Below are 72089 nucleotides of genomic sequence, written 5' to 3' on the forward strand. Positions count from 1 at the left end.
GCAATTTATACCAATGCGCCGCTTTACCAGACAGCGATATAGAGAATAGTTTCTTTCTAACTTCATCCATAGCAATACCTGCACATTTGAATAACCCGCATAATTCATGTAGAATTAGTAAATGATCACCAGGATGGACAGTTCCATCCCCTTCATAGCGGTTATCCACAACACGTTCAATAATTTTCATAGGTATTTTATATGGAACCTCTTTCTCACCTGGCGCCTCATCCACTACCTTTGCAGTAGTAGTAGATTTTCCAAATAGGAATTCAAGAGAAGATCTCTCCATAATGAATTATAGCAGCAGGCAGAAATAAAATCAGCACGTACAGTAAAGGTTTTCCTTACCGATTCCACTTACCAATAGTGCTTCACTCCCCGGCAACGGCGCCAGAAAATAGTCTTGATGACCCACAAGTATAGGGGGTGTATCGTAGTACTTTTGATAAATAAGAGTGTCGAACCCAACGAGGAGCAGAAGGTGTTGACAAGCAGTTTCGATGAAGGATTCACTGTAAATGCTCACAGACAAGTATTCAGGGGTTTTTGATATAGCAGATAAATAAAGTACGAGTAAGTAAAATGCGAGAGAAATAATTGCAGTGAGTGGCCCAATCCTTTTTAGCACAAAGGACAAGCCGGTTTGTTTACTTATAATGACCAAACGTTCTTGAGGACACACGGGAATTTAGTCTAGTGCTTTCGCTTCATATAGCTGATTAATCTTCATTGTTTTGATAAGTGTTGTGTGGGTGAACCTATGCTAATGCACCGCCCTTCCTAGGACTAATACATACTTGTGATTATACCCCTTGCAAGCATCCGCAAATACAAGAAAGTAATTAAGATAAATCTAACCACAGCCTTAAACTCTGAGATCCTGCTATCCCTCCTGCACCGATATACTAACGGGGGTTCAGGTTGCTGATGTATTCCCCTAGGCCCATAAAGGTGAAGTATCATGTAGTCGACGTTCACATGACACCACTAGAAGAATAACATCACAACTTAAATATCATAACATTGAATATTACCCAACATAATTCACTACTAACATTTAGACTTCACCCATGTCCTCAAGAACTAAACTAACTACTCACGAGACATCATATGGAACATGATCAGAGGTGATATGATGATGAATAACAATCTGAACATAAACATTGGTTCAATGGTTTCACTCAATAGCATCAATAACAAGTAGAAATCAATACCGGGAAAGTTTCCCCTATCAAACAATCAAGATCCAACCCTAATTGTTACAGCGGTGACGAGGTGCAGCGGTGGAGACGGCGGTGATGATGATGGAGATGATGGTGATGATGATGGAGATGATGTCCAGCTCGATGATGATGACGATGGCGTCGATTTCCCCCTCCGGGAGGGAATTTCCCCAGTGGATTCCTGCCCGCCGGAGAGCTCTTTTCTCTCTGCTGTTTTCCGCCCCGCAGAGGCGGCTGTGACTCTTCGCGACTATCCCCCCGGAGCTTAGGTTTTCGGGACGAAGAAGTACGCGAAGGAGAGGAGGCCAGAGGGGGTCGTGGGCCCCCTCCCCACAAGGCGGCGCGACCAGGCCTTGGCCCGCGCTGGCCTATGAGGTGGTCCCATGGCGGCCCTCCTCGGCTCCCCCTTCTGGCTCCCTTCGTCTTCTGGAAAAATAGGATTTTTAGTATAATTCCCGTCAATTGCTGATCTTCCGAAATATTGCATTCTAACGGCGCTTTTTCCAGCAGAATCCTGACTCCGGTGCGCGATCCTCCAATAATCATGAAACATGCAAAATAGGTGAAATAACATAAGTATCATCTCCAAATACGAAATATATCAATGAATAACGGTAAATTATGATATAAAATAGTGATGCAAAATGGACGTATCAGGGTCTTCCTCGATGCACCCCCTCCCTACGTCTGCAGCTCATGCACATCCAAACAAGCATGTTGGTTGCTTGCCTTCACGATGCATCAATCGGCATGGTGTTGGTCCGGATGGGGCGGCGGCCACGGACGAGGACTCGATGGCCAAGGCTATGAGACGCAAGGCGGCGTCGAACCTCGACTTCTCAGGTATGAATAAGTGTAATAAATCTTTTTTTAACTTTCCCAACACCACGTATTGCTTCCAAGCTTAATAATGTGGGGGTTTCGTTGGGTAGTTCTATTAATTCTATTTCAGTTTCGGCTAATGCTCTTAGACGTATGGAGTATGATAGAATCATACTTACTCCTACGATTTCGAGCAAGTCCGATACCTCTCTATCCGAAGATGAGGATGAGGAAGCCTACGCCATCTCAGACGGCCATCTACTCGCACATCTAGTTGCAGAGGTGTCTGAGGTTGGTCTGGATGACGGGGCGTTGGGTTCATCAATTGAACTCCAAGCTGCCGAACGGAAATCCAGACTGTCCTTTATTAAGAGAAATGCGTGGCCTAACAAAAAGGCCAAAGTGACTAAATCTCCAATTGTTTTCAAATGAATGGCATGTTTGAGAATATCAGAGGTCTTAAAGACTTGGCTAACAACTTACATATTGCCGAAAGCATTAGGGGACATTGTTTAGATTTTGTTGCTATCTCAGAGACGGGTAAACGGAATTATTCAGTAAGTTTTCTAAATCGCCTTTCAGGCGGGGAGGACTTTGCTTGGATATCCTGCCCACCTCGGGGACGCTCTGGTGGCTTATTAGTTGGAGTCCGAACTTCGACCATGGAGATTCTAGATAATTCCGGTGGTGAGTTTCATATCAAACTTCACATTCGGAATAGGTTTGATAACTTCTTATGGAGTTTGATTTCTGTCTATGGAGCCGCACAGGATATGCATAAGCCCGCTTTTCTCCATGAGTTGGTAAATTTGGCTAAGGACAATCCTCATCCTATCATCATAGGAGGGGATTTTAACTTTCTTAGATACCCTCAGGAAAAGAGCAAGGGTAGGTTTGACACCCATAGGCCTTTCTTATTGAATGTTGTCATTGATAGCTTCGATTTGAGAGAGGTTACAATGGTTGGGAGACAATTCACTTGGGCAAATAGTCTTCCTGAGCCGACATACGAGAAGTTGGATAGAGTACTTATGGACTCTGATTGGGAATTTCAGTTCCCTCTAGTCCCAGTACGAGCTCTCCCTCGTATCGAAGCATTGTCAGACCACGCGCTTATTTTGTTATCTACTGGGACACCATTGCCGCAACATAGACGTCGGTTCAAATTTGAACTTGGATGGTTTTTTGGGCTATATCGGGATGGTTTTGCAGACATGATTAAATTTATTTGGGATAAGCCGGTTGCCGGGAACACCCCAATCCAAAGGTGGAATAATAAAATACGCTCGGTGCGTAGATACCTTGGGGGTGGGCTAGGCACATGACTGGGCAGCTCAAACAAGAGAAACTCAGCCTAACATCACATATTGATGAGGCAATCGCTGAGGTTCGCCCGCTGACTGCGCAAGAAATTGAACTTAAAAATCAATACAATGCAAAGTTAGCCGGTTTACTTCGTGAAGAGGAACTCAAATGGTACCAGAGATCTAAGGCCCAGTTCCTATTGGAAGGAGATGCGAATACAATATACTTTCATAGTGTTGCCAATGGTAGACACAGAAAGAAACGCATTCACTCTCTTGTCCAGGAAGAGGGCACGATCGAAGGTCAGGAGCAGCTTAAATCCTATATTACTACTTACTATAAGGGCCTGTTTGGTGAACCTGAGGAATCGGATCTATCCATGGATGAATCCAGGACGGATGATATTCCACAGGTGATTCCAGAAGAAAATGTCATTCTAATAGCACCTTATTCCGAGGAGGAGATTAGGAAGGCGGTCTTTCTGATGGAGCATAACAAGGCACCAGGTCCGAATGGTTTTCCTGCCGAATTCTATCAGTCTTTCTGGGATATTGTGAAAACTGATTTATTAGAATTATTTATGGATCTTCATGAGGGACAATTGGATCTATTCCGTATCAATTTTGGTGAAATCATTCTCTTACCGAAAGTTACTGATGCGGAACGGATCCAACAATTCAGACACATATGTCTTTTAAATGTTTGTTTCAAAATTTTCACAAAAGTTGCTACTATTCGACTGAATTCCGTGGCAGACCATGTAGTGCGTCCTTCTCATACAGCTTTCATGCAAGGCAGATACATCCTAGATGGAGTTGTCACTTTGCATGAAACAGTTCATCAGATGCACCGTAAAAAGTTGAATGGGGTCATACTCAAAATCGACTTTGAAAAAGCCTACGATAAAGTTAAATGGTCCTTTCTTCAACAAACACTTCGGATGAAAGGATTTTCTTATAAGTGGCGCGCTCTAATTAATAATGTCATTTTTGGTGGAAGTGTTTCCATAAAGGTCAATGATGACATTGGCAATTACTTCCAGACAAAAAAGGACTCAGGCAAGGCAATCCTTTGTCCCCGATGCTCTTTAACATTGTGGCGGATATGCTTGCAATTATAATTGAACGCGCTAAGTTCGATGGCCAAATTGAACGTGTGGTCCCCCATTTAGTTGATGGGGGCTTATCAATTTTTCAGTATGCCGACGATACAATCCTATTTATGGATCATGATTTGGCAAAGGCAAGGAATCTCAAGTTAATTCTTTCAGCATTCGAGCAATTATCAGGTCTTAAGATCAACTTCCATAAAAGTGAGTTGTTTTGTTTTGGCGAGGCCATAGATGATGCCAATCTTTATGCCGAGCTATTCGGCTGTGGGCTTGGTTGTTTTCCAGTTAGCTATCTTGGTATTCTGATTTACCATCGGAGACTAACCATGGCCGAATGGAAAATCGTCGAAGAACGACTTCAGAAACGCCTTACTAGTTGGAAAGGAAAGCTCCTATCCCTTGGGGGAAGATTAGTCCTCATAAATTCAGTGCTTACAATATGGTATTGTATATGGTTTCTTTCTTCCAGTTACCCAAAGGAGACTTGCATAGATTGGATTACTTCCGATCAAGATTCTTTTGGCAAGGGGATAGTGAAAATAAAAAATATCGGTTGACAAAATGGAGTGTTGTATGCCAACTAAAAGATCAAGGTGGACTTGGGGTCCACGATCTGGAAGTTAAGAATAGGGCCTTGCTAGGAAAATGGCTGGCCCGGTTTTTAACGGAGGACGGTGTATGGCAACAGCTACTGCGAAAAAAGTATGTAGGCTCAAAGGCAATATCCCAGGTTATTTGGAAACCGGGGGATTCACACTTCTGGGCTGGCGTCATGGCAACAAAGAAATACTTTTTTCTATTGGCTCCTTCTCCATTAGGAATGGGGCGGAGATACATTTTTGGGAGGATCAATGGTTGGGAACAACCACTCTTCGCGAACAGTATCCGACCTTATACAATATTGTTCGTTATAAAGGGGATACCTTGCAGAAGGTGATGGAACCTTCTCCACCCTCGGTAACGTTCAGACGTGATCTTATTGGTCCCCGCCTTGACTCTTGGAACAAACTGCTTCAGCGGTTAGATTCAATATAGTTATCTACGGGATCTGATGAATTCCATTGGAGTCTTACCAAGAATGGTGTATTCTCGGTAGACTCAATGTATAAAGCCCTTTGCATTCCTACCCAACCGATTTTAAATAATAAATCCATCTGGAAGATGAAGTTACCATTGAAAACGAAGGTCTTCACATGGTATTTTCGTCGAGGTGTGATTCTTACTAAAGATAACCTTGTAAAATGCAACTGGAAGGGTTGCAAAGAATGTGTGTTCTGTCACAAAGATGAGACAATAAAACACATTTTCTTCAATTGTCGGGTTGCTAGATCTATATGGTCAATCATTCAGATAGGTTCTACCCTGTATCCACCCCGTAGTATAACCAATATAATTGGTAATTGGTTAAATGTGGTGGACTCAGTAAAACGATTATCCGAGTGGGAGCGATTGCAGTTATATGGTCGCTTTGGCTGTGTAGAAACGACAAAGTTTTTAATGACAAAAATTCTTCTATCATGCAGGTTATCTAGAGATGTACAACCATGCTGCGTTCATGGTCACCGCTTCAACGCTTCGAGGACCGAGACCTATTTATAGAGGTGTCTATACGATTGGAGAATATGACCAAGGATTTTATTACCCAATATGGGTGGCAGCATAGCCGTAGGATAGAAGCCAATGGAGCTATCGATTAGTTTGCTTTTTTCCTTTATCCTTTATGTATTAGTTTGACTTGGATGTTGGATTGGATTCATAAATGCTGTGTGCATCTTAACTATGCAGAGGCTGTGTGTAATGCTTGATACATCGAGTAATAAAGCGCCCTTTATCGGAAAAAAATAATGGCGTAGTCAACTGCTTTTTATATCGGGCGACAATACATCTCTTGTCGACTTTATTTACTATCACAAAGTACATACATAGATTTATCAGGGGCGATAGTCCAGTAAATCAATTCTTAGCAAATATGCAACTCTCAAGCACGAGTACAAAGGGTGAAGGCCTAAAATAGCATCTGCAACCTTCGTGATCGTCCAGTCGGAAGATATGCTGGATTATGCGATCGGAGGAACGTGGTAGCCTGCAAAACAACAATCAAAGCAACCATAAAAATGCATGAATCATGTGTGCACAGGTTCGGGTAGGAGCCAGATCGACTAGCATATGGTTTTGTTCACGCTTACTTCCACAGGTGGAGCCAGCCTTGAAGGGCCTCTTGCAGTAGGCGGCGACGAAGACGACCTTGTCCATGCAGATGAACTTCTCCACCTCCGGGGTGACCTTGCCGCACAGGCACGGTATGTCGGCGTTCTGGATCACGCCGCAGCAGGCCGCCGACGGGTCGATCTTCGGGTTCGCCGGGAACTGGACGTACTGTTGGCAGTTGGCAACCAGGGCCTGCACGTCGCCGTCGCAGTCATCGGCGCCGCCCGCCGCCGCTGTTATTGGCGCCCTCGACGTCGCCACGGCCGTGGCGAAGGTAAGGATAACCAAGCACACAACAAACAGCCTTGCCATGGTATGGTATGCAGTTTCAGTGTTAATTAGAATGAATGGCTACGTGTTAATTAGCTTCGTGTGTGTGGGGTTTGGCAAGGGATGCCTTGGTTTATATACGTAGGATCATGGTGTGCTGAAGGGCAAGTACTCCTACTTCGGATGTGCAGACGGTTTTGGTTTTTTTTATGGCACGACTGAAATGCGTATGTATCTGCCTTGTTTCTACCAAGCTCAGACGTCCAGTCACGAGTCTTGACAAAACTTAATATTCTGGTTCATAGGAAATGAAGAACATACATGTGGAAGTAAGCATATTCTACCAAAATTTAGAATTAATTCTTTGAATATTGTTGGCACTAACTTGCTATTGCATTGTCCGTACATGATTAATAACTTAAGCCAAAATCGTCATCCCAGAAGTCAGATATAAGAATAATCCTGTATATTTACAGGGCGTCTAGTCAACACCCAGTAAAGGTTTCAGCCTTTCAGGTGTAGCTGTACTTCCAATTTTCTTATTACGGTACAATTAAACTGCACATGAAGTATTTGCGCAGTGCTTAGATATCGCAGTATTGGTTCAGCACACTTGATATCAGGACTAACTTCGCAGCACCACTCTCAATGACATTTCGATGGCGATGGATTCATGATTTAATAATTTGTGAGTCTGTAGGACTGTAGCCCGTACATAAGACGGATGCACCAAGCCACCAATACCCTATGTCACGTTAATCTCCAAAAACTTCTGTTATCCGAACTCCAATGAAATATTTGGAATCAGCCAAAAGTTATACGCCAAATAACTCATCAAGGTTCAGGAATTAAAAAGGCAGATTAGTTTCTATGGTTCAGATGTCTGAATTTTATTTTCTGGACATCCAAATCAAATCAACCGATCCAGTAACTGAATTTCATCCAGGTAACGGCTAGAAAATCAGTAATTAGCAGTTACTTGGTAGAATTGTATTAAAGGAAAATAGCGTCTCAAATATGTTTGGGGCATTGGCTGCAGGAAAAATAGATCATGAAGAGAGCCTGGTAGATAACCTGGAAGGGAGAAATTTTTTTTTATTAAACACAATGTCATTTAGACATAGCCATAGCGACTGAATCATGGCTACCGCTTCCACCCAAATAAGGATTTTAAAATTACAATCAATACCCCGTAACCAATGGCAATTTCTGTGGCAAGAATTTAAGGTTGGTACAAGTTAAAATTCACCTTGATGACTGGCCATATAACAATGGCAAACTTGCACATGAAAACTAAATTCTGAACAAGATGTGGTGAAACTAAGACATTATTAAGAGACAATGGCGTGGAGTTAGAAGGAAAATGAGTGGAGCCAATATGAGAGATGGGAAGACCAACACCGTTACCGACGATGATGCGAGAGGAAGTGGATGTCGGAGATGAAGTGGAAAGGTTACCCGGGTGAGCAGCCATGTGTGCGGAGGCTCCGGTGTCCATGAACCAGTCACCACCGCCAGAATAAGCGCCCGGCGAGGCGGCGTACTGAAGGGCGGTGTACAGCGCGGGGTCCCAGTGGGCCGTCGAGGCCTGCGGCATCATGCCGCCGTAGGCGGGGGCGTAGGGCGGGCCGGCGGGAGCCTGCAGTGGCGCGGCGATGAAGGCCTGGTGCGTCGGCGGACGGGGGCCGACGGTGCCGGGGGGCACGGAACGGGCATGGTGTAGGCGTGCACGACCCCCGTCCAGGGGTTGTGTCCGCGCGCCCACGGCGGAGTGGGGTGTGAGTACCCGGGGCGCGGACTGACGATGTCGGGGCCGCCGTTGTTGCCACCGCCGCGGCCACCACCACAGCCACGGCGACAGCCACGGCCACTGCCCCCTCCTCCTTGGTGTTGTGGCGGTTGAGGCGCGGGGTGTGGAGGGGCGGGGGTGGGCGCCGGTGGAGCTCCTCCGCCATGAGGAAGGACGTTGTTGCCGCTGGCCCATAGAGCGGTGTGAACCGCCCGGGTGCGCACACCCTTCAGCCGCTGTTCCTCCAGCCGGAGGTAGTCGACCGCCCGCTCGAACGTAGGGTTGGTCATGAGGGTGAGGTTGGAGGCGGTGTTGCCGAGGTCCACATTGAGGCCGGCAGTGAGGGTGGAGAGGAGGAGCTCGTCGCCAATCCGGAACCCAAGGTCCTGGAGCTCGTCGGAGATGGCCTTGAGGCACAGGCAGTATGCGTCCAAGGCTTGATCGCCCTGGGGTGTGCCGAAGAATTCCTGCTGCAAAAAGACAACACGTTGTAGCTTGTTATTGGTGAAGAGGCCGTTGATCTTTCCCCACACCGTGCGGGCATCATCGCCCTCCCGAACGACGGTCTTGAAGATGTCCGGCGAGACGGTGAGGAAGAGCCAGCGGATGATGGTGGCGTCGATGGCCAGCCAGTCGGAGTCGCAGGCGAGGAAGTCGGCGGTGCCATCGATGTGGTCACGCAGGTTGTACTCGCGGAAGAGGAGGTAGAAGTACGTCTTCCAGGCGAGGTAGTTGGCGGCGGTGGTGGACAGCTTGACGGGGACATGGTCGGCAATGGCGACGGCGCGGAGCTGGCCGGGGTCGGGGATGGAGGAGTCGGCGAAGGGGTTGGAGCTGGGGGTGGACATGGTGGGGAAGAGGGGGGCGGCGCACGGGGGGAGAGGCGGCGCTCGGCTAGGGTTTAGGGGAGGGGGCAGCAGCACACGGGGAGAGAGGCGGCGCGCGGCTGAGGTAGGATCTAGGAGGTGTCTGATACCATGTAGAGAGAGATGCAATGCTCGATGTATTGATCGGATGCATATGACGGTACATATATAGGCCACGTCCTCGACTATACAAGGAAGGAGGCGGGTCCAATAATAAATACAAAGATATGTATCGCTATACATAACTACAGAGGATACACATCCAGATATTCACAGATATGTATCTCAACAATATGTTTGATATGAAAACAATGTAGATTAGAGTGGATTGTGCTATACCTCTCAGCGTCGGTGGTAACTCTCTTATATATGAGACAACATCAGGGTATAAAAGGTTGTTACGTATATTTGGGATCACAACAGGCTAACTGAACTAAGAGCTGTTTATACAACCTGTTAGCTTAACGTGATAGGATCATACATTACTCCTATTGTCGACCGACTCTGTTTAACAATTAACATGATACTTTGATTTTTTCGACTGGAAACAAATTAACACTTCTCTTTCCATGTCCGTTGTGCTTTGCAAGGCTATTCTTAGTTAGGACTACACCTTTGCGAAGTGGAGATTTTAATTTTCAAAGATACATTTGTTTTGTAGATTTGTTTTGTACAAATGCCCGTGCGTTGCCACGGGTCCACAAATTTCATTTTTAATGTACATATATAAGTCACAACTCACTATAAAAATTCAAAACAAATCAAGAATATCAAAAACTACTACTTCATTTTTTAATGTATATAATTTACAACTCACTATAAAAATTAAAAACAAATCAGGAATATCATAATGTACTACAACATAATAATACCGAACACAATAATAAAATAACATTGTTGTGCATCAGCGTGATCTTCTTGTTACTCTTCTGCGGTAAATCCACACCTATGTTCTAGGCCTTTATAACTGTTAACTCAACAACCTCTTCTTTTGGATGTATTATTCTCTCACAAAACGAGAGTGCTACAATGATAGGTATAAATAAAAGAATTTTTTTAATTAGTCCAAACAACACTTTAATATTCATAAATATCTAGAGACAAAACATACAAAAGGTGCTTAGTAATCAAACTGCTTCCCTCTTTTCCTCCGCCACCTTCCCTCTTTTCCTCCGCCACCGCTAGGTTCTGCAATCTGACAAGTTGTAAGTTAAAGCGGCACCGTGTAGTCTCTGATAAATAGTAAAACATAAACAACTCTTCAATGAGTTTATTTGTTAACCATTCATTGATTTGTTAAAACAATTCTTCAGAGGATGACAATTTAGTTCATTCATCAGCTATAACAATATCCTCTACAACTTTCATGAAAAGGATTCAAACATTCATCTGCGATAAGAGGATCAGTTACATCTTTGCCACAAATCCTTTTTTCCATTTTTCATGAAAATCATTCAAATATTCAGGTATGCAGTTGTAGTCAGCAAATGTATCATGGAATATTAATATAGTAATCACTAAGCTGCCCTTTACATACATTTGTTGGAACCACATTTGGAATTTCAGCATTTTATAAGAGTATTATAAATGATATCTTTAGTGCATCCTGAAATTCAAAAAATATATGAACATTGTAGATGGAAATGCGATACACACTAAGCTTCCCACTACTCAATATAAGCTTTTGGTATGCTCCTTTCAATATGACCTTGTAGATGGAAATACGACACACACTTATTGTTTTCTTTGGTGCATCCTGAAATTCAAAAAATATATGAACATTCAGTTGAGATAAGTAGGAAACAATCATCAATCGTTATTCAGTCCAGCTCACAAAAAAAACCAATGAGTCGAGCCTGTTTTAGGTCACCGAGCAAGTTCCTTAGTAAACCTACATTTATTTTGCGGGATCATAAACAACCTCATATTTCACTCATATTTCACTCATGAGCAACTAAATGTTCGGTTGCAGTAGAGGAGCCTGGTCATTAACAGTGTCAGCTGAGGAATCTCCTATCGCTCTTCACCTTCCTCCGGCCAGCTCTTCCCAAATGACCACTGATGTCTACGGGTGCTTCTATTCTTGTAGACAGTGTTGGGCCTCGAAGAGCAGAGGTTTGTAGAACAACAGCAAGTTTCCCTTAAGTGGATCACCCAAGGTTTATCGAACTCAGGGAGGAAGAGGTCAAAGATATCCCTCTCATGCAACCCTGCAACCACAAAGCAAGAAATCTCTTGTGTCCCCAACACACCTAATAGGTGCACTAGTTCGGCGAAGAGATAGTGAAATACAAGTGGTATGAATGAATATAAGCACTAGTACGGCGCCAGAAAAGTACTTGCTGGCGTGCAGTTGATGGTAGTAACATTGTAGGAAGTAAAGATGCAGTAAAACAGTAAACAAGCAGCGATAGCAGTATTTAGGAACAAGGCCTAGGGATCATACTTTCACTAGTGGACACTCTCAACATTGATCACATAACAGAATAAATAGATAGATGCTAGACTCTACACCCTCTTGTTGGATGATGAACACCACTAACTGTGTAGGATTACACGAACCCTCAATGCCGGAGTTAACAAGCTCCACAATATTCAATGTTCATATGTAAGTAACCTTAGAGTGCATGACAGATCAACATAACCAAACCAAGTACTAACATAGCATGCACACTGTCACCTTCACACTACGAAAGGAGGAATAGATCACATCAATACTATCATAGCAATAGTTAACTTCATAATCTACAAGAGATCACAATCATAGCCTACGCCAAGTACTACACGATGCACACACTGTCACCATTACACCGTGCAGGAGGAATAAACTACTTTAATAACATCACTAGAGTAGCACACAGATAAATTGTGATACAAAACACATTGCAATCATAAAGAGATATAAATAAGCACTTCACTATGCCACTCTGAATTACTCTCTGGCAAGATAACGAACACTAATTCATCATGTAGGCAAACCTTAAAGATGCATTCCCAAGTACTAATGAACACCCCACGCTGTCACTTTGAGCATTCACAGGAGGTACTAACACACCACAATTTCATAGAGACATCCAACTCAAATCATAACTCAGTGAATAAGTATTCTGTGAAATATAGCCTAAGAGACCCACACGGTGCACACACTGTCACCTTTACACACATGGGACAAGGAGTCTCCAGAGATCACATAAGTAAAACCCACTTGACTAGCATAATGACATCTAGATTACAAGCATCATCATATGAATCTCAATCATGTAAGGCAGCTCATGAGATTATTGTATTGAAGTACATAGGAGAGAGATGAACCACATAGCTACCGGTACAGCCCCGAGCCTCGATGGAGAACTACTCCCTCCTCATGGGAGACAGCAGCGTTGATGAAGATGGCGGTGGTGTCGATGGAGGAGCCTTCCGGGGGCACTTCCCCGTCCCGGCGGCGTGCCGGAACAGAGACTCCTATCCCCCAGATCTTGGCTTCGCGATGGCGGCGGCTCTGGAAGGTTTTCTCTGGTTTCGTCGAACGTGGTAGGGTTTTCGCGACGGAGACTTTAAGTAGGCGGAAGGACAAGGTCGGTGGAGTCACGAGGGACCCACACAACAGGGCGGTGCGGGCCCTAGCCTGGCCGCGCCGCCTTACTGTGGCACCACCTCGTGGCCCCACTTCGTATCTCCTCCGGTCTTCTGGAAGCATCGTGTGAAAATAGGACCCTGGGCGATGATTTCGTCCAATTCCGAGAATATTTCCTTACTAGGATTTCTGAAACCAAAAATAGCAGAAAACAGGAACTGGCACTTCGGCATCTCGTTAATAGGTTAGTTCCGGAAAACGCATAAATATGACATAAAGTATGCATAAAACATATAGATATCATCAATAATGTGGCATGGAACATAAGAAATTATCGATACGTCGGAGACGTATCAGCATCCCCAAGCTTAGTTCCTGCTCGTCCCGAGCAGGTAAACGATAACAAAGATAATTTCTGGAGTGACATGCCATCATAACCTTGATCATACTATTGTAAGCATATGTAATGAATGCAACGATCAAAACAATGGTAATGACATGAGTAAACAACTGAATCATAAAGCAAAGAATTTTCATGAATAGTACTTCAAGACAAGCATCAATAAGTCTTGCATAAGAGTTAACTCATAAAGCAATAATTCAAAGTAAAGGTGTTGAAGCAACACAAATGAAGATTAAGTTTCAGCGGTTGCTTTCAACTTATAACATGTACATCTCATGGATAGTTGTCAATGCAAAGTAATATAACAAGTGCAATATGCAAGTATGTAGGGATCAATGCACAGTTCACACAAGTGTTTGCTTCTTGAGGTGGAGAGAGATAGGTGAACTGACTCAACATAAAAGTAAAAGAAAGGCCCTTCGCAGAGGAAAGCATCGATTGCTATATTTATGCTAGAGCTTTTAGTTTGAAAACATGAAACAATTTTGTCAACGGTAGTAATAAAGCATATGTATCATGTAAATTATATCTTACAAGTTGCAAGCCTCATGCATAGTGTACTAATAGTGCCCGCACCTTGTCCTAATTAGCTTGGACTACCGGGATCATCGCAATACACATGTTTTAACCAAGTGTCACAAAGGGGTACCTCCATGCCGCCTGTACAAAGGTCTAAGGAGAAAGCTCGCATTTTGGATTTCTCGCTTTTGATTATTCTCAACTTAGACATCCATACCGGGACAACATGGACAACAGATAATGGACTCCTCTTTAATGCATAAGCATGTAGCAACAATTAGTGTTCTCATATGAGATTGAGGATGTATGTCCAAAACTGAAACTTCCACCATGATTCATGGCTTTAGTTAGCGGCCCAATGTTCTTCTCTAACAATATGCATGCTCTAACCATTAAGTGGTAGGTCTCCCTTACTTCAGACAAGACGGGCATGCATAGCAACTCACATGATATTCAACAAAGAGTAGTTGATGGCGTCCCCAGGAACATGGTTATCGCACAACAAGCAACTTAATAAGAGATAAAGTGCATAAGTACATATTCAATACCACAATAGTTTTTAAGGCTATTTTGTCCCATGAGCTATATATTGCAAAGGCGAATGATGGAAATTTAATGGTAGCACTCAAGCAATTTACTTTGGAATGGCGGAGAAATACCATGTAGTAGGTAGGTATGATGGACACAAATGGCATAGTGGTTGGCTCAAGGATTTTGGATGCATGAGAAGTATTCCCTCTCGATACAAGGTTTAGGCTAGCAAGGTTATTTGAAACAAACACAAGGATGAACCGGTGCAGCAAAACTCACATAAAAGACATATTGTAAACATTATAAGACTCTACACCGTCTTCCTTGTTGTTCAAAACTCAATACTAGAAATTATCTAGACCTTAGAGAGACCAATTATGCAAACCAAATTTTAGCAAGCTCTATGTATTTCTTCATTAATGGGTGCAAAGTATATGATGCAAGAGCTTAAACATGAGCACAACAATTGCCAAGTATCAAATTATCCAAGACATTTTATCAATTACTACATGTAGCATTTCCCGTTTCCAACCATATAACAATGAACGAAGCAGTTTCAACCTTCGCCATGAACATTAAAAGCTAAGAACACATGTGTTCATATGAACCAGCGGAGCGTGTCTCTCTCCCACACAAGCATTTATTCAAACAAAAACAAAAAACAAAAATAAACAGACGCTCCAAGTAAAGTACATATGATGTGATCGAATAAAAATATAGTTTCAAGGGAGGAACCTGATAAATTTGTCGATGAAGAAGGGGATGCCTTGGGCATCCCCAAGCTTAGATGCTTGAGTCTTCTTGAAATATGCAGGGATGAACCACGGGTGCATCCCCAAGCTTAGACTTTTCACTCTTCTTGATCATAGTATATCATCCTCCTCTCTTGACCCTTGAAAACTTCCTCCACACCAAACTTTAAGCAAACTCATTAGAGGGTTAGTGCACAATCAAAAATTCACATGTTCAGAGGTGACACAATCATTCTTAACACTTCTGGACTTTGCACAAAACTTCTGAAAGTTAATGGAACAAAGAAACTCATTCAACTTAACAAAAGCGGCAATGCGAAATAAAAGGCAGAATCTATCAAAAACAGAACAGTCCGTAAAGACGAACCTGGAAGGGGCACTTAACTTGCTCAAACAGAAAAACTCAAAACTAATGAAAGTTGCGTACATATCGGAGGATCACACACGTAAATTTGCAGATTTTTTTGATTTTTTTACAGAGACTTCTGCGTGAATTCGTGACAGACAGCAATGATGTTTCTGCGCAGCAATCCAAATCTAGCATCAACTTTACCATAGAGACTTTACTTGGCACAAAAATGCAATATAATAAAGATAAGGAGAGGTTGCTACAGTAGTAATCAACTTCCAAGACTCAACAAAACAAAAATTGCTGTAGTAAAATAAACACATGGGTTATCTCCCAAGAAGTGCTTTCTTTATAGCCATTAAGATGGGCTCAGCAGTTTTAGTGATGCACTCGCAAGAGATAAGAGTTGAAGCAAAAGAGAGCATCAAGAAGAAAATTCAAAACACATTTAAGTCTAACCCACTTCCTATGCAAAGGAATCTTGTACATAAACAAGTTCATGAAGAGCAAAGTAACAAGCATAGGAAGATAAAACCAGTGTAACTTCAAAAATTTCAGCATATAGAGAGGTGTTTTAGTAACATGAAAATTTCTACAACCATATTTTCCTCTCTCATAATAACTTTCAGAGGCATCATGAACAAACTCAACAATATAACTATCACATAAAGCATTCTTATCATGAGTCTAATGCATAAAATTATTACTACTCCCAACATAAGCATAGTCATTCTTATTAATTGTAGTGGGAGCAAATTCAACAAAGTAGCTATCATTATTATTCTCATCAAGTGTAGGAGGCATAGTATTATCATCATAAAAATTACTCTCCATAGTAGGCGGCACTAAAAGACCAATATCATTATAATCATCATAAATAGGAGGCAAAGTATCGTCAAAGTAAATTTTCTCCTCAATGCTTGGGGGACTAAAAATATCATGCTCATCAAAGCCAGTTTCCCCAAGCTTAGAATTTTCCATATCATTAGCAACAATGGTGTTCAAAGCGTTCATACTAATATGTTCCATAGGTTTTTTAATTTTCGCATCAAACCATCCATGTCTTAAATCAGGAAATAGAATAAGAAGCTCATTGTTGTCCATTATGCCTAACTAGTGTAAACAAAAAACAAAAAGATGCAATTGCAGGATCTAAAGGAAATAGCTTCGAGCACACACACAACGGTAACAGAAAAGTACTTTACCTGGGACCGAAGTATGAATGCCTTTTACCTTTCGTCCCCGGCAACGGCGCCAGAAAATATGCTTGGCGCGTAGTTGACGTGGGAGTTAAAAATCTTTGTGGTGTAGCTTTTCTTCAGATCCCCGGCAACGGCGCCAGAAAAGTGCTTGATGTCTACGGGTGCTTCTATTCTTGTAGACAGTGTTGGGCCTCCAAGAGCAGAGGTTTGTAGAACAGCAGCAAGTTTCCCTTAAGTGGATCACCCAAGGTTTATCGAACTCAGGGAGGAAGAGGTCAAAGATAACCTCTCATGCAACCCTGCAACCACAAAGCAAGAAATCTCTTGTGTCCCCAACACACCTAATAGGTGCACTAGTTCGGCGAAGAGATAGTGAAATACAAGTGGTATGAATGAATATGAGCAGTAGTACGGCACCAGAAAAGTGCTTGCTGGCGTGTAGTTGATGGTAGTAATATTGTAGGAAGTAAAGATGCAGTAAAACAGTAAACAAGCAGCGATAGCAGTATTTAGGAACAAGGCCTAGGGATCATACTTTCACTAGTGGACACTCTCAACATTGATCACATAACAGAATAAATAGATAGATGCTAGACTCTACACCCTCTTGTTGGATGATGAACACCACTAACTGTGTAGGATTACACGAACCCTCAATGCCGGAGTTAACAAGCTCCACAATATTCAATGTTCATATGTAAGTAACCTTAGAGTGCATGACAGATCAACATAACCAAACCAAGTACTAACATAGCATGCACACTGTCACCTTCACACTACGAAAGGAGGAATAGATCACATCAATACTATCATAGCAATAGTTAACTTCATAATCTACAAGAGATCACAATCATAGCCTACGCCAAGTACTACACGATGCACACACTGTCACCATTACACCGTGCAGGAGGAATAAACTACTTTAATAACATCACTAGAGTAGCACACAGATAAATTGTGATACAAAACACATTGCAATCATAAAGAGATATAAATAAGCACTTCACTATGCCACTCTGAATTACTCTCTGGCAAGATAACGAACACTAATTCATCATGTAGGCAAACCTTAAAGATGCATTCCCAAGTACTAATGAACACCCCACGCTGTCACTTTGAGCATTCACAGGAGGTACTAACACACCACAATTTCATAGAGACATCCAACTCAAATCATAACTCAGTGAATAAGTATTCTGTGAAATATAGCCTAAGAGACCCACACGGTGCACACACTGTCACCTTTACACACGTGGGACAAGGAGTCTCCGGAGATCACATAAGTAAAACCCACTTGACTAGCATAATGACATCTAGATTACAAGCATCATCATATGAATCTCAATCATGTAAGGCAGCTCATGAGATTATTGTATTGAAGTACATAGGAGAGAGATGAACCACATAGCTACCGGTACAGCCCCGAGCTTCGATGGAGAACTACTCCCTCCTCATGGGAGACAGCAGCGTTGATGAAGATGGCGGTGGTGTCGATGGAGGAGCCTTCCGGGGGCACTTCCCCGTCCCGGCGGCGTGCCGGAACAGAGACTCATGTCCCCCAGATCTTGGCTTCGCGATGGCGGTGGCTCTGGAAGGTTTTCTCTGGTTTCGTCGAACGTGGTAGGGTTTTCGCGACAGAGACTTTAAGTAGGCGGAAGGGCAAGGTCGGTGGAGTCACGAGGGACCCACACAACAGGGCGGCGCGGGCCCTAGCCTGGCCGCGCTGCCTTAGTGTGGCGCCACCTCGTGGCCCCACTTCGTATCTCCTCCGGTCTTCTGGAAGCTTCGTGTGAAAATAGGACCCTGGGCGTTGATTTCGTCCAATTCCGAGAATATTTCCTTACTAGGATTTCTGAAACCAAAAATAGCAGAAAACAGGAACTGGCACTTCGGCATCTCGTTAATAGGTTAGTTCCGGAAAACGCATAAATATGACATAAAGTATGCATAAAACATGTAGATATCATCAATAATGTGGCATGGAACATAAGAAATTATCGATACGTCGGAGACGTATCAACCACATGTCCAGATGCCACACTACTCGACACCATGCTAGCGCTTCTCAGATGCCGGATGGGAATGTCAATGTCAAGCGAATGAAAAAAATAAGAAATTGAAAACTGACACCAGTTAACCTATGCTGATAGATTAAACAGATGGGTTAATTATGTGGGGTAGGAACAACCTGAGGAAAAGGAAAAAAAAATAAGAAATTGAAAACTGGCACCAGCTTACATATGCTGATAGATTAAAAAATGAGCTGTCACATGCATAGTACTCTCATGGTAACGACACAAGTGAATGAGTAAGAAAATTCATAGTTGAAATGGAAACGACACAGAAACTAACACATCATGGACCTAACCTCCAAATTCATCTGCCCCAAATCAAAACCAGAACACGCCACTATGGGGGAAACTTCAAGATCTACTCTATATTTGACAGACAACAGGAATGTTACATGCTACCAGATGGGGGACGGGACTCGGGAACAACCGGGCCTTGCTCGGAGCCCCAAAATGATATGTTTAAACTTACAACATTCACTGAAGTTCTAAATTATATACCATGGAGAGCAAATTTAGAGGGCTGGCTTAAAACTGCATCAAGTGGAAACATACCATATCAACGTTGACGTACATATATCTTGAGGACACCCTGCTACACGTCTTCAACTTGATAGAGGAGGAAGTCGTACTATCTGGTTCAACCTGTATTTGGTTGAACAAATATTCAACAAACTTTTTGGACTACGACATCATGGTTGAAGAGTAGAACTTTCCTCAGAGAAGGGAATCCCTCAGGCAAGTAAGAGTGCAAGTGATTCAGTGCAGAAGTGTATCTTAGATCTCGAATGCACTTTCTGCGTAAATCTGGAACTAAAAGCAGCAGGGAGCCATTTCAACCCAACCAGGTTTCAATTCGAATTGTTGCATGACTTGGTGGATTTAAGATAAACTACATCGTCATTGCAGGAAACTCATTGCATCAGTGACAATATGGAACACTATCTTTTTGGATCCTGCAAGATAAGATAAATCACATCATACGGAAGTTAACCCAACAACAAATGCAATAAATTGCACCAAATATGTTCTACAAAAGCATTCAAAATGCAGTCCTTACTCCTTAGGCACAAGTTCCTCATGTTCACATGTTCATAGTACCCCATTAATAAATGAAATCATCACAGAAAAACTGTACATAAACACGTGACCAGTAGCAAGTTTAACAAGGCAGATAAATTGCAACTCACTTTCTTCAGAAAATGGCTAAAACATGCATCCTCAAGAATTTTTATGTGGAATGCTTTCCAGATTCTATATCCAAAATTTGTAGCTCCTTTTCAAAAAAATAATAGCCTGGTGTTGTTTTTATCCAGAACAAAGCATGCAATCTGCATGATTGTCTATCTTGTTTTCGAACTTCTTCCACCAGTATTCTTGAAGAACTGCCTAAGCAAAGGAAACATGTGCACAATAGGACTACGATACTCTCTGGCACACTAAAATTAGCATAAAAAATTTGCTGGTACCAATTCATACAGCTAGGCATATGGCACTGAATATTATAATTTCCATTGGACATCATCAGCATGATAAATATCAGCAATCAATTTATGCTGGTTACTACAACCAATATATGCTGGTTACTTGGCCTAGCAATAGCAAAGCGGAAATTTACCTCAACAAAACCTTATGCTTGCTTCCTACATTGTTGTTATCCACTGATGTAAATAAGCCACAAAAGGATCCTGAAAGTAGTAATTCACATATCAGAATAAAAACATCATAAGGGCATCATTCAACCACTTGCAAAACAAAATAATAAGTTTGTGTGAAGAGAGTGGTACTATTTTGTCATTTCACAATAGAGATGTCATGTTTATTCCTGATTGTGGAATAAACAATCTGGAAAAGTGTGTACCTGCTGAAGACAAACATAGAGCTACGGAATCACCCAACTACCATACAAACTGGCAATGATTCTCCTTACAAAGAACAACTTGAATACCTCTATACAAACAACCAGCATATGAACCTGCAGGAAACATGATAAAACCATACATCTTAGTGTATGAACTGTGTAATGTCTGAAAGAAATGTGTAAAGGCTAAAACTGATGCACAAACTGTAGTATCATGTCAAATTAACGCGGGAAGGCAGGAAAATTATATGTACCCTGCACATAATCAGAAATTCAGTGTGCATATTCAGATGCATCTTTTAGAATTAGAAATGAACTTGCTTGTCAGTGTTTGATTTGTCAATGTTACGAACACACAACACTACTGCAGGGATTACATGGTTGTGGGAGCAATGCAGAACACTCATATTGGCTCTCCTTCGCTCACTTGTAGTGCATAATCTGGTCATGAGAAGTACCAATAGGTTGAGGTGTACAACAACTTTTCGTGATCAAATCATCAGACTTAACGGATCAATCCAATTTATTTGGAGTTCTGTGATTTAGCAGACTGCTGCATAGAGCAGTGATGTAATCTGATAATAATCTGCAACTTTCCTATGTTAGCGAAGGAACGGCGGACAACCGGCGTTTTAAGACAAAAATATGTATAATACCTAATTTTCCATTTTAAGACAAAGAAGCTTGTTCTTATTCAGCATTTTTTCCCCAAAAAACGCGAGTATGTTCTTTCGAAAAAAACAAGAATACGAAATGGTTCAGGTCTAAGTAGCCAAAAAGAACAGACTGCCGTAGAAATCAACTGAGATAAGATATAGCAGCCACTTGTTCTGTCACCCCTCTTCCACCGAAAAACCGACGGGCAATTTGGGCTTTATGGAACAATTCCAACCCTCAATTCTCTACGGTCCACAAAACACATGAACAAATTTCTTTAAATGATCATTCAATCAGGACTACCGATTATAGAACCACAGATGCACAATATCGGTATCGATGTAGCAAGCCCACATAGACCACTCATCTGCACGGAGATCAGGTGCACCATGAGAGCACGCCAGATGGTGTCTGGGCTTGCATCGAATAGCATAATGTACTTTACTTGCCCTCCTCCACCGTATTCTTGAGCTCACCAATCTACAATAGTTTCAGCACAAGAATCGGCAGTGAGTAACCACACCAATCAAACACAAGGTATGTAATGTATATGAAACTAACTTGATGAAAGGATTCAACAAAATACGGGGTACCATCAAGAAGAGACTATGTACTTGATGGAGATTGTAGTGTCTATGTGATGCTGGTAGTAGAGGTAGATGTGGTCGACGCCAAGGCGGCGCAGGCTGGCCTCGCATGCACTCGGGCCAGCCGCACTCGGGCGTCCCACTGGATCCCAAACCTGGTGCTGTGGTGTCAAGCATATGATGATGAATTGTACAATTATCATTCTCTGCAAAATATATATATATATATATATATATATATATATATATATATATATATATATATATATATATTACTGGATTCCGAAAATGGTCATCAGATACTTATTTTATTTCAAAGACTCGCCTTTTAAAAGTGTAGTAATTTGCAACTGATCTAACAAAAAGTTACTAACTTGTAGTTTGTATGATCTAAATGCAAATCAGTGCATCTCCAGGGAATAGGTACCTTAGGCTCAGTATAGGCGTGAGATCGATTGGAGATGCGAGCGAGACGCCAGTTCGCAGCAGATCGGCTGGCCGTGTTACGTGCGCGCGGCAAGCACGCATTCGCCACTCGGCGGTTACCATCGACGGCGAGGCTCAATAGAGCCCTAGCGCGGCGGCGCGGAAGAGAAACGGCAAATCGTACCTGCGCCGCCGCGAGGAGCAGACTGGAGAGAGGTCTTGATCCGGACCACCGGAGCTCGTCGGCGCCCAGCTTCGGGACGTAGTGGAGGACGACTCCCTCGGAGAGAGCGCGCGTGAGCAGGGTGTGAAAATACACGTTTGGTCTACTCGGATAATCCCGAGCGTGATTCTCTCGTTGATATATATAGAAGGTTTTGGGCCCAAAGGCATACAAGGATTACGTGAAGGAAACGTATATAGAAACCTATTACAGTACAACTATATCGTATGTCTAACACTCTCCCTTAATCACAACGTATCAAGTTGAGATTACGCTTAAACTCTTCAAAGCTTCGAAGAGGAAGGGGCTTTGTAAAACCATCTGCAATTTGATCCTTGGAACGAATAAACCGAATCTCCAATTGCTTCTTCATTACTCGTTCTCTCACAAAGTGGAAATCTATCTCAATATGCTTTGCTCTTGCATGAAACACTGGATTTGCTGATAAATACGTTGCTCCCATATTATCACACCATAAACATGGCGTTTGAGATATCCTCACACCAAGTTCTCGAAGCAAAGACTGTATCCAAATAATCTCAGTGGTAGCATTGGCCACTGATTTGTACTCCGCCTCAGTACTGGACCTAGAAACTGTATCTTGCTTCTTAGCACTCCAGGAGATTAAATTCGGTCCATAGTACACGGCAAAACCTCCGGTGGACCGACGATCATCTACACAACCTGCCCAGTCTGCATCTGAGAAAGCACTAACCAACGTAGACGAGGACTTCATGAAGGTGATTCCAAGCCCAACGGTGTGCTTAACATATCTCATGATGCGCTTGGCAGCAGTCCAGTGCAGAGTAGTAGGAGCATGTAAATACTGACACACTTTGTTGACAGCATAAGAGAGATCAGGTCTGGTGAGTGTAAGGTACTGCAAGGCGCCTACCATGCTTCTATACTTTGTACTGTCATCAGGACCCAGTAGCTCTCCTTCATGAGCTGTGATTTTTTCTGAGGATGAAAGGGGTGTAGGCGCGCCTTTACAGTCTACCATACCAACACGTGCAAGAACATCTTGCGCATACTTAGTTTGACTTAATATCAACCGATCATGACTCTTATGAACCTCCATACCGAGAAAATAGTGCAGGTCACCTAGATCTTTCAATGCAAACTCCTTGCTTAAATCCTTCAGTAATGCAACAGTTGCAGCTTGAGAGGAACCGGCAACGATGATATCATCAACATAAATAAGCATGAAGATAGTAACAGGTGACTTGCGATAGATGAACAGGGACATGTCAGATTTTGAAGCAACAAATCCAAGAGAGAGAAGCTGAGAACTCAACCGAGAATACCATGCTCGAGGTGCTTGTTTCAGTCCATATAATGCTTTGTCAAGTTTGCAAACATAACTTGGCTTGTGTTTGTCTTCATAACCTGGAGGCTGTTTCATGTAGACCTCTTCTAGAACACCATGCAGAAACGCGTTCTTGACATCTAACTGTCGCAAACTCCATCCCCTTGAAACAGCAACAGACAAAACCAGCCGAATAGTAGCAATTTTAACAACTGGACTGAAGGTATCCTCGTAATCAATACCATAACGTTGCTTGAATCCTTTGGCTACCAACCTAGCCTTGTATCTATCAATGGATCCATCCGACTTCCTCTTGACTTTGTAAATCCAACGACAGTCAATAATATTAGTCCCATGTCGAGGTGGAACGAGCTTCCAAGTTTTATTCATCATAAGAGCACCATATTCCGCATCCATGGCTTCTTTCCAATTTGTACTAGCAAGAGCATCATCAAGATTGGCAGGTTCCTCAAGAGAAGCTGACAAAATCCAGCGAACAGTTCCATCTTTATACTCTTTCGGTTTGACAATTCCTCTCGATGCGCGTGTATTCGGACGAGGCAAAGAAACTGCAGTTTGCACAGGATGTGGCACAGGCAGGCGAGCCGTAGAAGATCCGGGAGCACTGGCGCTGGCAGCAGCCGAATCTGCAGGATCTGCATGTGAGCTTGGCGCAGACGATCGTGTGGTCTGCGGTGTGGCCGAATGAGAGGCAGACCCACCAGCTGCAGAGTGGGCGGGCATAGAGGATCCACCCGGGGACCCAGCGGAGGCAGCGGGCGCAGGACTCGTGCGTGGCGTGGGCGCGTCTCGCGCGTCGGACTGAGCAGGGGACCGTGCAGGTGACAGAGACGACTGATCCGAGGCGGATCTCGACCGCGATCCCGATGAAGATGGCGTCAGTGAATCTGCTCCGTGTCCTGTGCTTCTGTCTTCTTCTGCAAAACTGTTTTCAGTATTCTGGCCACTATTGTGATTAGAATTTTCACCAAGCGGCACCATCCTGCTGGCAGTAACCTGTGGAGCAACACAAGAAGGACTAGTGACAGGATTAGTAGGAACATTAGTCATGTATGTATCATCAATAACTCCATCCCCTTGTTCAGGATTACGAAGGGACAGTGGAAGTAGAAGAATCTCTTGGCGAAGTAGGGCTCCGGCATTTGGGTGAAGAGATTGAAAAGGAAACACAGCCTCATCGAAAATGATGTCACGAGAAATATAGACACGTCCAGAAGACACCTCAAGGCATTTAACCCCCTTGTGACGCGGACTATATCCAAGGAAGACGCACTGTGTAGAGCGAAAGGCTAACTTGCGTTTATTGTATGGGCGAAGATTAGGCCAACATGCGCATCCAAAGACGCGTAAAGAGGAGTAATCAGGTTTGGTGTGTAGAAGACGATGCACAGGGGTGTCATTGTTGATGGTGCGACTGGGAAGCATATTAATGAGATAAGTGGCAGTCAGAAACGCCTCGTCCCAAAATTTGAGAGGCATATGTGCATTAGCAAGAAGGGATAAACCTACTTCAACTATGTGACGATGCTTTCGCTCAGCGGAGCCATTTTGTTGATGTGCATGGGGGCACGAGACATGATGAGCAATGCCTTGTGTTTGGAAGAAGCTGTTTAGTTTGACATATTCGCCTCCCCAATCTGACTGAACAGTGAGGATTTTCTTGTCAAGTTTACGCTCAACTAGCTTTTGGAAATTTGTAAAGGCATTGAACACATCAGACTTCTTTTTAAGAAGATAAATCCATGTAAATTTACTATAATCATCAATAAAGTTTACATAGTAATCATGTCTACCAACAGAAGTAGTGGCAGGGCCCCATACATCAGAGAAGACTAACTGTAGGGGTGCTGTAGATATACTGGTGGAAACTGGATATGGAAGCTGATGACTCTTAGCTCGCTGACATGAATCACAAACTAGTTCTAATGTGGAATCCCTAATACAAGGTAATTTATTCTTGCTAATAATTTGGCTAACTATAGTAGATGAAGGATGACCAAGGCGACTATGCCACTTCGCGTGTGTTGGCTTAGCGGCGACAAAAGCATACTTCTGAAACTGGGAAGATGACACCAAGGATGAAATAAGAGGATAAAGCCCACCAACACATCTCCCTTTATGAATTATTTTCCGCGTGACCTGATCCTTAATCAAAAAATAGAAAGGATGGAACTCTATGAACACTTTGTTATCATATGTAAAGCGATGAACAGAGAAAAGATTTTTTGAAGCATGAGGAACATGGAGGATATTACGAAGATGAAAATCCTGAACAGGGTGACGAATTATGGAATGACCAACATGAGCAATATCCATACCTTGCCTGTTGGCGGTGTTGACCTTGTCATAGCCTCTGTAGTTGTCGCGGACGGTCAGGTTGTTGAGCTCACTTGTAATATGGTGGGTAGCGCCGGTGTCTCCATACCAGTTGGTATCCACACCATAGGAGGCCGCGTTGACCTCCTTGTCTTCATAGGGTTCATACTCTTCATCGAAACGCCGCCAACAATCTTTGGCGGGGTGACCCTCTTTGTTGCATATCTGGCATGTGATGTCCACCCAAGGTGTGGTGCGACGCCGACCTCGTCTGCGACCACGCCCTCCTCCTGGTGGTGCGCGTCCTCTTCCTCTGCCTTGGCCGTAGGGCCGATCATCACGACGCTCATCACGGCGGTCAGGACGCCGATCATCACGGCGGTCACCACGAGCGCCACCACATCCACTGCTGAAAGTGCGAGAGCGCTACTGTTTGTTGGCGAGGTTTGCTGATGTCTCGAACTCTGAAGCTGGCTGTCCCCGTAGCATGAGTTGGCGTTCATCATAGGCATTGATGTGGGCGTATAAGTCGCTGAGAGATATGGGCACGGTGGCCACGCCAAGGGCAGCAACTAAGGAATTGTAATCTGCACCCAAACCAGCAAGGATGAAAGAAACATGTTCATCTTCAGGGACAGGTTTCCCGGTGGGCGAGTTCGTCAGCAATGCGTTGCATCTGAGTGAGGAATTCTGAGGTAGTTTTGCCGAGTTTCTTCGTATTCGCAAGGGCAACCCGGAGATTGGTAATCTTGGATTGACTCACAGAAGCGAACATAGACTCGATGGCCTTCCAAACAGCAGCGGTGTGCTCATGGCGAAGAACATGGGTCATGATCTCCGGTGACAGGCCGTTGAGGAGATAGGAGAGTACGATCTGATCCCGAACAAGCCAGGTTGCGTACTCAGGATTGGGAACGAACGATGGTTCCTTCTCTTTGTCAGCGGAAGCTTGAGGCAGCAGCTTCGCTGGGGGAGCGTCGGATCCGTCCAAGAGGCCGACCTGCTGTGCTCCACGGATGGCGGGCAAGATCTGCGCCCGCCAGATCGGATAGTTTGCCCGCGTCAGTTTCTCTGATGGCGGGGCGCCGAGATTCAGCTGGTTGCTCGACGAGGCCATGGTGACGCGGGTGAGGACGAGCGCCGCGCGGAGAAGACGCTACAGCGACGACAATACGACGACGACGATTTTCGCGATCAGGTAGATGTACCGGAGAGGGGAGCTCTCCATGTGAAAATACACGTTTGGTCTACTCGGATAATCCCGAGCGTGATTCTCTCGTTGATATATATAGAAGGTTTTGGGCCCAAAGGCATACAAGGATTACGTGAAGGAAACGTATATAGAAACCTATTACAGTACGACTATATCGTATGTCTAACACAGGGGTCTCGACTGCCACTGGCCTCTGTCGCGGTGAGCGCGCGGCGCCACAGCCCCACTCCAGGCTCGGCTGTTTAGGGCACTTCGCTCCGGATTGCGTTGTCGCCTGGGGCGGCGTCCCTCCAGGCTCCAGATCTCGCCGTCGTCGGGGGCAGCGTCCGTCCGCATCTCGTGGTCGGCTGGAGTGGGGGGCGTAGTGGATGCGTGGATGTTGGGATTGGCCCAGTTTGGCGCTTCCATCGAAGAGCCACGGGCGCGAGCATGGCAGCCGGACGGCACACCCCTCGGAGGATTCGGAGGGCCTACCGGCGGCGGGATGGGTTGGGGTGTCCAGGACGAGGTGGTTGGCAGAGGCGGCGGCCGCGTGATTGGATCGAAAGTGAGAGAAGGGGATAGGGTTTCCTCGGGGATCAAGCAAGAGTGACAACTGAACGAGCAATACATGGGTTTCGTTGGGCTTTGGCCCAGGCGTGCTCGCGCGGCGAAGCGAAGGGAGTCGGACGACCAAAACTACAAACGTATTGTCTATGGCAGAATAAGGAACCACTTTAGTCTTTTTAAGTAGTAGAGATTGATGCATCTAAATGTACTATACATGGAATCTACCAAGAATTTTTCGTTAGCATGCGAATTACTTTGGAATTCGTCCTGCCCTTGCAACAATTTGATGATAGCCAACCTCCCTTGAAGGGTATTCCATGCCACAGGAGGAGGCCCAGCTAAAGTTCTCTAGAACTTCACACAATACGGTGCGACCCTAGCACCTCTGCAATTGTATCGCTTTTGTTACAAACAATATCGTACAAGGAAGGATATTGGTACTGGAGAGTATAGTTTTCCACCCGTATGTCCTCCCATAAACCAATTTCAGTTATGTTCCTTAACAGAGAATGATCGAAAAGAAATAAATGTTTCTTTGTCGCCATCAAACCAACCCAAAAATGTGAATCTGAGGTTTTCCAGGAACTTGGGAGATATCTTAGATCCATATATTTTATCATCAGGAGATTTTGCTAGACCCCATCCTCTGTAAGAAGCTTGAAAATCCATAGCTTTGATCCAATATATTTTCTTGTTAGGAGATTTTGCTAGACCCCATCATTCGTAAGAAGCTTGAAAAATCATTTACTAAGTATGTAATTATTTTTGACCTCAAGATCTTGAATATCAAGACCACCAATCGTATGTTTTATGATAGATAGCATTCCATTTAGTTTGTCTATGTTTGGTTTTTTATCACTTTGCCAAAAAAATCTGGATAAATTAAAAAACAATGCATCCTCTTAAGGACCCTTTGTAGCACGTTTCTTAGCACTGAGTTGATAAGAACCAACGTACATCTGATAGAGAGGAGCTTTCCTTTCCAACCGCGCGAACCTGTTCTTAAAGCACTCTTCAATATTTTTCCATTAGGCATTTGAGAGCCTCTGATGATGAATCGACATTCCCAAGTGAATGATATTAAACATGCCTTGGTTGCAATCAAATGACTCCATTCTCCAAAAAAAAAAAAAAAACCAAACGACTCGGCTGTATTGAACGGCAGTATCCCTCGCTTTCCCCAAAAACAGTTTACTTTCATGAACATCTATTTTGAGATCCCAAGAGCTACTCAAATGCTTAAGATGCCAACTTAATATTCTTAGACTTTTCAAGGTCATATTTAATAAAGAGTATCGTATCATCGGCATATCGTAGGACGTAGGATACAAAACTAACCATTCACAAGGTGTGGCACCACTCTTGTAATTTGACCATTATTTTTCATAAGCTCAATCAGGATGGTCACCATGTCAATGCACTGGTGAAGTGTACTGAATGGACGGTATAGTGGAGCTTTTAGCATCTACGGAGTATGATTAAAGCAAGTGTAGTAGAAATGTCAGGCATAGTGGAGCTTTTGGCATCTATGATTAAAGCAAGTGTAGTACTCGATGACGAGGAAAAAATTGAACTCACGGTACCGTCTGCAACAACATTTATGGGTAGTTGTGTAGTGTACGATATGATCCGATATTACCTATCCATCTCTACATGTCTCCATATCTGCATATTTTGAAGACTGGCACGATTTTTACAACGTGTTTCCGTACACACCGTGAAAACAACACGATTTTTACAACGCCATTCTAAAGCATTCTGACAATAGCGAAGAGAACCACACGATTTTTACGACGCGATTCTGAACCATTCTGACAATATTGAAGAAACATTGGCGTACGTACAAATATCTTCAAGGGATCGAGTACATGGTAGCCAGGCAACATTCTATAAGAACGTAGTACTATCGTTGTGCTATCGTTTCATCAGAGAACGATCCTACCGCGCGAAATGCATGCACATGCAATGTTGTGGAATCAACAACGGGTGTACCAACATTGCCTGGCATGCCAGTACAACATAGCCTGATCATACATCATCACGTACCACCTACACTATTTTGCATATGTACGAGGTGTCAGTGAACCTGTCACCGTTAATCACGGCCGGTTTTGCAGGCGATTAGCAATTTTACGACATCTGGTCCCGAATCTCCGAGCTCCCATCGCACGGCCGGATGTTGATAATCAACGTTATCGTTGATTTTTATGGCCATGATCCCTCCAACTACGAAATTTTTAACCCATGCACGCCAATTTAAGGCACTCTATTTGAAGATTGCTAAAGAGAAGGCCATTGACTGTAGCTTTAGTTTTCAAAGTTAATTGTAAAAATCACACCGCTTATATTCTTTCTGATGTAATTCATGGACCGTTTCATGTAGGACGTAGGAGTACCCTCTTCATCGAGAACTTTCCTGCCATGAGTATAGTCCTTCTAAGTTGGTCGAACCACATGATCTGTCAAAAATACTTGCAGAAAGCATGACTCGGACTTGAGACTCTAGGTTGTGATACCATATCAAACTTTATGCACGCAAACGTAATCAAAAATCCAAAATGATGAAAAATGTCAGGGAATTCACTTCTACACTTCAATAACAACGTTTACGAAATTTTTGAAGATGATATTAAGAAGATCGTATGAGCATCCTTATTCTTAGGCAACAAATCGATTTCACCAAAGTTGGTATCTAAGGAATAAACTTGGTCTGTAAGGAACAAGTCTTTTATACAAATCCTATAGTAACCGTCCACATAGTTAGAAGAGGCTATGAATATTAGTAAAAAAATGTAACCAGGGTGTGTCTACTTAGTTTTTACAGTACAGGATAGACAAAATAAAACTAGTTCTATCTTCCTGTTATTTGCTTTGAGCTGTACGTAGCTGTAATTGGATCATCTTCCCCCTTTCACAATTCTAAACTGGTCCCGGATCTCCATCGTGCTCGAGCTAACAAACTGAAGAAAACACAGCGTCACTACTGTTTTATATTTCATATGCAAACACTGAACTACATATAAACGAAAAAACGGTTGCTTCTAAGGACTGCCCAAGAAAAAGAAAAAAAAAACAGAAAGCAAAAAACTAAAACTAACCTGAACCAAGACGTCGGTTTTTGTGGCGTGCACCCTGGCATAGCCAAATTCTGAAATCCTTGAGATGCTCCAGCTCTGCCGCTGAATATTTGGACAGCAAGACATAGTTGTCAACGAACAGAATATAACAGGTACTGGTGCAGGATTATCAGTTTCAGTTATCTCTATAGTCCTACGATTCATCTTAGCTCTTACAATGATAGAGAAGCCGTCCAACTTGAACCCTGCTGCTCCAACAACGGCATGGACCGGCGCGGTGTAGTTGTTGTTGTCGTAGGTGTCGATTCCGTTTGCATCCTTCCTTGGCGTGCCTCTGCAGTCGCCCTGGTAGACTGCGCAGGTCCTCTCGTAGTTGTGCACATGGCCGAAGAAAACCAAATCCACCTATTACCACAAACCAGCAAGGCATGTCAAACAAACAGTTCACTCTGAGCTTGTGATCATATATATAGCCATATTTTCTTCAGGGTATGATTGCAGTGTGATGTCTTGCCTTGTTCTTGAGCAAGAGTGGCTCAACAGAGTCGACAAAGTTCGGGTCCACGCTGGTCGGTATGCCCAGATTCGATGAATACATTGGTCGATGCCTGCAGTGGTCATTCAAATAGCAGGTGTTACTTGTAGCCACATCCAGGTTCAGTCTGAGGTATCGCTTTGGTAACAAAAAGAACAATTATGTGGCTTCAATGTCAGAAGAGGAAAGAGTGTTCAGCTCACCCGAGGAAAAATACCCACGGCGTTCTTGTTCTATCAACAGATGACAAATCTTTTTCCATCCACTTGTACTAATCAAAAAGATATTGGCAACATCAGCATGTAAAATGTGCGTAAAATTTTGCAAGTTTATATAAGTATGAAATAATAGAAACAGCAGCAACGTAAAATTGCAAATTCTGAAATAGGACAGGGGGCATGAAACTGCTGATTTATACATACTTGCTCTGACTTCTCCGACCATGAATGCTCGGTGGACATGACGAGGAAGTGGACACTCCCTTGCTCGATGGAGTACCACGGCTTGTCCTTGCCGGCGGCAGGCATGGGGAAGTAGGACTCGTACGCGACGCCGCATTCACCGCCCGAATCCGGGGTCACGTACACGGAATGAGACCCTGCATAATCCCTGAAAATTGCAGTTTATTCAGCAGATGTTACGGACGGTGCATGTCGCGTATATATGCTGTCATCCAGCCATCGCTAGGTCCAAGTTGGAAGGGAAGAGTGCGAGGTTAGCTTAACGTTCTGGGTTCAGAGAATAATCACCTCTCGTGGTTGCCAATGGCGGTCATGTAGGCGACCTGAGAAGCGATTGGCCTGATCAGGTGAAGGAAGAAATCCCACTCGACCAAGAATCCCGTGGCGTAGCTGATGTCTCCTATGTGGAAGATGGAGTCGACCTTCCCTGTTTGCACCTCTTTGGCCACTGCTCTGGTCACGGAGATCGAGCCAGGCTGCAAAACGAGTGTCATGAGCGTTAACTTCAGAAGATGTGTGTATAGGGTACGGAGTATAATTTACACTGGTCGAGGCAATATTTTGCGTACCTGGATGTAGTGCTCCACCGATGATGGGTCTAGTGGAGCCTTCCCCATATCGCCATAGATCACAAAGGACACCTCATCTGACCCTGCAGCCGGAGGCGTTCTGAACTTGACCGTGTCACTCCAACCCACAGAATCACTGCGCAGAGATACCAATGAACTCATGAAGTCAGGCCACACACACAATTCGCACGACGATCCTAGAGTAACAATAAGAACTTCACCTTCCGTAACGGTAGTCGTAGGACTGAGAGGGCTGGAGGCCGGTCATGACAGCCGAGTGGATGTAGCCAGGGTCATGCCACCCGAAATCCTTGGCGGGGCTCGGCAGCACGGGAACACCTGCATAAGTTTCGTTCTTATATCCTACCGGAAGTCTGGAACTTGTAAATTAAGCTTGGTAAACTGTCTTTGTTAGTTGCCACAATCGACAGGCATATCATCACTCACTGCACATGTCCTTCTGCGTGAATGTCGTAACCTCGGAGGCGGCGGACCTGCTGCCTCCTGCATACTGAACCTGCTGTGGCCTCCCGTCTCCGCTCACCCACGTCAGCTTCATCTGGCAATACATACCCACGCATCGCTCAAAAACACGACGCCATTTGCAGCTCAAATGAAAGCATGACGAAATGCTCACCGACGTGGCCGTGGAGTCGGTGCTGGAGAGGTGGCCGTGCAGTGGCTTGGCGGGGTTGGCGAAGCGGAGCACGCCGGAGCGCTTGAGGACGCAGGGCGTCTGGAAGCCGTCGGAGAAGAAGACGAACTCGACGTCCGTGCGGAAGTTGACGACGTGGAAGGTGAGCGTGGCACTGCACGTCCGGACCTCGCAGGCCCCCGATCCGTCGCGCTTCTGGCAGGCCGCCTTCCTGCACCCGAGATAGTTCGGGTCGCTTTTCACCAACTGGGCCTAAATTCCAAAGATTTATGCCATTTGATTTAGCCCACTGGGCATAAATGTCCAAGTATCATGTCAATTAACTTAGCCCACTGGGCCTCAAAAATTAATTGGGCCTACCTTGGCTTTAGTTTTAGGATTATTTTCGAAACAGTCTTTCGCCCCGCTTTATATATAAAAGGGATTTCTATTTTCGTGCCCTCGGGTCCTTAGTTGTGCTCAGTTTTCCCCAGCTCCTTAGTTTTTCCTCAGTTTTACCCAAGCGTTTGTCTGAAACCATCACACGTGATGTAACGCCCGGTTGCCCGACGGTTGACCGTTATCTTCTGACTAGTGGGGCCACGTAGAGCCTGCAAAGACACGTTAGACCATCCATCTTTGTTTGACCGTAAGCATCGCTGTATCCCTGACCAAAACGCGAACGAGTGGGGCTTCGCTATATCAAATGACAAGTGGGGCCATGGCGCTGATACAAGGGGCAATACACGGGTAGGATTAGATTTTTAAACGGAGCTCTACAGCGATGGCACGGAGGAGGTGGCATGCGGAGTGCCGAGATGAGATCGACGTCCACAAAGAACTGCATGAGGCGAGACCAGACGCATTAGATAGATATGAACTAGACGCGTTTAACCAGGCAAAGAAGAGAAGAAATGGTCAACGACATCGACGACTACCTCAAAACTTTGACTGACCGTGTCCGACACGAACGCGAGCAATGTAGAGAAAACTAGTGTCTCTCCTTTCTGGCGTGTATAGATGGGTGCTAGAAGAGTGTGGTGGCGAAGGGAAAGACCTCGCGGTGGTCTGTGGCGTCCAACATAGCGGGGCGGCGTGGCCGTGCCCACATCGGCGTGGATGCATGTTCGGCATTGGCATCAGCATGTACGTTCGGCATTGGCCTCGGTGGTATCTCTGGTGTGTCAGTGATCGAATGAGGGGATGGGATTGAGGGTGCATATCCCGACGGTGACCTAGCAGTGGCGTCGAGCATAGCCGTTCTGACCATGCCGATATCGGCATCGGCAAAGTTTGGAGGCTGTGGTGCTCGAATCAAGGAGGGATTTGTTTCTTGTACGCCAAAAGTGATTTGAAACAAGTTTCGTGTTGAAGGTTAGGTAACGAAAGTTTGTAAGTAAGCCCAAAATTATACTAGCGCCATGGTGAGGTTCTTTTTGATAGAGCTATACGGTTGGGCAAACTTTTTTGACACTTTTTAGATAGGGTTCCTTGTTGTTACACGTATGGCATCATGTATGGCAAATTTGGGATCATTTGGAGATGTTCGAAAAAATCACTTTGCTTAAACGCATGCCGTTTCGTCTCACTGAAACCAGCTTTTCTAACAAGGTGATTTATTCTACCTCCTCTAAATGACCTCAAATTTCATACAGCTGATCTTCTATACATAGATAGATAGATTGTTTCGTTTTTATATTTTTTGAACTTTTTATTTCCCTTTATAATATCCAATTGATTTTCAGGTCAAAACCTCGAAAAACAGCATCATGTATGGCATCATTTTCGCCATAAATTTCAAATTTTGTGAAACTTTCCCTTTTAGATATTCCTTGTTGTTATAGATATGGCATAATGTATGCCAAATTTGGTTAGGTCTCACTGAAACCAGCTTTTGTAACAAGTTAGGTTTTTTCGACCTTCTCAAAAGGGATTTTTTTCTACCTTCTCTAAATGACCTCAAAAATCATACGAACGATCTTCTATACAAAGATAGGTAGATTGTTTCGTTTTACATTTTTTGAACTTTTATTTCCCTTTATAATACCCATTTGTTTTCAGATCAAAACCTCGAAAGTTAACATAACTAGATGGTGAACCCTTCCAAACTTCAAATACGAGAGATAGATAGATTGGTTCGTTTATCATTTTTACCGTGAATAGTAATGGCTACAAGAAATCGGTGATGGTCTATCATTTTTTGCGTGAAAAGTAATGGCTACAACAAATCGGTGATGGTTTATCATTTGGGATTTTCGTGAAAATTAATGGCTACAACAAATCGGTGACGGTTTATCATTTTTTGCGTGAAAATTTATGGCTACAACAAATCGGTGATGGTTTATCATTTTTTGCGTGAAAAGTAATGCCTAAAAGAGTTTATAATTTTTAGCGCGTGAAAATAAATACAGAAAACCGCCATTTAGCAAACTTAGAGAGTGGAAGGTAACCGCCGACAGAGAGAGGGAGGGGTTATCCTGCCCGTTAGATCATACGATCAACGGTCGGCGGGCACGATCCGCGTGACATGGGCTAGACCAATCAGGCAATGTTGCACGTGTGAGAGAATTTGTGGAGGGAGAGGGCAAAACTGAGTAGTATCAAGAAACCAAGGGCACCTATGTAATAAACAGACTAAGGGATTCAAATATGAGATTTAAAAAATGAAAAATGCGTGTTTTGTAGAATAAAACCCATCTTGGCCTATCTCAAACTATTTGCAATACAAATATACATGAGTGTGAGAATTGTGGCCTCATTTAGACAAAGTATGTTTTGGGGAAAGCTGTTTTGGGAAGGGCTTATTGTGGAAAACCATGCACCTTCATAGCTACTAGGTGATTTGAGAAGGCCTTTGAGAAGTGGCAATTTGTGGTAAAACTTGATTTATCTATGACTTATCTATGTTTTGAGAACTGGAAATTTGTGGTAAAGACTCCATGAGTATGTGCCACTATTTTTCGGAATTTTTTCACATTAAATGAATCATTTATCTTGTTAATCACATTTTTTCACTGTCTTTTGACCAGATACTTGAGGGTAAAACTGAGCATATTGCACTATCCAGTACTAGCACTCAAGGGGAAAACTGAGCACACAAAAAATGCTAGTATAATGCTCGAGGTTATAACCGAGTATATCTAAATTTTCAGGGTTAGACTCGAGGACGCGTGTTGCGGTGCAGAAATGAAAGGCGTGCAATATTTGACGCGTAGACGCCGGTCGCGGTGCGAAGTCGAAGACGTGCAATCGTGGACGCGTGGCGCATTGCAGAAGTCCAAGACGTGCGGACGTGCAGCGGTGGACGCGTAGGACGCGGGTCGCATTAACCACCACTAGCCTTTATAGACGCCTCCTCCCACTATCTCTCGTCACTCTCACTCGCCTACGCAACGCCGCCTCTCTCACGTCCCATCATCTTCTCCAAAGCAAAAACCCTCTCCCTCTCCCTCTCCTCTCGCCGGCGAGATGGACAAGGAGAATGCCAATCCCATCGTCCACGGCGCCGTCGGCTCCAAGCGCGACGCCTCCCTCTTCGACGCCGTCCCCTCAACGGACGTCGCCGCCGTCCCTCAACGGACGTCGCCGCCGCCTCCGCCGGTGCATCGGAGGCTGCTGCCGCCGGTCGCGGTCAGATCCCACCGGGATGGGACCCCTACGAGCCGGTGCCGTACGTCCCGCCCCGAACCGCTACGACACCTCCATAGAGGACCCATGGAACGAGGTAATAACTACGGTTTGCTTCCTTTTTTGTTCCCCATTCCTTTTTGAACCCTATTTGTGCTGGTGTAGATGGATCTGTGGATGGATGAGTATTGGGCTAATATTTGCGCCGATTTTATTCCATTTTGCTTTGATCCCTCCTTGATTTCGTTCAAGAGTTGGGTTTCGGCCGTTCGGTTAATTTAAGCAAGTAATAATGGGATATCAATCGGTTAATTTATGCAAGTAATCATAGGATCTCAATCAGTTATTTTATGCACGAATCAAAAGATATCAACCGTTTAATTTTGCAAATAATCTGGAATGTGTTCAAGTTCAGATCTGGAATCTGTTTCTTTGCCTATGATGAATCGGTGGGCACAGATTTTTACAGGGAGGGTTCAGCGAACCATTTCGTGTACAAATCTGTTGTGCATGAGCTTTGGTTCGCTTACACCGTCCCACGTAGACATATAATCGTGTCCACTCTAACCGAGGCTGCCTCTGTTTTTCCTAACTTTGTTATCATGCACGTTTGCAACTCATTCACTAATAAATTCCCGTTTGATATGGATCAGCTGTTCTGCAGCGACGTCGGCAGCGACGACGAGCACCATGACGTCAAGACTCGCCAGGTGCTGCGGAGGCTGCAGGTCGGCCGCATGTCTCCTACCTCGACGTCGCCAAGGGTGTCTGCTGTGTGCCCCTTACGCACTAGGAGGCTCGGCGGCACCGACTTCAATCGCGTCCTCACGCATGCCGAGAACATCGGCCACACCAACCCCAAGGTCGGCGCGTCGGTGAACCCCAACTCCTTCCGCGCCAAGCACTTGGCGCTCGGCATGCACCTCCGCAGCATCCAGCGGGTGGAGATCTCCGGCGGGCGCATGCCTCCGCTCAAGCCCAAGGCTCCCAAGGGGAGCAACAAGTGGAGGCAGAGGCAGATGGGGTAGGCGGAGTCCTGGACGTGTGCTGCTGCTGCCTCCTCCATTTTGTTGTTGGGATCCCTTTGTTGTTAGTTAGGGATCCCTCGTTGTTATGTTGTTAGTATGATGGTGCTGTACTGCTGTGAAGAACCTCGAACCCTACTATGTTTGGCTGCTGAATGCAGCTTATTATCTATATTATCTATCCCTATTCTACTATATGACCTTGTGAATTTATCGTACATTCCCTGTAGATTTGCTTCTAGATTTAACTACATACATATGGACCAGATGGAGTACTAGATTGGGCTCCCTACTAGATTTGCTGCCATATTGGGAAAACAACCAGGGCCAAAAGGCACAAATAATAATTGAAGAAAGACAGAAATGCAAGCTTCTCTAGATTTGATACTAATTATGTGAAAAAAGGCAGAGAGAAGGAGGCAGAAAAGGTACTCTTAAAAGGGAAATGCCAATGGCCGAGAGAGACAAAACCCAGCTCCTGCTCACGTGCAACCAAACGCAATCTCGTCCTGTCCCACGCGGTCCCTTTCTACCAGCCCCACGCGACGCGGGCCCACACGACGCGGCCCCACACGTCAGAACGGAGCGGTCAACTTAACGGGAATCCTGCCGTCTGAGCTGCCTTCTGCGGGTTTCAAACAAGGACTTGGGGAAAAGTGAGGAAAAACTAAGGGGCTGGGGAAAACTGAGTACAACTAAGGAACCGAGGGCACGAAAATAGAAATCCCTATATAAAAATAGTCATACCACAACCGAAACGATACCTTTTACAAAGTAGACCAAAGACAAACAAAATAAATAAGAGTAGCCACTAGAGGTGCTACCACGACTCCTTGTGAAACCACCACACATTTTCACACAAAATCCACCAAGTCGCTGTCGAAGAGGGTTGCCTGCCCTCTCTCGAAGGGCCTGAGGCCGAACTTTTATTGAGATAGCAATGGAGAAAGTTCGGCCTCAGGCCCTTCGAGAGAGGGTTGCCTTCCCTCTCGCTTCAGGCCGTGGAGTGTCGATCCTATCAGCGAACAACGAGAACGGGGAGTGGTGAAGACAAAGTCGCACACATAAGATAGGAGGTCAGCCGATCAAGGAAATGGCTTGGCTTGGAAGGTACGGTGTCAAACCAGATGATTGGCATGATGCGCAAACGGTTCTTGAGTAGCAGTGCACCTTCGTTAAAAAAGGTCATGAGGAAGGCCATGGCTCTCCTTGGCATGCTTATGTCATGGGAAGTTTGGAAAGAGAGGAATAACGCGAGAGCCTAATGTAATGCTACTAGAGTAGACCTTTGTGTTGGGTTTAGCTTTTGACTCGACCCATAGGGCTTGTAACGCTTGAAAAACTCTTTTCTTTATTAATAAAAATGGAGAATCTTTTGCCTTCTTTTATTTTAAGAAAAGAAAAACACCCCACACCATCTCCGGAAGTGCTTGGACACAGATCCGAACTTGTTCGACGGATGATACCACAACGAAACGGAGACGTACCATAGCTCCACGAACGTCTATTCCTGGGCAGAGATTAATGTTGTTGGTGTCTTGACGCTAGTGGCTCGTGCATGATCCAGGTTCCATTAATAAGCTATAGACAGTGTCATGCTTGAGCCATGCAACAGCAGACGCCGTACGCATGTGCATGCGGCCCATACGGACATAGTCGACCTAGCACGCTTGATAACTTGGCTTTGCTTCACGGATGGCCATTGTTCCGGGTGAGGCTAACGCACATGTTGGATCGGGCAACTAGTTATGGCGCTATCAGTACGTATGTAAGCCGGCACTGGCTTCCCGTAAACATGGCAACGTCTTAATGGCGACCGGAAAACTTGAGCAATGGTAAACGTACGTACGTACAGGAGCTGCTCACATGGCGATCGATAGGCCGTACGTCGTACGATCGAGGGGTGCCGCTAAAACATGATGAGATTGATAGGGGTTGCTGTGGCAACTAAATTCTACTGTGGCCAAACGGTGGTTCAGGGTCTAATTGGCAAGTGGTGCATGCGAAAGGCAGATGCTACCTCACCTTGACGGGGTAGTGGCACAGGAGCGGCAGCTTCGCCAGGTCGCCGGTCTCGACATAGTTCACGCCGCTCAGAGGGCATCCGGAAACACTGCAAGCGCATGCATGTACACTATTGTTAGTAGCTACACATGCAGATCCATCAAAAGGTCTAAACGATCGGAAAACTAATCAAATCCCATAAGAAAATCTCGACCTAGCTATATATAGTTATTGGAGAAATGTGTGATCAATGTCAAATCTGTCGTTTAATTACCTGGAGTTTGAAGGCGTGATCATGGCGACCCAGTGCGAGCCGTCGGGCCGGTAGACGCCGCCGACGGTGACGTTGACGAAGCCCTCGTCGGGGAGCGGGCCGCCGGGGCTGACATCGATCGACAGGTACGGGCTCGGGTTGAAGCACGACTCCAGCGGCCTCCGGTTGATCGTCCTGAACTCCGACTTCCCAGCGAAGCTGTCGTGCAGCATCACCGGCGGCGGTGGCAGCGGCAGCGGCGGCGGCAGTGGAAACGCCGAGCACGAGCCGGCCATGGCGTAGAGGCCGAGAAGCGCAAGAAGGAAACCACGCGGGGAAGAAGAGAGGGAACCCATCGCCGGCAACCGCACCCTCCCCCACGTACTCTACAACACAACTGCGCGTGGCTGGCTATAGGCGAGCGCGCAGAGACTGAACGAAACCCTGCAGCTTATAGTGGTAACATGCGACGGGGGGGAAGAAGAAGGTAGCAATGCCAAGGCACAGCTACGGCCACACCAACGCAAACACGACTGTGCGGACGAGAGCGGGGGCATTGAGATATCAGCGTCCCGGAAAGCGATATGGGAGGGAGGAGGAAGCTATAGGGGTACGCATGTACTCTGTACACGTTGCGCCGCGTGCGCGCGCGATGGGAGCGGGGGCGGGGCTGCCAATTCCTTTCTTTTGTCCGCGATCGCAAGCCTTTCCCCGACCGAGTCCACCGCCCGCGCCCGCTGCGCTGTCGCTTCACACTGCAGCATATACCGCCGTATCTTCTTGGGCCGTGGCAACGTAGACACGAGACAGTGAGAGTTCTTCTTTCCAATGAGACCATCTGATTTATTCATCAAACCAGCAGTACACCTAAAAATATATGGAAAATACGTCAAGGCGTCTTCTTCCTCCCCAATGGATCGCCGCTGCTGCCTCTCTACGCCGGAGTCAGCCGGTCGTTGTTGATGGTAGACGGGAAGTCATTAACACCGCCATCATATCCTGTCGAGCCAACACACCTCAAAACACCGCCATCATATCATGTCGAGCCAACACGCCTCAAAGAAGAAACGGTCGAATCTGTCGTTTGAAGATCCACATATACGACATCTCAACCCAAAAAAACAAAAACAAAAAAGTGTAGGCCTCAGTCCGATGCCGAAGGCCGCACCAATGTGATGGAGGAAATGCCGGGGGGGGGGGGGGGGGCAAATTGGAGAGGGGAGCCGGCACTACGGCCATGCCAACAAACAAAACAAATCCTAACATCACCCGCGCGAGAGGGCTAGCAGGAGTCTACCCCAACCAAGCTATCAATATCGCTTCAGCCAACACCGTTGAGAGGAGAGGCTGGAGGATAAGTTATTCACGAGACCGGGGCAGTCGCCACCACCCACCACCAAGGAAGCAACACCTTGTAGACCTACTAAAGCCCCAATAACTGGGACAACTACAACTTCATATGGTATAACGTGGCCTCCCCAAAGCTCCGACGCCAGCGGAGCACTACAAGAATGCCCCGTGCCTGGCATATTTTTTGGACAGCACAAGCAAAAAAATCTGCAAAAGTTTTTGACCCGTCATATATATAGTCCGTTCGCGGCGACCAGATAAGAAGGTGGATATTTATAAGCTGTTACCGAGTCTATACCAGTACATATCAGTGGCATGGTTGTTGTCACAAAAGAGCGGCCCTTAGTAATTGTTGGGGGGATGACCCCCGGTATGCCAAAGGCATGCCAAACCGGATGGTTTGAGCCATCAAGATACCGGTTTGAAGTTTATTCCGGGCTGTGAAGCTAAGCTTTTGACTAAGTAAATCGTACCGGTATCCCCAAGAGGGGTATGCCGGAATGAGCTAAGAAGACACCGGGTTATCGGTAAGAGGTGCACTGTAGCACGTCGGCAAGACTGGTCAAAGATTCTCTCAAGAGCAAGAGGACAAGGATGAGCTAAGCAAAGTAGCTTTAAACGAAGCCCTGACGCCAAAGAAGAAGGTGACGCTGAAAGCATCCGGAGGACGTCAGCCTCCCTGATTAAAGAGATACCGGCGTCACCTGTGATTAAAGAGGCTTTGTAAGTAGTTTGTCTAGACAAAGATGCCATTAGGGTTTCTTAGGGTTTGTTCCCCTGTAAGCCACCCTCTCCCCTATATAAGGAGAGGGGGCACACCCCATCGCGGGCATGATGATGATGATGAGAGAGATGAGCTGATAGAGGCTATCTTGTATCCAAAAACCTGTAACCTCTTGTGATCAATGAATAGAAAGATCTGAAGGGGAGAAAGCTCTAGTGTTCTTCTTCTTCTACCTCTGGCCAAGGCCAAGTTCTTAGGAGATCCATCCGGAATCCATCCCATCCTTATCAAAACCCTCACCCGAATACTCCAGCGCCCATTCGGCCCCAACTTAAGCCATCCTATGGCATCTATCTGTTCACCACGACAACAGTAATGTCGTGATCGGGTAACAAAGGCATAAACAATTGCACGTGCATTCCGAGCGAAGTTCAAAGTAGGTCCCACACTATTGAAAAGTCAAGCATTACATGTTTCGCTCACTAATGTGGTCCACACCACAAAGGTTGATGCAGAAGCGGTGAGAGATGTAATATCCCAGGTAATGGGGTTACAAAAATAGAGGAAACAGATGGGTGCATTGCATTCATGCATAGAAAATCTGGGGAATTTTCGCGCTTTAAAGTAAAACAGTCACAGTAACTGAAGTTTCACTTGACCTTGGTGGAATTAAAGTAGCTCATCAAGTCAAGCGCTATAAACCTCAAAGTGACTTTGCTAAAACCTTGCTTTGGGTAGAGATAGTTTGAACTAAGGGGTTAGATAAAATAGAACTGATAATCAACACAACAACATTTTACTCAATGATCAATTACTTGATCTTATAAAATGTTATGATATGGCAATCCTTGTCATAACATATGAACACCAATTCAATTGCAGATCAAGTAACAATAAAAATAGAGAAGTGATACGTCTCCGACGTATCGATAATTTCTTATGTTCCATGCCACATTATTGATGTTATCTACATGTTTTATGCACACTTTATGTCATATTCGTGCATTTTCTGGAACTAACCTATTAACAAGATGCCGAAGTGCCAGTTGCTGTTTTCTGCTGTTTTTGGTTTCAGAAATCCTAGTAAGGAAATATTCTCGGAATTGGACGAAATCAAAGCCCAGGGGCCTATTTTTCCACGAAGCTTCCAGAAGTCCGAAGACGAGACGAAGAGGGGCCACGGGGTGGCCAAACCCTAGGGCGGCGCGGCCCCACCCCTGGCCGCGCCGGCCTATGGTGTGGGCCCCCCGTGCCGCCTCTTGACTTGCCCTTCCGCCTACTTAAAGCCTCCGTGACGAAACCCCCAGTACCGAGAGCCACGATACGGAAAACCTTCCAGAGACGCCGCCAACGCCGATCCCATCTCGGGGGATCCAGGAGATCGCCTCCGGCACCCTGCCGGAGAGGGGAATCATCTCCCGGAGGACTCTACGCCGCCATGGCCGCCTCCGGTGTGATGTGTGAGTAGTCTACCCCTGGACTATGGGTCCATAGCAGTAGCTAGATGGTTGTCTTCTCCCCATTGTGCTATCATTGTCGGATCTTGTGAGCTGCCTAACATGATCAAGATCATCTATCTGTAATTCTATATGTTGCGTTTGTTGGGATCCGATGAATAGAGAATACTTGTTATGTTGATTATCAAAGTTATATCTACGTGTTGTTTATGATCTTGCATGCTTTCCGTTACTAGTAGATGCTCTGGCCAAGTAGATGCTTGTAACTCCAAGAGGGAGTACTTATGCTCGATAGTGGGTTCATGCCTGCATTGACACCTGGGACAGTGATAGAAAGTTCTAAGGTTGTGTTGTGCTGTTGCCACTAGGGATAAAACATTGATGCTATGTCTAAGGATGTAGTTGTTGATTACATTACGCACCATACTTAATGCAATTGTCTGTTGCTTTGCAACTTAATACTGGAGGGGGTTCGGATGATAACCTGAAGGTGGACTTTTTAGGCATAGATGCAGTTGGATGGCGGTCTATGTACTTTGTCGTAATGCCCAATTAAATCTCACTATACTCATCATGATATGTATGTGCATTGTCATGCTCTCTTTATTTGTCAATTGCCCAACTGTAATTTGTTCACCCAACATGCTGTTTGTCTTATGGGAGAGACACCTCTAGTGAACTATGGACCCCGGTCCAATTCTCTTTACTGAAATACAATCTACTGCAATACTTGTTCTACTGTTTTCTGCAAACAATCATCTTCCACACAATACGGTTAATCCTTTGTTACAGCAAGCCGGTGAGATTGACAACCTCACTGTTTCGTTGGGGCAAAGTACTTTGGTTGTGTTGTGCAGGTTCCACGTTGGCGCCGGAATCCCTGGTGTTGCGCCGCACTACATCCCGCCGCCATCAACCTTCAACGTGCTTCTTGGCTCCTACTGGTTCGATAAACCTTGGTTTCTTACTGAGGGAAACTTGCTGCTGTACGCATCACACCTTCCACTTGGGGTTCCCAACGAGCGTGTGCTTTACGCGTCATCAAGAAGTCATTCTTGATTTATCTTTTCCATGTACTAAATCAATCCTTGATCCTACCATGAACCTCATGGTATTCATTCTACTTTATTCTTGGAAACAAGACAAGGAGATCAACTCCAGAAATATATATCCTCCTCTATTCCAAATTATTATACATCAAACTTAGAGAGAGGAGAGTTCTATATTATTTATTAGATAAGCAATGGCAAACCTTGGATATAAATATCCAGATGATCACAACATCATCTTCAAGAGGAACCCTAGAGTAGTATTCAAGTCCTTTCCAAATAAGAGAGACCATTCATATCAATCTTAGCTTTACCTATTTAAGAATAAGTGACAACCATTGAACTTAAGTATTAGATTTGTAAACCATTTCATCTTGGAAGAGTGAGATAACCAAATACCCAATTGGGTAAGATAATATCCATGAGTAGATGAAATAGGGAGGAGACTAATCCAACTAAGATAGCCAGGTGGAATATTAGACTTGATATCTATTGAGATATGGAGAATACACCATAAAACCTAGAATAAACCATACCTTTGTAGGAGAGCTCAAGCTAAGGTATTACACTCAAGAAAGTTAAGCCAACAATTGAATGTGAGGGAGAGAACTATTCATATAAACCCAGATGATTATATCATCATTGCTAAAGTAGAACCCTAATAGAATATCCCAGGCATTCTCCTGGGATATAAGCTATTGAGACAACCATAGCCATGTCCACCCAAGAAACTATAAGAGAGATATTATACCCTAATTGATTAAGACAATGTTTGATCATGGAAGTGAGAACCTAATTTAATGAGAGATCCTTAGGAAGTCAAACCTTGATCATTATATATAAGTGATGATCATAAACCCTAAGAACTTGAGGTATTGAGAATAAACCCTAATAGGATAAGTAGATCTCATTCCCACATGAAATTATAAGGAGATCAATAATGAGCAACCATAGACTTAGATCACAACCTTAACTTGTGAACCACTTGGTGATCACAGGTATAATTTTACCACATTTACATTCCACCTATTCTTCACCTAAGAAACATAAGAAAATCTTAGAGTAAAACTCCATACTTTATATGGTGAGACACCATACATCCATATGACCAAAGTTAACTATAAAAAGAACTATAATCAATATAGTTACCTTAATGATAAGTTGTGGATAATAATAGAAGTTAATTGGTAGAAGATAAAACCAATTCTCAAATCCTTAGTAATTAGGGAAGCACATGAAATATTAAGCAAGTCACCACCTTATCATGATTAGGGAAGATTAAACCCTAGCACATGCAATATGGTGTCATCTCATATCTACAACCTAGCATTATATCTCAACCCTAGTTTGTGCATCACATGGGGATTGCTAGTATAATCCTAAAACCATGCTTAAGCTCAGATATGAGCAAGGGAACTATTTAACCAACTCTAAAATGAAACAAGATAGCAAATTAACATATCTCATAAGCCATGCCTATGTGGGTGCAACTAACTAGTGTTTCAATATAAATAGAAGTCTCATGAGAGAGATGAGATCCACCTTAACCATATTAAACTAAGGGTTTAAAAGATGACAATAATACTTTAAAATAACCTTAAACAATTCTACAAATCAATAACCACCATGAGCACATGAAATAATGTTATGAGATCATATGCTCAAATAAGAAACTTGATATTAAGCTATGCCTTGTAAATTGTTTAATGCAAGGTAACAAAAGATAAATATAAAAACTTAACTATCAATAGGTACTTAGAAGAACCTCTTGATAAATAGTTTGGATTACCTAAATTGGTGTTGGCAATTAGGACTATATAATTGCCCATTTTCAATCTCTCTTAACATTTAATAAACAAGGGTGTCACTACACATATGAAATATTTTAAAGCTCTTATATTGACAATAGTATATTTATAAACTCCAAAGGGATTCACACATTTAAAATCCTGCAAAACAAAAGGGGAATGCAAACCAGAATTAAATAGAAAATACAAACCAGAAAATAAAACTAGAAAAGAAAAAGAGAGATAAGAAGAAAGAACTTACCTGGCTCACCTGGCCGCCACAGCCCAACACCCAGCCCAGCACGCAGCCCAGAGGCAGCCCAAGTCGAGCCCAGCAACCACAGCCCACTTACCCCTTCGTCTAAATATCACGAGGATGAGTTCATCCTCATCTCTTCCTGGCGCATGGAGGCCACCACAACGCCGTGCCCTGCTTCTCCTCGCCGTGGCAGCTCCTCCGCGTCCGAAGGCATGACGAGGCTCGACCTGCGCACTATAAAAGCCGAGAGATGATCACTGGCCCGAATTCTTTTCCTCTCTGCTCCAATTTTTTCCCATACCCGAAACCTGGTTCCACCGGTCACCATTACCGCCGGCGATGGAGGCCTCCCTAGGCCAAGCCGTGACCACCACTGTGATCACCGTCCTCGACTTGGTCACCGTGTACAAGGAATTAAGCTGAGGCGTCTTCAATCGACCGTGCCAGGTCGTCTTCTCCGACGACGGCATCGAGCAATCCTGGCGATTGCGACCTCCCCTCGCCTCTCCGACAAGCCCTTCGTGTTCTGGGTGAGTCACTGACCTTCCTGCGCATCCTAGCCTTCTCGTTCATGCCCAACATCGCCGTAGCACCGGTCACCTGCGAGCGCCGCCGCTCGGGTCTCTCCGTCGAGCTTGCTCCGGCGACCATTAGGAGGCGGCGCTACCATCAGTCAGTTCCCTGCACCGCGCTGGTTCGAATGATACCGATCGCTAGTCTGGGCGTGGCCGAAATCGTCGTCGCCGGCGACAACTGCCCGCCGGCCACCATGTCCTTTACCACGTCGAAGATTTTGACCCAGTCAACCGCCAACATGGCAGTTGACGTGGCCAAGGCCCACCTATCAGTGACAGAGAGTAGAATAGCCCGGGTGCATTTAGTAATTCACTGTTTAATTTCAAATCCTATTTAATTACTGAAACTTTGTAAATTTGTAGAAAATTCATAAAAACTCAGAAAAATATAAATAAGATATCAAAATTCTTATAAAAGAAAAATCTATCCAATAAAAATATAAAATGAAAATTATATTTTTCATAAAAATTCAATTACTTAATATTTGTTAATTAAGCCTTATTTATTAATTCTAAATACAATTAAAATTCAGAAATTAGGAAAACTATCCAAATTAAATAAAAAACCAATAAATAAATAAAGAAAAACATGAAATCTAATTTTCTTTATTTATTATTTGTTAAATCTTTATTAGAGAGATTTAAACCCTAATTAATAATTACCTAATTATTAATTATTTAAAAAGAATAAAATGCCAATTTCAATATTATTTTTATTTCCAAGTTACTTATAACTTCAACTTTACCATGAAGTTATTAATCATAGAACCATAGGGTAAATAGCAAACCCTAATTCATTATGAAATGATGTGACAACCTTATCATTTCATGTGAAACCTAAAACCCTAATACCCTTAGGCTACCTAGCTCCATTCATTCATGTGAACCTTAATCTAATTCCAAACCTAAACCTAAATTAGAACATGTGATCATAATGTTTTGATTTCATTCATATAACCATAGTACTATATGGTAAATAGCAAACCCGAATTCCATATTGAATGATATTACAAACCATCATTACATGTGAAACCTAAAAATCCTAATTCCATTAGGAACCCTAGCCCTATTATTTTATGTGAACCTTAAATTGCTAATAAACCCAAACCTAGGTTATAATTCGTGATCATGTTATTTCCTTTTGGATTATAGACCCACAATTAGCAGCTAAGTATTTGTTCTTGTTCCCATAAAATAATAGAAGCCATAGTACCTATAAGTGTATATACCATGAACACATCCTAATAAAACCTAAATGTTAATGTAGGGTCAAACAAGTGCAAACCCTAGTTATTATTACCAACACCATCATCCTTAACTATCCATGATTAGCATCACACCATTGTGATGAACTCCACTAGCATCTATGCCCAATAATTACCATTACATAACCATACTCCACTAAACCCTACTAGTGTGAGATACTTATGAACCATCCTATTTAAGGAGCCAATTATTCCTTATTTAATAAGAACCAACATAACAAACCATGAACAACCACAATTCTAATTGATATACTTCTTATCATTTAAGAAGTATGTTCTTCAAAAGTTATTCTTTTGAAGTAAATAGAAAGTGTTCATCAACCCTATCTAATGGAACCTATCAACCCTAATTGTAATACTTCTTATTACTTAAGAAGTATGTTCTTCAAAAGTTATTCTTTTGAAGAAAATAGGGAGTAGCCATCAAACCTGCTTAAGAGGATTGATAAACCCTAGCCAGCTATCACTAGCAAGATAAACCAACCTTGACAACAACCATGTATAAGGAATTGCTTAGGATACCTAGGCTTATCGTAACCTTACAAGCCTAGGTGTTGATGAATCCAACTTTGTTGGGATCCATCTAATACTTACTCCAGAAACTAAATGAAGCCATAGTCAACCATAGAACCCCCTCAACCTAATTATCATACTTGTTCTTTATTAAAGAACATGTTCTTCAAAAGTTATTCTTTTAAAGTATATGATAATTAATCATTAACCATGCCATATGGTACTAAAACTGACCACTGTTCTTTATTTGTTAACATTATGCCAATTATCATTCTTTGTGTGCTCAATTGAGTATTATGCTTAATTATCTACCTGATTATAATACCAAGTAATCACACCTGAATAAGAACCTTGTTTGTGAATCACTCTAAAAGTGCAACACACCCTGAACTAATCAATACAACTCACTAATCCTAAATCATCGGGGTTAGGTCACGTTTAGAACGATTGCATCTCATACTTATGCATTATTGCATCCTTGCCAATCTTTTAAACATCGTCCTTACCGGACGATGATGCTATTTCAGAATTTGGAGTTATTGCGCATCGAAGACCTTGTCTGCATAATCTTGCAGTCAAGAAAGGCAAGTTCATCACTTGCTCATGTCATTTGAGTATTTCTATCAAATTACTTGCCAAGTATTATGGTTATCACTATTGCATAAAAACCAAAACCACTACTTTCATAACTATGAATATGACTATGTGGTGGGCAATGGAACCATGGATTGTGTTGATATGGTGGAGGCTCCATTGCAAGGGTTAATATCCACCTAGGATTAAACAACAAATGTCGCCAGTGATTCTTGTGCCGTAATACCCGTGTTAACCATAAGATCCGGAGTGGGACGGAGTAGTCAAAAGTGTTTCCACCTCTCGTACATCAACGGATGCGCTTACCGTAGACACTTGACCCAGGTTGGGCAAGCGGTGGGGTGGGGATCCCATTCTAATTCCCCACGGTAAGTGGTCTATGATGGGTTGCAGCTACCGGCGAACGAGTTTGGTTAACGAGTCCCAAACTGTTGTCGTGGTCGGGGTCCATCCTTAATTGGTATAAGAGGACCGACGAGGACCCAGGGTCGGGGTATGCAACAAAGGGTGGGTGTGCGAGGTAGCGGAGGAACATGATTGGCTAGACCTTATACCGGGCCTCACACCGAAGGAAGTGTGGACGAGAACTTAAGCTCGGTTGGCAACAAGGATAAGATCTCTTATGGGTAAAGCAACACACCTCTGCAGAGTGTAAAGAACCGTGACCTGTCACTCCCTGTTCCGGGATATGGAACTGCGAACGCGGCCGGAAAGGAGCTCCATGAAGTTCTAGTAAACCGGTGAAGGCTGACGGACATAGCTCTTCTGAATAAAAGCAACCTTTTGAAGAAATGATTGTGAAAACCTGCATTGGTATTAGACTTTCTGGTCTAATGCTGTAGCTAGTGCATTAAACACCTCTTTCCTATAATGAACTTGTTGAGTACGCTCGTACTCATCCCACTCTTAAATCCCCTGCTTAGATATGGAGGCATCAAAGGAGGATCTACAGTGCAACTCGAAGGCCGAGGAGTCAACAACTACTTCACGAGACAGGACCTTGTCAGAGGAGTCAGATACCACATCCAACAAGGAGAAAACCTAGTTTAGCCATAGAAGGGAACTAGCTTCCTAAACCTAGCTCCTATTTAGTCTAGAGTCTATTCTTAGCCTCTGTAGTTAGTGAAATACTCTACAAATAGAGTTCGTGATAAGACTAGACTACGGGTCGTTCTTCTGGAGTTTATTTGCAGTTTTACCTCATTGTAAAGTAGGAGGCTGTGATGATCTTATGTAATAGAGTCGATGTTGTAATTCTATAGACATGCCTTGGACCCGCATATGTTTCTGTTGTACCACTCTGAGCGATATAATACCCGTGGAACTGTGTTTCATTGGTGTTATATCAGACTTGCATACTACACCATGCAGTGGTATGCCGGGTCACCACAGTTGGTATCAGAGCAAATGCTTTGACCCTAGGATTAAAAAAAACCCTTTAAAGGAGACCTATAGGATTGGTAGTGTCTATAGGAAGTTGTCCTAGTTAAACCAAATATTCTTATGACTTGAGATGGATATTCACTTGAGAATAATCCTGACACACTTGAGTCAACCTTATTAATCTATCTTTTCTAAGCAAAGTTAGTTAGCTAATCCCAAGTATGTAGCATACCATTATGCCCTTAAAACAATAGATGAGTAGATCACAGTTGGTATACAATACATGGTAGTCCAAAGAAAGGATACAACCATAAGGAAGATATCCTATTGGAAGATGTGTACCAACACATGTTATAGTTAAATAAGAATTACTCGGACCTGCACTAGAAGTAATATCAAGTGATGAAGATAATTAAGATATCCTAATAGAAGATGTAGACCAAGATAAATAATGAGTAAGTAAAATTATCTAGACATGTGAAAGAATTGATAGTAAGTAATAACTATGTGTCATATGAGGTAGCATAGACCATGATGAGTCAATCATGGGAAATAAGGAAGAGTGATAGGAATAATATATGTCTACTTACATGGTAGAGTTATTAATCATATAGGATTCACCTGAGAATCGTTATGTGATGGATTAGAACATTATAAACATTTAGGAGGAAAACAACAAGAAGCCAGTTGTTCAATAATAGTGCAAGAACTGTGTTCCAAAAATATGGAAAGTGTGCCAAGCACATTATGACCATATGCTTATGGTAGAAACGCTTAGAGGTATAGGAACTATATCCTAATAAATATGTATTCAGAGTAACCATATTAGAACCAGTGGTATCATACGAAATAGTCCTCAATAGCACTTATGTATGGTATAATACTTTGTTAGTACTTCCAAACAAAACTAGGTTAACTTTAACTATCCTAGGCCACTTTGTTTCAAGTTTATCTCATTGCAATTGTGCAATTAAGGTAAATGTTGAGACAAATAGTAGAATCCCATATAATCGTGCTAAGTATCACGATATAAACCTAACTATGTGGTGTTATATACTACACATCAGAGCCTGATGTTTAGAGATGTCTTACTCAACTATCATTTCCAGGCTTATGATGATGTGTATTATATGGACAAAGCTGAATCTTCTTGGATTTTATTGGATTTTCATTGTTTGACTAGATCCATACATGAAGTTTGACTTTGGTATGCAAATGCATGTTGCAATATCAAGTCTTTACTTGATGCTATAGATCTAGAGGGTAATAGTATTCGTGCGAGGAAGCGACGAATTCTGGAAGATTCCAAAAACAAGATGAAGGTTCATCAGAGAAAGGAAGCAAAGTTGTGGGAAGTAACCACAATACTCTAAAGGAAGTATCAATCAAAACTCATGCTTTGCCTCAAAAGAGGAGTACTTTAGTACAGAAGAAGCATGAAGGTGAGAAATCTGGTGATTATGGTGAAGCTGAAGCAGATCCATAGGCAACATGGAAGAGGGGATGCATGGGAAATCACTTCGGATATTATATTCATAGTGTCAGTTAGTGGTTCTCTTGCAAAATAAACCCTGACAAAAGAAAGATGACCTATGAAACCATAGCAGATATAAGAAGACCATAGTTGATATCAGAAGATCACAATTGGTATAGGATTAATACTGCGAGATAAAGTAGAGGATGTCTCGTCCAGTTGATCAGAACCTATAATAGAATCCATTTTTAGATATATCAAATAGCCACAGTTGGTATAATAACCACAGCTGGTATTGGTTGGTATTACAAATAGTCCACGATTTAATTAGTTGTAACAAAAGTTTGTGAACAAATAAAAATCTTGTCAGCCAAATACCTAGATCTATAAACATTTAGTCAAAGGATTCACATTGGATGTCCACAATTGAGTGGATACACCACAAGGATTCTTCACAAGACCTTAGAAGAATACAAACCATAAGCTATACTTAGACCAATATTCCAACCATCAATCCAAGGGTTGGAAGAAAAGGAGTTAAAGACCATAAGAAAACTCTAAGGGGTGGAGTAAAGATTGAGTTAGATGTACAATAACTCAATATTTTGAGCAAGATAGAATAAGAAGGTCTGAACTGAGAGGAAGTTCAATCTTATTTTCATAAGACTGTTGAACACTACTTTCAGAAGGATGTCAGACCAGAAGCCGAGGTTTATACCTCGAGGAAGTAAGAATTGGTCTATAACTTGAGAAAGTGAGAAATATTTACTCAGAAGTATGATAGCCCAAGTAAATTAAGGCTAAGGAAGTTGGATAAAGGAAATATCGGAGACCAAATACAGCTTGAGAAGGCCAAAGACCGAAGGATATTGATTATACCAAACCTAAAGACTAATAGAATGGTTCCTTTCATGGAACCTAAATAACCCCAAAATAGTTATAGGTATCAATTATAAACCCTGATTGGATGGACTAAATGAGTCTAATCCATTCCTAGGGAAATAAACCATCACAACCATTTCCATGGTAAGTGCCTTACCAAGTACCATGCATGACTGCACTTTTGGTAGTAAGGGAAAACAAAGACCTATTTTATCAAATAGGAGATTGTTATCCAATTAGTCCTCAATTAAGACTGTCAGGACCAGAAGAAGTTCTAATCATTGAATATTCAATGAGAAAGGAAACAAGCTTATAGAGTTGGAAGAAATCCATGAATCAAAGTTAGAACCATGGTTCAGAGACAAACCCTAATGGATTCCAGGAAGAGTCTGGACAAGAGATATATTCAATTATATCCAGTGAGATCACCAAGGAGTTTGAGAAAAGATGTAGTCTGCACAAGTCAGATCCACACTCCGAAACGTGAGAGATATCAAACTTCGAGGACGAAGTTTAGTTTAAGGGGTAGAGACTGTAATATCCCAGGTAATGGGGTTACAAAAATAGAGGAAACAGATGGGTGCATTGCATTCATGCATAGAAAATCTGGGGAATTTTCGCGCTTTAAAGTAAAACAGTCACAGTAACTGAAGTTTCACTTGACCTTGGTGGAATTGAAGTAGCTCATCAAGTCAAGCGCTATAAACCTCAAAGTGACTTTGCTAAAACCTTGCTTTGGGTAGAGATAGTTTGAACTAAGGGGTTAGATAAAATAGAACTGATAATCAACACAACAACATTTTACTCAATGATCAATTACTTGATCTTATAAAATGTTATGATATGGCAATCCTTGTCATAACATATGAACACCAATTCAATTGCAGATCAAGTAACAATAAAAATAGAGAAGTCATTCTTGATTTATCTTTTCCATGTACTAAATCAATCCTTGATCCTACCATGAACCTCATGGTATTCATTCTACTTTATTCTTGGAAACAAGACAAGGAGATCAACTCCAGAAATATATATCCTCCTCTATTCCAAATTATTATACATCAAACTTAGAGAGAGGAGAGTTCTATATTATTTATTAGATAAGCAATGGCAAACCTTGGATATAAATATCTAGATGATCACAACATCATCTTCAAGAGGAACCCTAGAGTAGTATTCAAGTCCTTTCCAAATAAGAGAGACCATTCATATCAATCTTAGCTTTACCTATTTAAGAATAAGTGACAACCATTGAACTTAAGTATTAGATTTGTAAACCATTTCATCTTGGAAGAGTGAGATAACCAAATACCCAATTGGGTAAGATAATATCCATGAGTAGATGAAATAGGGAGGAGACTAATCCAACTAAGATAGCCAGGTGGAATATTAGACTTGATATCTATTGAGATATGGAGAATACACCATAAAACCTAGAATAAACCATACCTTTGTAGGAGAGCTCAAGCTAAGGTATTACACTCAAGAAAGTTAAGCCAACAATTGAATGTGAGGGAGAGAACTATTCATATAAACCCAGATGATTATATCATCATTGCTAAAGTAGAACCCTAACAGAATATCTCAGGCATTCTCCTGGGATATAAGCTATTCAGACAACCATAGCCATGTCCACCCAAGAAACTATAAGAGAGATATTATACCCTAATTGATTAAGACAATGTTTGATCATAGAAGTGAGAACCTAATTTAATGAGAGATCCTTAGGAAGTCAAACCTTGATCATTATATATAAGTGATGATCATAAACCCTAAGAACTTGAGGTATTGAGAATAAACCCTAATAGGATAAGTAGATCTCATTCCCACATGAAATTATAAGGAGATCAATAATGAGCAACCATAGACTTAGATCACAACCTTAACTTGTGAACCACTTGGTGATCACAGGTATAATTTTACCACATTTACATTCCACCTATTCTTCACCTAAGAAACATAAGAAAATCTTAGAGTAAAACTCCATACTTTATATGGTGAGACACCATACATCCATATGACCAAAGTTAACTATAAAAAGAACTATAATCAATATAGTTACCTTAATGATAAGTTGTGGATAATAATAGAAGTTAATTGGTAGAAGATAAAACCAATTCTCAAATCCTTAGTAATTAGGGAAGCACATGAAATATTAAGCAAGTCACCACCTTATCATGATTAGGGAAGATTAAACCCTAGCACATGCAATATGGTGTCATCTCATATCTACAACCTAGCATTATATCTCAACCCTAGTTTGTGCATCACATGGGGATTGCTAGTATAATCCTAAAACCATGCTTAAGCTCAGATATGAGCAAGGGAACTATTTAACCAACTCTGAAATGAAACAAGATAGCAAATTAACATATCTCATAAGCCATGCCTATGTGGGTGCAACTAACTAGTGTTTCAATATAAATAGAAGTCTCATGAGAGAGATGAGATCCACCTTAACCATATTAAACTAAGGGTTTAAAAGATGACAATAATACTTTAAAATAACCTTAAACAATTCTACAAATCAATAACCACCATGAGCACATGAAATAATGTTATGAGATCATATGCTCAAATAAGAAACTTGATATTAAGCTATGCCTTGTAAATTGTTTAATGCAAGGTAACAAAAGATAAATATAAAAACTTAACTATCAATAGGTACTTAGAAGAACCTCTTGATAAATAGTTTGGATTACCTAAATTGGTGTTGGCAATTAGGACTATATAATTGCCCATTTTCAATCTCTCTTAACATTTAATAAACAAGGGTGTCACTACACATATGAAATATTTTAAAGCTCTTATATTTACAATAGTATATGTATAAACTCCAAAGGGATTCACACATTTAAAATCCTGCAAAACAAAAGGGGAATGCAAACCAGAATTAAATAGAAAATACAAACCAGAAAATAAAACTAGAAAAGAAAAAGAGATATAAGAAGAAAGAACTTACCTGGCTCACCTGGCCGCCACAGCCCAACACCCAGCCCAGCACGCAGCCCAGAGGCAGCCCAAGTCGAGCCCAGCAACCACAGCCCACTTACCCCTTCGTCTAAATATCACGAGGACGAGTTCATCCTCATCTCTTCCTGGCGCATGGAGGCCACCACAACGCCGTGCCCTGCTTCTCCTCGCCGTGGCAGCTCCTCCGCGTCCGAAGGCATGACGAGGCTCGACCTGCGCACTATAAAAGCCGAGAGATGATCACTGGCCCGAATTCTTTTCCTCTCTGCTCCAATTTTTCCCCATACCCGAAACCTGGTTCCACCGGTCACCATTACCGCCGGCGATGGAGGCCTCCCTAGGCCAAGCCGTGACCACCACTGTGATCACCGTCCTCGACTTGGTCACCGTGTACAAGGAATTAAGCTGAGGCGTCTTCAATCGACCGTGCCAGGTCGTCTTCTCCGACGATGGCATCGAGCAATCCCGGCGATTGCGACCTCCCCTCGCCTCTCCGACAAGCCCTTCGTGTTCTGGGTGAGTCACTGACCTTCCTGCGCATCCTAGCCTTCTCGTTCATGCCCAACATCGCCGTAGCACCGGTCACCTGCGAGCGCCGCCACTCGGGTCTCTCCGTCGAGCTTGCTCCGGCGACCATTAGGAGGTGGCGCTACCATCAGTCAGTTCCCTGCACCGCGCTGGTTCGAATGATACCGATCGCTAGTCTGGGCGTGGCCGAAATCGTCGTCGCCGGCGACAACTACCCGCCGGCCACCATGTCCTTTACCACGTCGAAGATTTTGACCCAGTCAACCGCCAACGTGGCAGTTGACGTGGCCAAGGCCCACCTATCAGTGACAGAGAGTAGAATAGCCCGGGTGCATTTAGTAATTCACTGTTTAATTTCAAATCCTATTTAATTACTGAAACTTTGTAAATTTGTAGAAAATTCATAAAAACTCAGAAAAATATAAATAAGATATCAAAATTCTTATAAAAGAAAAATCTATCCAATAAAAATATAAAATGAAAATTATATTTTTCATAAAAAATCAATTACTTAATATTTGTTAATTAAGCCTTATTTATTAATTCTAAATACAATTAAAATTCAGAAATTAGGAAAACTATCCAAATTAAATAAAAAACCAATAAATAAATAAAGAAAAACATGAAATCTAATTTTCTTTATTTATTATTTGTTAAATCTTTATTAGAGAGATTTAAACCCTAATTAATAATTACCTAATTATTAATTATTTAAAAAGAATAAAATGCCAATTTCAATATTATTTTTATTTCCAAGTTACTTATAACTTCAACTTTACCATGAAGTTATTAATCATAGAACCATAGGGTAAATAGCAAACCCTAATTCATTATGAAATGATGTGACAACCTTATCATTTCATGTGAAACCTAAAACCCTAATACCCTTAGGCTACCTAGCTCCATTCATTCATGTGAACCTTAATCTAATTCCAAACCTAAACCTAAATTAGAACATGTGATCATAATGTTTTGATTTCATTCATATAACCATAGTACTATATGGTAAATAGCAAACCCCAATTCCATATTGAATGATATTACAAACCATCATTACATGTGAAACCTAAAAATCCTAATTCCATTAGAAACCCTAGCCCTATTATTTTATGTGAACCTTAAATTGCTAATAAACCCAAACCTAGGTTATAATTCGTGATCATGTTATTTCCTTTTGGATTATAGACCCACAATTAGCAGCTAAGTATTTGTTCTTGTTCCCATAAAATAATAGAAGCCATAGTACCTATAAGTGTATATACCATGAACACATCCTAATAAAACCTAAATGTTAATGTAGGGTCAAACAAGTGCAAACCCTAGTTATTATTACCAACACCATCATCCTTAACTATCCATGATTAGCATCACACCATTGTGATGAACTCCACTAGCATCTATGCCCAATAATTACCATTACATAACCATACTCCACTAAACCCTACTAGTGTGAGATACTTATGAACCATCCTATTTAAGTACCAATTATTCCTTATTTAATAAGAACCAACATAACAAACCATGAACAACCCCAATTCTAATTGATATACTTCTTATCATTTAAGAAGTATGTTCTTCAAAAGTTATTCTTTTGAAGTAAATAGAAAGTGTTCATCAACCCTATCTAATGGAACCTATCAACCCTAATTGTAATACTTCTTATTACTTAAGAAGTATGTTCTTCAAAAGTTATTCTTTTGAAGAAAATAGGGAGTAGCCATCAAACCTGCTTAAGAGGATTGATAAACCCTAGCCAGCTATCACTAGCAAGATAAACCAACCTTGACAACAACCATGTATAAGGAATTGCTTAGGATACCTAGGCTTATCGTAACCTTACAAGCCTAGGTGTTGATGAATCCAACTTTGTTGGGATCCATCTAATACTTACTCCAGAAACTAAATGAAGCCATAGTCAACCATAGAACCCCCTCAACCTAATTATCATACTTGTTCTTTATTAAAGAACATGTTCTTCAAAAGTTATTCTTTTAAAGTATATGATAATTAATCATTAACCATGCCATATGGTACTAAAACTGACCACTGTTCTTTATTTGTTAACATTATGCCAATTATCATTCTTTGTGTGCTCAATTGAGTATTATGCTTAATTATCTACCTGATTATAATACCAAGTAATCACACCTGAATAAGAACCTTGTTTGTGAATCACTCTAAAAGTGCAACACACCCTGAACTAATCAATACAACTCACTAATCCTAAATCATCGGGGTTAGGTCACGTTTAGAATGATTGCATCTCATACTTATGCATTATTGCATCCTTGCCAATCTTTTAAACATCGTCCTTACCGGACGATGATGCTATTTCAGAATTTGGAGTTATTGCGCATCGAAGACCTTGTCTGCATAATCTTGCAGTCAAGAAAGGCAAGTTCATCACTTGCTCATGTCATTTGAGTATTTCTATCAAATTACTTGCCAAGTATTATGGTTATCACTATTGCATAAAAACCAAAACCACTACTTTCATAACTATGAATATGACTATGTGGTGGGCAATGGAACCATGGATTGTGTTGATATGGTGGAGGTTCCATTGCAAGGGTTAATATCCACCTAGGATTAAACAACAAATGTCACCAGTGATTCTTGTGCCGTAATACCCGTGTTAACCATAAGATCCGGAGTGGGACGGAGTAGTCAAAAGTGTTTTCACCTCTCGTACATCAACGGATGCGCTTACCGTAGACACTTGACCCAGGTTGGGCAAGCGGTGGGGTGGGGATCCCATTCTAATTCCCCACGGTAAGTGGTCTATGATGGGTTGCAGCTACCGGCGAAGGAGTTTGGTTAACGAGTCCCAAACTGTTGTCGTGGTCGGGGTCCATCCTTAATTGGTATAAGAGGACCGACGAGGACCCAGGGTCGGGGTATGCAACAAAGGGTGGGTGTGCGAGGTAGCGGAGGAACATGATTGGCTAGACCTTATACCGGGCCTCACACCGAAGGAAGTGTGGACGAGAACTTAAGCTCGGTTGGCAACAAGGATAAGATCTCTTATGGGTAAAGCAATACACCTCTGCAGAGTGTAAAGAACCGTGACCTGTCACTCCCTGTTCCGGGATATGGAACTGCGAACGCGGCCGGAAAGGAGCTCCATGAAGTTCTAGTAAACCGGTGAAGGCTGACGGACATAGCTCTTCTGAATAAAAGCAACCTTTTGAAGAAATGATTGTGAAAACCTGCATTGGTATTAGACTTTCTGGTCTAATGCTGTAGCTAGTGCATTAAACACCTCTTTCCTATAATGAACTTGTTGAGTACGCTCGTACTCATCCCACTCTTAAATCCCCTGCTTAGATATGGAGGCATCGAAGGAGGATCTACAGTGCAACTCGAAGGCCGAGGAGTCAACAACTACTTCACGAGACAGGACCTTGTCAGAGGAGTCAGATACCACATCCAACAAGGAGAAAACCTAGTTTAGCCATAGAAGGGAACTAGCTTCCTAAACCTAGCTCCTATTTAGTCTAGAGTCTATTCTTAGCCTCTGTAGTTAGTGAAATACTCTACAAATAGAGTTCGTGATAAGACTAGACTACGGGTCGTTCTTCTGGAGTTTATTTGCAGTTTTACCTCATTGTAAAGTAGGAGGCTGTGATGATCTTATGTAATAGAGTCGATGTTGTAATTCTATAGACATGCCTTGGACCCGCATATGTTTCTGTTGTACCACTCTGAGCGATATAATACCCGTGGAACTGTGTTTCATTGGTGTTATATCAGACTTGCATACTACACCATGCAGTGGTATGCCGGGTCACCACAAGAGCCGAGCAGAGAGCTGCCACCGAGGGGAACGAGCTAGAGGATGCAGCCCTTGGAGCTAATTTAATGTCCAACTTAGATCAAAGGTGATGTCCAGTGTACACGGATTAGAAATCAATCTAATTGTATGTCTTATCTTGCCAACATAATGTTTATTGTGAAACTAATAGTTGGTGCATCCCATCATAATATATAGATCATCTAATTAGCCCACTGTATATGGAGCTTTTGAGCAACTAGGACTCATAGTTCTGCCAGCTTACTCAAGGACCCATAAAACAAATCATACCTCCCCTATCCAATCACGCTTCATACATACTAATACATGTAACACTTGACCAACAAACTATGCCCTTCACATTTCCATAGTCTCATCTTTCCACTTTGAACCCAAGATCTCACAGTCTCCACCGTCGTGCACGTACCAAACGTGTGTTCCTCATGCTTCTACAGATCACATTTCTTTTTGTTATTCTTTCTCTCTTTAATCGCCCTTATATCTTTCCATATCTGACTCGTGGAGGACAGCTAGAAGATCAACAACACATAGGATAGCTGGAAGATCACAGGCGCGGAGAACGGCTAATAGATGCTCGGTACGGAGGACGGCTAGCAGATGCTCGGTGCGGAAGACGGCCAACAGATGCTCGTCATGGAGGGTGGCCCGCAGATCCTCGAGGTTACCCAGCGCGATGCACAAGTGATTCATGTAAAATGCATACATGAACTTTGTTCTTTATTAGAATGAATTCCCACATATTTGTAACATATATCATGATAATGCCATGTTTTACATTGATTTATGGGGATTTACCAATGATCCCTTTATTTGGTTTATAACTCTGCAGAACATGAATTTCCTGTTTTGTGTATTTTTCACTTTCAGAGACCTATACGGAGTCAAATTGAGCTAGGCTTTTTGGACGGGTATTTTTTCATCGGGAGAAACAACCTGGACCCTGGAAGCACACATGGAGGGGCCTGGGGCCCAAAAGAGACTAGGTGGCACGTCCAGACATGTAGGGTGCGCTACCCAGGTTCTTTCAGCCATCGATCGTCCAAATCGCTTGATTCCTTCGCACGTCGACATATTTTAACCTAAAAACAACTATATATATGGCCCCGAAGAGTTCTCGAAGGGAAAACTCAGCCGAAGGTATCTCCACCTTCTCCAACGTCTTCCTCATCATCACCATGATTAAGGGGGGTAGTCCACCTCTGGATTACATGTTTGTAACAGTAGCTTGATCTATTTCTCTCATGTTCTTCATAGTTCTTAGTACCATATGAGCTGGCCCAACATGATTATGGTCATATTTGTAATACCTATGTGGTGTATCTTTATTCTATGATATGATACTATGAACTTTTGCTATGCTTTGTGTAAGATGTATTGATAGATGCATACTATGTACTCGTTCTTAAGTATTGGTTATGATCCAGCTTCTATGCAAGAACGTGTGTGGGGTGATGTGTGTGTTAGATGGAATATCATGGTTTAGTGATTGAATAGTGACAACAAATTCATGATGTATTATGGCTCTTCCTTTTCTTTTGCTATCTCACTAGGGATAAAGTGAATGTATGTGCTATGGTCATTACATGACAAAAGTAGTGATCTTGTATGTTCAAGGTAGCATATTTAATATTCAAACATCATGTCAAAGTACTTATAGCTATATTATGTTAATTCTTAATACAAGATTGCTTGAAGTTATTCCTATCTCGTGGAGTGTAAGAGAGATGTGTTGCATCTTCTCTATGTTAGGCCGTGATATCCATATGAATGCTTATCTTATACATATTAAAGTTATTGTCTTCATATCCCATTGATGAATTGTTAACCATCGTTTGAAGATTCACATATACGACATTTCAACCCAAAAAAACAAAAAAGCAAAAGCTTGTAGGCCTCAGTCCGACGCCGAAGTCCGCACCAACGTGATGGAGAGAAGGCCATGGGACCAAATTGGAGAGGGAAGCCGATGGTGCCGCCATGCGAACAAACAAAACAAACCTTAACATCACCCGCCCGAGGGCTAGCACGAATCTACGCCAAGACAAGCCATCAATATCGCTTCAGCCGACACCATTGAGATGGAGACACTGGAGGATAAGTTATTCACCACACCAGGGTCGTCGCCACCATGTAGACCTACTAAAGCCCCAAAAGCAGGGTGATGAGGTTGGGACTCCGAGTGTCGAGTGTTTTGTCAGTAGAGTATTTTCCCCACAAGGGTGACTCTACGGTTATATCGAACTCTCAGGGAATTGAGTAAAGAGTTGTCTCCACCTCTCTTCTTCTAGAAATCCTGCAAAATAAAATAAAGCTCTGTGTCCCTAACTCCACCGTGTGATTGTCAAGCACAAGGTTTCGTATTAGTAAGACTAAATAAAGTAGTAACACAAGTAAGATAAACTAGATAAGTAAAGTAAAGTAAGTAAAAGCAGTGAAGAATTGATTGTTTTTGGGTTTTGTGTGCAAATAAGATAAATAAATATTTTTGTATTTTCGGATTAAAATAGTGTTGCAAGTAGAAATTAAGGTAAATGCAATGGAAAGGTGTTTCTTATGATTAAAATTGGACCGGGGTTCATAGGTTCACTTGACTATTGTCTCTTTTAAGTTGTAGTGGATAATAATAATTCATCAGTGAGATATAAAGAATATAACTTTAACATGTGTAAGATACGCATTTATATGGCATCACGCCCTAACATAGAGATGATGCAACACATCTCTCTTATAAACCATAAGAAAGGGAAAACTCCATGCAATCTTGTATTAATTAGAATTAACAAAATATAGCCATAAGTACTTTGACATGATATTTGAATATCAAATATGCTTACCTTGAATAAACAAGGTCATCGCTTTTGTCATGTGACGAACATAGCACATGCATTCACTTTATCCCTAGTGAGATAGAAAAATAAAAAGGCAAAGCCATAATAGATCATGAATTTGTTGTCACTATCCAATCACTAAAACCATGTTATTCCATCTAACACGCACACATCACCCCACACACGTTCTTGCATACAAGTTGGATCGGAACCAATACTTAAGAACGGGGTACATAATATGCATCTATCAACACATATTACATAAAGTAGAGTCAAATCTCATAGCACAATATCATAGAATAAAGATCCACCAAATAGGAATTACATATATGACCATAATCATGTTGGACATCTTATATGGTACTAAGATCTATGAAGAACGTGAGAGAAATAGATCAAGCTACTGCCACAAACCCGTAGTCCAGAGGTGGACTACTCCCCCTTGATCATGGCGTTGATGAAGAAGACGTTGGAGAAGGTGTGGAGATCCCTCCAGCAGCGGCTCCGGTGGAGTTTCCCCCTCCAATCTTCTCTCTTGCAGCCTCCATTTCGTGTTTCTGTGTTTCTATGGTGCTCTCCTATAGAGAACCCCCAGGGGTCATATATATGTGTATATATAGGTTTTAGGTCAAAATACATCAGTTCATGAAAGAATCAAGCAAATTGGACGATCGACGGCTGAATGAGCATGGGTGGCATGCCCTAGCAGGGTGGGTGCGCCACCTGCCTTCTTTTGGGCCTCCAAGCCCTCCAGGTCTGGTCCAAAAGTCCATGATGTTTCTATTGGTGAAAAAATGACTCCCCACAAATCCTAGCTTAGTTTGACTCCGTATAGGTCTCTGAAAATGAAAAATACACAAAACATGGTTTTCCTATTCTGCAGGGTTATAAGCCAAATAAAGGGGATCATTGGTAAATCCCCATAAATCAATCTAAAACATGGTAATAACATCATATATGTTTCAAATATGTGGTAATACATGATGGGATTCGTAGCATAGAAAACAAAAAAATTCCTACCGCATGAACGAAAACACAAGCCAAGATCTAATCTAGAAGACGGTAGCAACGAGGGGATCACGAGACTAACCCTTGAAGATTTCCAAAGCCTACGAGATTAGATCTCGTTGTTGCAGAAGATGATCACGTGCCGCTTTCAAAAGCGCGTAGAAGATCTTGACGGTGCCACAATCAGGCAACACCTCCGTACTCGGTCACACGTACGGTGCTGATGAAGACGACGTCCTCCTCCCCGTTCCAGCGGGCAGCAGAAGTAGTAGATCCTCCTCGGAATCCCGGCAGCACGACGGCATGGTGGCGGTGGTGGTGGAGAACTCCGGCAGGGCTTCTCCTATGCGCTGCGGGAGTATTATGTGGAGGGGGGCGCTAGGATTTGGGGAGAGGGGGAGGTCTTGGGCGCCGGCCACTTGGGGGCTACGGCCAAGGAGGCTTGGTGTAGCCGGCCCCCTCCCCTTGCTCCTCATTATATAGGTGGAAGCCCCCAAGAGTTGTAGTCCAAGTCTTCGAATAAGACCCCAACACCAAAACTTGCCATAGGTGGGAAACCTACTCAAGATGGGAGTCCTACTCAAGGTGGGACGCCCACCTTTCCTTGAGGGGAGTGGCCGGCCACCTTAGGTGGAGTCCACCTGGGACTCCTCCCCCTTAGGGTTGGCCGGCCATGCTAGTGGAGTCCCTCCGGGACTCCACCTTCCATAGTGATTTCTTCCGGACTTTTCTAGAACCTTCTAGAACCTTCCATAAATGCACCGGATCATTTTCAAACTTATAAAATGACTTCCTATATATGAATCTTATTCTCCGGACCATTCCGGAACTCCTCGTGATGTCCTGGATCCCATCCGAGACTCCGAACAAAACTTCGAACTCCATTCCATATTCCATATCTACTTAAACGACATCAAACCTTAAGTGTGTCACCCTACGGTTCGCGAACTATGCAGACATGGTTGAGACTTCTCTCCGACCAATAACCAATAGCGGGATATGGAGATCCATAATGGCTCCCACATATTCAACGATGACTTAGTGATCGAATGAACCATTTACATACGATACCGATTCCCTTTGTCACGCGATATTTTACTTGTCCGAGGTTTGATCATCGGTATCTCTATACCTTGTTCAACCTCGTCTCCTGACAAGTACTCATTACTCGTACCGTGGTATGTGGTCTCTTATGAACCATTCATATGCTTGCAAGCTAATTAGACGACATTCCACTGAGAGGGCCCAGAGTATATCTATCCGTCATCGGGATGGACAAATCCCACTGTTGATCCATATGCCTCAACTCATACTTTCTGAATACCTAATCCCACCTTTATAACCACCCATTTACGCAGTGGCGTTTGATGTAATCAAAGTACCCTTCCGGCATAAGTGATTTACATGATCTCATGATCGAAAGGACTAGGTAACTATGTATCGAAAGCTTATAGAAAATGAACTTAATGACGTGATCTTATGCTACGCTTAATTGGGTGTGTCCATTACATCATTCACATAATGACATAACCTTGTTATTAATAACATCCAATGTTCATGATCATGAAACTATGATCATCTATTAATCAACAAGCTAGTTATACAAGAGGCTTACTAGGGACTCCTTGTTGTTACATTATCAATGTTTCGGTTAATACAATTATAGCATGGTATATAAACATTTATCATAAACACAAAGATATATAATAACCACTTTATTATTGCCTCTTGGGCATATCTCCAACAGTCTTGTAGGATAACGTTGCATAGAAAACAAAAATTTTCCTACCGCGAACACGCAATCCAAGCCAAGATGCAATCTAGAAGACGGTAGCAACGAGGGGGTATCGAGTCTCACCCTTGAAGAGATTCCAAAGCCTACAAGATGAGGCTCTTGTTGCTGCGGTAGACGATCACTAGCCGCTTGCAAAAGCGCGTAGAAGATCTTGATCACGATCGGTTCCGGCGCCACGAACGGGCAGCACCTCCGTACTCGGTCACACGTTCGGTTGTTGATGAAGACGACGTCCACCTCCCCATTCCAGCGGGCAGCGGAAGTAGTAGCTCCTCTTGAATCCGACAGCACGACGGCGTGGTGTCGGTGGCGGTGAAGAAGTCCGGCGGAGCTTCGCTAAGCTACGCGGGAGATATGGAGGAGAGGGGGCAGCTAGGGTTTGGGAGGGGGTGGCCGGCCACTTCAATGGGGCGGCCAGCTTGTGGTCTTGGGGAGATAGGGGGAGGCTAGGGCGCCGGCCAAGGGCAGCCCTAGGTGGTGCGGCCAAGTGTAGGCAGCCCCCTCCCTCTCCTCCTCATTATATAGGTGGAAATCCCCAAGTGTTGGTATCCAAGTCTTCGAATAAGACCCCAACAATGAAACCTCCCATATGTAGGAAAACCTACCCAAGGTGGGAATCCCACTTGGGGTGGGATTCCCCCTTTCCATGAGGGGGGTTGGCCGGCCACCCTAGGGGAGTCCACCTTGGACTCCTCCCCTTTAGGGTTGGCTGGCCATGCAAGGTGGAGTCCCTCCGGGACTCTACTTTCCATGGTGATTTCTTCCGGACTTTTCTAGAACCTTCTAGAACCTGCCATAAATGCACCGGATCATTTCCAAACTTGGAATATGACTTCCTATATATGAATCTTATTCTCCGGACCATTCCGGAACTCCTCGTGATGTCCGGGATCTCATCCGGGACTCCGAACAAATATTCGAACTCCATTCCATATTCAAGTTCTACCATTTCAACATCCAACTTTAAGTGTGTCACCCTACGGTTCGTGAACTATGCAGACATGGTTGAGTACTCACTCCGACCAATAACCAATAGCGGGATCTGGAGATCCATAATGGCTCCCACATATTCAACGATGACTTTAGTGATCGAATGAACCATTCACATACGATACCAATTCCCTTTGTCACGCGATATTTTACTTGTCCGAGGTTTGATCATCGGTATCAATCTATACCTTGTTCAACCTCGTCTCTTGACAAGTACTCTTTACTCGTACCGTGGTATGTGGTCTCTTATGAACTTATTCATATGCTTGCAAGACATTAGATGACATTCCACCGAGAGGGCCCAGAGTATATCTATCCGTCATCGGGATGGACAAATCCCACTGTTGATCCATATGCCTCAACTCATACTTTTCGGATACTTAATCCCACCTTTATAACCACCCATTTACGCAGTGGCGTTTGATGTAATCAAAGTACCTTTCCGGTATAAGTGATTTACATGATCTCATGGTCATAAGGACTAGGTAACTATGTATCGAAAGCTTATAGCAAATAACTTAATGACGAGATCTTATGCTACGCTTAATAGGGTGTGTCCATTACATCATTCATATAATGATATAACCTTGTTATTAATAACATCCAATGTTCATGATTATGAAACTAATCATCCATTAATCAAAAAGCTAGTTTAAGAGGCATACTAGGGACTTCTTGTTGTCTACAATCACACATGTACTAATGTTTCGGTTAATACAATTATAGCATGATATATAAACATTTATCATAACCATAAAGATATAAATAATAACCACTTTATTATTGCCTCTAGGGCATATCTCCTTCAGTCTCCCTCTTGCACTAGAGTCAATAATCTAGTTTACATTTGTAAAGATATAACACCTTGGCCTTCTGGTGCTTTATCATGTATTGCTCACGGGATAGGTTTTTTAGTCATCGGATCTGACACGCTCAGAAAAGTATGTATTTTGTAATTCATTTGCGTCTCAACGCATCACTCATTTCCAAATGAGTTGGCATTAAATATGTTTGATCTTCTGGTGGAACCTTAATTCCGCTGTCTGAAATATGTCACTTATATTGTCACACACAATATAGCTTCAAAGTTCTCGACTACTTTGAACTACAACAAGTTCTCAAAGAACCTCTTGACTTAACATCCTTTGTCATTTTCAAAACAATGACATACTCTGCCTTCTTTTGTAGATTCCGTCACAATATTTAGAACTCTTCTAAATCTAGCATAGACAACTTCTAGCTCATTGTGCTACCTTTTAAACAACACTTAGTCTAATTTGAGATTGAATTTATATTTTATATGTGACAAAACCAATATCGGTGTAACACCTTACAGCGATTTGTTTGTCATTTCTTCATACAAAAATATATATATATATATATCCTTAGTTCTTCTAAAGTACTCAAGGATATTCTTACTGTTGTCCAATGATCATCATATGAATCATTCTGGTATATGCTCATAACACTTTATAGCACATGATATCTGATTGTGTACATATTATACGTGATCTATAATTACTAATGTGTTTTTACTCATTGAGTGTTAGATACACTCAAGTCTTGTTAAACCTTTACATGACAAGAACATTTTCTTAATATTTCTATATTGAACTACTTCAATATCCACCATATGTACTTTGATTTAAACTTATTTATGTGTTTCAATCTATCTTCATAGATCTTGACACTAAATATGTTTCAGTCCAAATCCTTTCATTGAAGTTAATTTTCAATGAAACCTTTTAATCAAGTATATAATTACATCATTTATAACCAACTATATGTCATCTACATAAGTATTATAAATATGTCTCAGCGCTCCCACTTAATCTCTTGCAAATGCAAGCCTCTTCATCGTCTTTGATGAAATCAAAAAAAAAATATTCTTTGACTATTTCATCTGGTGAAGATTCAACTCCGCGATACTTACTTCATCCAATTGAAGTTCGTATACCTATCTAGTATTCCACGGACCAGCAAAACTCTTGGTTGTATCTTGTATACACCTTTAATACACACTTCTGATAAGTAATGTATTTTGCCATCCTTCTAACATATCTCATAAAAGAAATATGTAGTGATTACTAGAATAATCCACATAGACTATAAGCATTGCTACGGAAGATCTAATCTTATCGTATTCAACTCTTTGAACTTTGTCGTAAACAATTTTTCGACAAGTCAAGCTTTCTTCAAGGATATTTCATCCAAGTCTATCAATTTCATAGATCCATTTACTTTCATAAAGTATTCATCTATCTTGGATTTCATGGCGCATGGCCATTTTAACGGAGTCAGGGCCCATCATAACTTCTTTGTTTTGTAGTTGGTTTATCATTGTTCAAAATCAATCCTTTGTCCACAAATCATTTATTTGATCACAAAGTAAACCATACCTACAAGGTTCATTATGTACTTCGATCTCCATGACTAAAACACTTTGTAGTCATGAGAGCCATGATCGTCGTGGCCGCTTCCGAAACCAATTCCGATGCTGCACTACTCTGATCATTATGCTCAGGTTCATAAACCTTATCAAATTATATTGTCCTCCCACTCAAATACTTCACTAGAAACAATTTCTCGGAAATAAGAAACATTGACAAACACTTTTGTCTTTGTCTTGTGGGAAGAATTCCCAATTAAATCTCTGGGATAACCAACAAAGACATTCATCCGATTTTGGTTGTAAACTCTTAGACCAAAATTTAAAGAAAAGACTATTAGGGTTTATACCCATACCATAACTTGTATGGTGTCATTTCAACGGATCATGATGATGCTCTATTTAGTGTAAAAGCGGTAGTCATTAAAGCATAAACCACAAAAATATAATGGCGTCATAATATTTTATCACATCATTAATCCAACAAGGTTTGGATACATATCTCGGATACTATATCATCATTATGATACTCCAAGAAATGTGAGTTGTAGAACAATTTCATAACTCTCTTAGATGTTCGCTAAAACTCGTAATTCAAATATTTCCACCATGATCCAATCATAGATATTTGATTTTTCTATTACGATGATTTCCACTTCATGCTGAAATTTATTTGAATTCTATTCAAATGTTTCAAACTTTTCCTTATTGAATATATCCACATATATACTCAATTCATTGTTTGAAAGTTTTCATGAAGTAGAAGAATCTTCCGCACACAACTATGCCCAGTGAACCACATATATCATTATGTATGTTTTCACTAAGTTAGTTGCCCGTTCAACTCTTCGGCCTATGAACGGTATTTCAGTCATTACCTTTTAGAAAAGATTTTGCAAGTGCCAAACGATTCAACAAATCGAATGACTCCAAAAATCCATTTGCATGGAGTTCCTTCATGCGATCTTTTCTAACATGACCTAAATTGCGGTTCCACAAATAAGTGGAATTCAAATCATTTGCCTTATGGCATTTTTAGCGTCAGTGTTATGTATGTGTGTTTCACCATTAAGATTTATAATAACTTATCCATCATACATGGAGTAATGTCATAATTTGAACAACTCATTGTTTTCATTTGACTAGAGCAAAATAACAATTATTAAGTTCTTTATTATAAATTCTAAGGGCTAGATAGAATGCCAATGACGAACATAATAACACTTTATTTTGTTCCAGACGTGCATTTCTATCATATTCCTTGTCAGTCACTTAGGCCATTGTATTCTTGTATTGCGTTGTTTTGTATGACACTTCATACCAACCAATATGGTACTAATACCCAAGAATTTCATTGTGTGACTTAACTAGGAATACAACCATAACATGTATATCATTTATATACACCTGAGCTAGACTTTCTAGTCTTTTCTTTTCTTTTGCCAAAATATCTTTTGCAGTTTCTCTTTTAGCTTTCCTCATTATTCAGAAAAACATTTCAACATCAATAACTTCTAGGTTTGTTGGTCAAATACCAATAACCTTGAGGTTCTTACTTTGAAGTTGATCATCATATGACAAGTGTTTCAGATTTCACTATTAGTAAATTTTTAATACGATGAACAATTTCACTCATAATTTTATCCATCAATTCATGATAACTTTCTGAGACCATGTCTGTACATGCTAGGCTCATAAAGTTTAAACCTTAGTATTCGCATATGCAAATCTGGCTTGCACCCGTTGGAAGCACACGTAGAATCTATAACACCCGATCATCACGTGATGCTTCGAAACGACGAGTCTTAGCAACGGTGCATACTAAGGACAATCACTTCATGGATATGCGAATATCGTTAGTGCCCCAATAGTTGGAGGATTGGGACGCCTTGCGTCTTCAACCTTCGTACATTCCCATAAAACTTATGAGTTTATGTAGTCTCACCAAATTTATATTCTATCATCTTGCAATAAGGTCTTAGATATCACATATATCTCGTACCTTGATTATTTCAAAAACTAAATTTTCAGCTCCTTACTTTTCAAACAGATTTGAACTTCAAGTTTCACTGAGACAAGATAACTTTAGGTACTAATTGAAACCATAGC

The 72089-nt window shown here is 42.5% G+C and overlaps 3 protein-coding genes and 1 long non-coding RNA gene across 4 annotated transcripts; 1 reads left to right on the forward strand and 3 right to left on the reverse strand.

Annotated features, from left to right (window-relative positions):
• Nucleotides 1-3369: 3369 nt before the first annotated feature.
• LOC139838158 (uncharacterized) lies at nucleotides 3370-6127 on the forward strand. The gene is made up of 3 exons (XM_071827522.1): nucleotides 3370-3859; nucleotides 4396-4665; nucleotides 5988-6127. Exons 1-3 carry the CDS (start codon nucleotides 3370-3372, stop codon nucleotides 6125-6127), a joined length of 900 nt encoding a protein of 299 aa, XP_071683623.1.
• Nucleotides 6128-6521: 394 nt separating this feature from the next.
• Nucleotides 6522-6984, reverse strand: LOC127339956 (uncharacterized). Its single transcript, XM_051365746.1, has 2 exons — nucleotides 6651-6984; nucleotides 6522-6547 (listed from the first exon to the last, which is right to left on the reverse strand). Exons 1-2 carry the CDS (start codon nucleotides 6982-6984, stop codon nucleotides 6522-6524), a joined length of 360 nt encoding a protein of 119 aa, XP_051221706.1.
• A 12750-nt stretch (nucleotides 6985-19734) lies between these two features.
• LOC127338649 (uncharacterized) lies at nucleotides 19735-22827 on the reverse strand. Its single transcript, XR_011754242.1, has 4 exons — nucleotides 22529-22827; nucleotides 20858-22307; nucleotides 20615-20684; nucleotides 19735-19952 (listed from the first exon to the last, which is right to left on the reverse strand). It is a non-coding gene; the product is annotated as an uncharacterized lncRNA (long non-coding RNA).
• A 7936-nt stretch (nucleotides 22828-30763) lies between these two features.
• LOC127344136 (probable inactive purple acid phosphatase 27) lies at nucleotides 30764-40910 on the reverse strand. Its single transcript, XM_051370354.2, has 13 exons — nucleotides 40365-40910; nucleotides 40112-40199; nucleotides 33438-33707; nucleotides 33248-33359; nucleotides 33022-33139; nucleotides 32801-32936; nucleotides 32520-32707; nucleotides 32193-32379; nucleotides 31974-32041; nucleotides 31750-31843; nucleotides 31452-31640; nucleotides 31257-31337; nucleotides 30764-31118 (listed from the first exon to the last, which is right to left on the reverse strand). The coding sequence occupies exons 1-13, from the start codon at nucleotides 40697-40699 to the stop codon at nucleotides 31056-31058; spliced, it is 1929 nt and encodes a 642-aa protein (XP_051226314.1). The 5' UTR covers nucleotides 40700-40910; the 3' UTR covers nucleotides 30764-31055.
• Between the last annotated feature and the right edge of the window lie 31179 nt (nucleotides 40911-72089).

Source organism: Lolium perenne, chromosome 3, assembly GCF_019359855.2.
Source record: "Lolium perenne isolate Kyuss_39 chromosome 3, Kyuss_2.0, whole genome shotgun sequence".
Taxonomy (NCBI): Eukaryota; Viridiplantae; Streptophyta; class Magnoliopsida; order Poales; family Poaceae; genus Lolium; species Lolium perenne.

Coding starts and splice junctions, on each gene's coding strand:
- LOC127344136 (XM_051370354.2), bottom strand. CDS start 40,699: ATGGGTTCCCTCTCTTCTTCCCCGCGTGGTTTCCTTCTTGCGCTTCTC. Junction 33,360..33,437: donor CCGACTCCACGGCCACGTCG/GTGAGCATTTCG, acceptor ATGTATTGCCAG/ATGAAGCTGACGTGGGTGAG. Junction 32,380..32,519: donor GCCATTGGCAACCACGAGAG/GTGATTATTCTC, acceptor TGCAATTTTCAG/GGATTATGCAGGGTCTCATT.
- LOC127339956 (XM_051365746.1), bottom strand. CDS start 6,984: ATGGCAAGGCTGTTTGTTGTGTGCTTGGTTATCCTTACCTTCGCCACG. Junction 6,548..6,650: donor GGCTGGCTCCACCTGTGGAA/GTAAGCGTGAAC, acceptor GTTGTTTTGCAG/GCTACCACGTTCCTCCGATC.
- LOC139838158 (XM_071827522.1), top strand. CDS start 3,370: ATGACTGGGCAGCTCAAACAAGAGAAACTCAGCCTAACATCACATATT. Junction 3,860..4,395: donor GGAGCATAACAAGGCACCAG/GTCCGAATGGTT, acceptor AATTACTTCCAG/ACAAAAAAGGACTCAGGCAA. Junction 4,666..5,987: donor TAAGATCAACTTCCATAAAA/GTGAGTTGTTTT, acceptor TCTATCATGCAG/GTTATCTAGAGATGTACAAC.